General features: G+C 42.1%; 1 long non-coding RNA gene across 1 annotated transcript; it reads right to left on the bottom strand.

The window, feature by feature from the left end:
- Nucleotides 1–19,858: 19,858 nt before the first annotated feature.
- LOC308420454 lies at nt 19,859–70,090 on the bottom strand. Its single transcript, XR_013975030.1, has 3 exons — nt 69,921–70,090; nt 64,201–64,506; nt 19,859–20,246 (listed from the first exon to the last, which is right to left on the bottom strand). It is a non-coding gene; the product is annotated as an uncharacterized lncRNA (long non-coding RNA).
- Between the last annotated feature and the right edge of the window lie 1,999 nt (nt 70,091–72,089).

Here is a 72,089-nt window from a genome sequence, read left to right as displayed (position 1 = left end):
AGGGAGAGAGAGAGAGAGAGAGAGAGAGAGAGAGAGAGAGAGAGAGAGAGAGAGAATTCCTAGAGAGAATTCAGGGTATTACCCTACATATTGGAAGCCTTCCATAAACTTAGCTTCCAGGCTTGGTCATCCCTTCTTGCCTTTTGCCATTCCCTTTTGGTCTGCACATGCCCCCAGATAAAACTCCCCTTCAGCCTAGTATGTAGCTGCGTCTCTGCTTCCAGTTGCCTGGGCTTTTGCTTCTGCCTCTTCTCGGGACTCCCTGGGTCTCTTTGCAAGGTTTTATGTCTCCCTGACTCTCTTTTGGCTATTTCATATTGCCCAAGAGCCTCACTTCATTCCTTATACCACAAAGCACTATGGAGCCAGAAAGCTTTTAAGTCCTGTGCAAAGAACATAAACTCCTTCGAATGGTGATTGCCCACAGCCTTGGTGAAGCTCAAGCTGTGAAATCCAGATTTTACTGGTGTAATTATCCTGCCTGAAGCCATGCCAGCTTGACTGGGCTGGCAAAACCATGTGCCAATCAGGATCCAATCACCCCTCTCCCACTGACCACAGAGAAGCTGCCTAGTTTTTAGCTGGATGCTAAAAATAAGCCTCAGGGGGTTGGAGCATCTAAAAATACTCTTTGGCTAGAGGACCTTCCTGTGCCCCATAGGCTGGAGGCAAAGGGGCTTTAGGAACCCTGGGGTCTGCAGCTGTGTGGTCCCACATGGGCAATATAGGATGGAGAAAACACTCAGACAGGCACATGGGGCAGCTGTAACCCTAACTTAGCACCTACAGGGAGAGCTGGTCCCAGAAGCTGAGGCTGCAGAGCATACACTGAGAGTGAGCTGTCCACAGGCACCTCCAGGGATAGACAAAGGAAGGCAACATGAAGGCTGGCTACAGGAAGCCTTCTTAGACTATTACTCTACTCTGGCCTCCACTATTCTCTATGAGAACACAGCTACCTTCACACTTTGTCCATTAACTCTTGGATGCATTTCCCGGGAGAAAGATGTTTTAACACAGTCAACCCTGTCTCCATCCATCCAGCTGTCTGGAGTGCTGTCCACTGTGAAAGGTGAGGTGATGATTGTGTTTGTTCTGTTCGGTGCTGGCCCCAGGCAACCCTACAGTAATCTTGAACTCGGGTGGGGCACAGTAACTTCCCCAACGTTTCTCAGTTAGTCAGTGGCTAGCCTGGGTGGGAATCTTATTTTATCTGGCCGTGGGTCCTCTGCAGCATCCTCTATGGGAAGTAACTTTGCTTGCCCTGAAAGTCCACCTGATAGGATCTGCAAGTTAAGTTGGAGATTCTAACTACAGGAAGAGTTATGATTGGTGCCTAGTGGGCAAAGACAAAGGACGCTGCCAAATGTCCCACAGTATTCAATGCACCAACAAGGCTTTCCAGTCACAAATGTCAGGAGCACCAACCCACCAGCTGGCTTCCTGTAGTCAATCTCCATGTTGCCTTCCTTCTTTGTCTAACCATGGAGGTTGCCATGACATAGCTCACTGACTGTGTGTGTAGTATGGCCTCAGACTGTAGCTTTACCCCATGCTTTAGGAGTCAGTGCCTGGGTCTCTGTGGGTGTTAACCTGGGTACATCAGAATTACCTGGAGATCTTAAGAACATCAGAGAACTGAGTCCTGCCTCTCAGTAACCTCTGGACATCCTCTCCACTCCTCTTCAGGAGGTTCCCGTTCAGCTATTCAATGCAGCAGGTAAGGAAATATTTTCTAAAAGCAAAATGATAAAGGAGTGTGTGTCAGATTCCTGTCAGCTCTGAAAAGCACTCTGACACAAGAAGGCACTTAGAAAATATTTCCAAATAAAACACACACACACACACACACACACACACATCATGCACACAGGTATGCATGCACACACATTCACCTTTATACATGAAAACATATAACCCATGTGCATTCACACATGAATCTTTATGCACATGCATTCACATATTCACTTGCACACACAAACATACACACTCACCTTTATACATGTTTGCATGCATACTCATGTGCATACACACATGGACAGTTATGATTTGTGCATATGTATAAACAGACACACAGTACCAAGAGTCCAGGTAGCCTCAAACGTAAAACTATTATAGTCCATGATGCCCATCTGGTGGCCTTCATCACTAGCTGATCAATCACCCAACAGAACACTTGCCTGGGCCAGTGGTCAATGAAAGTGTGAGTCGATGCAACTTGCTCTGAGATCTCTGATGTGAGTACACCACTCCATTAACAGATGGGAGTATTTGAATTATCCATTGAAGTAAATATGAGAAAATCCAGAGGTGCATTGTCAAGATTAATGTACATACACAATTGGAATGGAACCAGGTAACAACTTACCTGGATACGGAGTCAGGGCAGCAGGAATTGATCCAAGACAAAGGAAAAACAGATGGACAGTGACAAGAACAAAGGGGAGAGGTGAAAGCTCATGGATGGGAAGCTGAAAAATTCTACGTAGCCCATCACCCTCACCCTTTCGTGCCCAGAATCTAGGAAATATCCCAAGCCTAAGTCCCACACCTTGTCAATAACAGCTCCCCCATTGTTATCCATTTAATGCAACAGCTGTTCGCCTCAGACAGGGAAGACAAAGAGAAGCTACTGTAGAAAACAACAGCCACTTGCTCAGAGCATCTCTGCTCCACAGGGAGGTGTATTACAGGAGTCCCAACCAGAGGAGTGAATGACATGTGCACAGTCCTCCTCCTCCCTTTTCTTCTCTCCTTCATGCCTGCTGTCCTCACTGTGACCCCTCCCCAAGTATTCGTGATGGCAAGCAAGCCACGCCCAAGCTGTGTTTCAAAGTTTTGTTTTGAGGTGATCTCACTAAGTCTCCCAGACTGGCCTTAAATTTGTTGTCCCCTTTCATCAGCATCCCTAGTTCTGGGATAGCAGGTTTGTACCAACAGGCCTGACCTTCTTTCTTTACATGTTTCTCTCCATCTTCATGACTCCCCCATTCTTTCCTTCTTGTTGGCACTCTCTCCCTTCCTTCTTATAGTCTTCCCTACCTCTTCCCCTGCCTCTCTTCTCCCCTCCTCTCTCCTTCCCTGACTCCCTCTCTTCCTCTCTGCATTCCTCTCACCCATTCTTCCTTTCTCCCTCCATTCCTCCCTTCTTTCCTTCCTTTCCATTTTTCTCTATCCCTACTTGGCTTATTCCATCAGTCCTGTCTGCCAGCCCTCTGAAGACTTGAAAGTTTGGTGACCCTGATAGAAAGCATCCTCACCCAGATACTGGAGGATCTCAGTCAAGGCTTGTGGCTGAAGGTAAAGTCAGGGGCTCAGAAGACAGGCCTGGTAGTACAGTAGGACTTCACTCACTGAGAAGTGTTATTAGATAGAGATAGTTGATTCCCAGAACCAAGAATAAAACAAGTTTATACTCACATGAATAAGATCTCCTTATCTGTCAGCTCTCAGGCAATCCTGACAGATGCAAAATTGGTGTAGAAACCAGAACATCCCAAAAAACTCTGGGAGGTGGCGGTGTCCTGCTTGCTGTCAAATTTCTACTGTGAGCCAGCCCACAAAGTAAAAGTGTACTGAATGAGTACACACACTCTCCCTATAGCAATGGAAACGAAGAGTGACAGGCTATTTTCTGATGGTCTAACCTCCATCATATCCTCTGTATTCTCATGCTTGCTGCTTAATGCAGCTTTAATACATAGAGGAATATGCAGACTTATAAATGCAAAGCCCCTCAACATGTCTGATTTCTGTGTTACTGTCAGCCCTTGGCAGTACCTGTTGCCCCTGAAAGCTCGATAGGCTTCATCTCCCTGCCTTTAGTTTGCAACCTCCATAGCCTCAGGTGATGAGCCAAGCATGGATTCAATCCAGGCCAGTCATGCATGTAACAAATATGTACTAAACTGTTAGTAATGTAAATCATAGTGTTAACCAATGAGAATACAATGAAAAAATAATAGATACGATCACTTCTCATCTAACTACATCTCTATTCAGAGAATGACAGTCATTAGATTTTGATAAAATGATAAAATTCAACTGTGGCCATTGAGTGTTCTGGACAACAGTCACAGGGCAGGATGCTGAGTGTTTGATAAAGCTGACCTGACAAAGACATTTTCCCTTGCAAAAGCAGCAATTTAGCTGAGGGTAGCAGAACAAGCAGAGGGTGAAGATTGTGTGGTGGAAGGGCAAGATTTTCTACCTTTCTAGAGATCTGGCACTTAAGGAAGCTTATCACTTTTAAGAATATGAAGCCAAGACATCCAGGGAGCAGCAGCACAAGTCACCAGCACATGACACCAGTCCATGACACCAGCACACATCATCAACACTTAGCAACCTAGTAGCACCCTTCATGAGAGTGTTACTGGTTTATTTTTTCTGCTGGGTTTGTCTTGTGTGACTTTTCTTAAGCTAGTTTTACAAAAGTGGGGAAAAATATGCCAAAAGACAAGGTTGAGGGCGGGTGGGGGGGCAGGCAGCCTAGGGAAGGATCGTAAAGACCTCAAATTCCATTTTAAACTTGAGGGGAATTAAGAAATTGTAGGCAATGAAGTGGCTTTATAGGCTGTTGTGTGGTTTTGGTTTGTTTGTTGTGGAGGGTGTTTTGTTTTGTTTTGTTTTTTAAGGTTTCTTCTAGACGAATATATAGAGAGTGACCAGAATATTAGAGACAGGGCATGCATGTCTCTGAAGAGACAAGTTAAGAAGCTATAACATAATCCAGGCAAAAGATAATAGTTTTAACTTGGGTAGGGATGTTCCAGGAAGATAAAGAAAAGAAGAATGATTCTGAGAGATTTAGGAAAGAAAATCCATAAATTTGATAATGGACTAGATATAGAGACTGAAGTGGGGGACGATATGAAGGACGATAACAGAGCACTCACTCCTGACACATGGAGCACCACAGTGCCATCTAACTAGACATCACTGGGAATGACGGTGAGAGGAACAGCATGCACTTTGTTTGGTATACTCTGGAACCAAAAAGTAAACCATTTATCAGTATTGAGCTTGGAAGACAGAGCTGAGCTATTTTCTTAATATTGGTGTCACTAATATAGTCACCCAAACCAGAAGCCATTTGGGATATTGTATGGGATAAGAGCAGACGGTAGAGGTAGATAATCTCCAAATGGTTGGAGGAATGTCAACGAAGACTGACGGTGAGGCATTCAATCAGATCTTCTTCGTCTAGGATGTCTAGTTAGACACAGAATTAGCATTTGTTGGTTTTAAGCATCAGCACTGAGGGAGAATGGGAATGTGGGCTAGAGGCCATTCCTGGCAGCCTATAGTGGAAAGATAGTCTTCAGCAGCAATGGAGGTAGCAAAGGGAAGATAATATATACTGCATAGCCCAGACAGCAGAGAAAGTCTTCCCACTTCTCAGTCCTTCTTATGCTCCATGATGTAAGGGGCTGTGGCTGCATATCTTTCCTGTTCGGTCTAATTAGCCTTGAGATACTCAGTATATCTTCTCTCTCTCTCTCTCTCTCTCTCTCTCTCTCTCTCTCTCTCTCTCTCTCTCTCTCTCTCTCTCTCTCTCTCGATGGGAAGCATGAGGCTAGAGAGATACCCATGTAACGAAGGAAGGAGTCTGACTGGCGTGGGCAGGGATAATGTGGAGCTGGGAGGATGAGATGATGAAGCTAGACCTACTACCAGCACTGTGTGCTTAGAACTGCACACATTCTGACCTTCACAGGACCTCTCAAAGACCAGAATCACTCCTCCCAATTTAGCTGAGAACACAGAGGCTTTACCAAGGTCACAATGCAAGTCCACAATAGCTAATCCTTCCAGTGTTATGTGCAGGACAAAGAGAGCACAGAAGAATGTAAGGAAGAGAAGAGAGTGGTGCTCTCTGATAAACAGAGAAAGATAATGACATCCTTTAAGACACTAATTCACAGATTAAAGTGTCACCCAAGAAGGAGGATAAGCATTAAAGGGATGGGAAGGGAAGCTGGATATGAAAAAGCCTGTTCCAATAGCTCATCCCAGTGAGAAACGGCAGTATCTCGTGATTCTTTAGCATTCAGAAATGAGGAAGAAGGAGAAGTGAGGACTAGGCATCTTGTCCAAGCTCATGACCCTGAACTCATTCTCAGTGTCCTTGTATCTCCTTACACCCTGGACCTTGCTAACTTCTGCTTCTCCCTCACTTGTGGGGTTATGGGAAAGGGAAGAGATTGGTTTGAGACAAGGAAGCTGATGAATTCCACAAAAGTTCCTACAAGCTAGGCCTGAACCTAAGAGAGGCAGAGCACAAAGAGAAGGATGCAGAACCCCTGTGTGATGCTCTTGGAAGTGGGGCTTAGAAACTGGTTTGACCAGGGAGGTGGTGAGCCTGGAATATGGGATGCTTTGGGCATGCGGGTGAGTGGGTGTGGGGAACGCATCACTGAATATTGGACATTCTAGAGTAGAGGAACTTGCTGAGAATGGGAAACAAAGTCTCAGGACACAGAAGGTGGTGACTGAGTGGGAAGTGGGACCTGGGAAGGGAGTAGAACTCAGTGTGAAGAGCTGGAAGACAAACACACAAGTCCCAAGCTCATCCACCGCACAACTGCTTGTCTAAAGTGGTGAGGCAGGGACATCTGCTTCCCAGGAAAGATTGCAGTGACTGTGAGGACTGCACCCACAGAGGGGCCGTGCTAGCTGCAGTGGGTGATGAATGCACGCAATCAGGCCAGCGGCTTGCAAACATTTCTGTCAGATAGAGAACCCTGTCATCTCATTCCCGGTTTTATTTCGTTCTCTTTCACCTCGTATTTCAGTTAATGGGAGCTGTCAAGGAGACACTTTGGTCCTTTCCCCTCCTCCTAGAGCAGCTCATGCAGCCTGACAGCCTGAGAGATTTTTTTTTGAAGACCTGTATAAAATAAATTGTTAAACTTTCCCTTGGGGGTTATATATCTGTGTGCACTTCTGTGTGTGAAGGTTTGTTTGTGCTCACCTATCATCTGAGCATGTGGGGGGGAGGGTGTCAGGAGAGCATGTGCGTGAAGAGACTGAAGCAGTCTTGAATGCAAAGCTGGATGCTCAGCTTTGTGACTCTAAGGCTTAGTATCCTGTGTGACCAGAGCCCCAATAACATGGGTATTGTAAGATGGACCCTTCATCCTGTCATAGTTGTCACGAGCTTCATGATACAAGAAACATAAATACCCCTCTTCTGAGTCCTACATACCATTGGTAGATGCATGCAACCAGCACCTTCATCTATCTTAGTGCTGCCATAGTTAGTATCTTAGATCCCTAACTGTTGTGTGTGCTCAGAACCACTCTCCTGACTCCTGAGCTCAGGCTCCCTGACTGCTGTCCCTGCCCCTGCTCACAAGCTGCTGAGCATCACCAGAGAGCCAGCAAGCACACTTAAATCACCAGACTTACTTGCCCATTCATTCAACAAACATTTATTGAGTATTTACCATGGGTGAAAGTCTGTGCTGACCTCCGGGGACTTGGAGTTTAATAAAACATATGCCCTGCACACAGACGCTCTTAGAGAAACTTAGAGTAGATCCAGACCCAGGAATCATGGCAACCAAGCCTCTGGACTTGCAAACTAACTGCTCCTCGGTTTCTCTTCCAATATGTTGCCACATTCTTCAAGTTTCTCACAGCTTTCAGAGTTACCTCCTTTGATACATGACCCTGTGGCTTCTGGGCTAATCCCACCACAGCACTGAGGACCTGAGGTATAAAGGCTCACTCTCATGACTACCATGTGTAGGACAAAGTCTCAATTGCCCTGGCTTTGCAGGCCCTCCATGAATAACTTTTTCCAACCACATCCATCCTTGCATCTTGAACAGACATTCTTCTTTCCCACTTCCCCATCTTTACTCACTGACTGTCTTTGTTCCCGGAAAGTCTTACCTGACCCCACATCCCATTTCCCTGATAGAGAGTCATGCGCACACTTGGAGTCCTAGCTCAGATGCTGTTACCTCCGAATGCCCTCTAGAATCCTATACCCCACACAGAAAAATAAATAAATTTTATATTCTCTGCTGGAACAGGCAACAACAAAACTCATTCACAGATAAATCGGACTTCTTTCATACCATAACAATTATATAATATTTGATATTGGAATTAATAAAAGGTTGAATATAGAACACTGAAGTTCTCATAAAAATTATTATCCATATAATATATGTTCTATGAGCATTCTGTCATGGAATGGGGGAGGACCTCAGAGAGCCCTACCTTCTTCCTGAAGATTTAGACTCAGTTAATGGTTGACAGGAAAGGAGCAGACCTTTTCTTTGGTTGAAGTCCATGCGCTCCATAAAAAAAACCAGTGAAATTCCCTGGGTCACACACACACAAGAACATGAAAGTAGGAAGGGATTAGCAACATGGGAAGGGAACAAGAACAAGTAATAAGGGTGATGTGATGAGATGCTTTATGAACATGTATGGGCGTATCATAATAAAACCAACTATTATGTATAATTTATATACACTAATAAGACATTTTTAGGCTGCACATGTCCTTGTAGGCTTGATTCATGGCAGAATAAGTTTATATCCACTTCCTCTAAAAATGTCAACTATCTAAAAAAACTGAAAAGTATTAATAAAATAGAAGCCGTGGCTGTGGAGAAGGCTCAGTGTGTGGCATTAACTGTGTAAGCACAAGGACCTGAGTTTGGGTTCCTGGAGCCCAGAGTAAGATGGATGTGACAGCGAGCAGCTGTAATCCCAGCACTCCTACAGTGAGACAGGACTTGGAGACAAGAGAGTCCCTGGAAGTTCATGAGCCAACTAGCATGGCTGGCACATATACTTACAAATGGGAGATGCTGCCTCTTATAAGGTGGAAGGCAAGATCCAGCACTCAAGGCTATCTGCTGATTTCCATATTTATGCTGTAACACACACATGTTGATACTCAGGCATGTAAACATGCAAACATATATATATATATATATGTGTGTGTGTGTGTGTGTGTGTGTGTGCGCGCGCGCACGCGCGCGTGTGCGCGTGTGTGTGCACACACACACATGTACACACAAGTGCACACACGTACACATACACACACATGCACATGTACACACACACACACACACACACACACACACACAGAGCAAACCATAGAAGCAAAGATCACAGTAAATGAGAAATTTACAAATGTTGGAGTATAGGATGGATGTAGATGGCATATCTCTGACCTAGGTGAGTGGAGGACCCTAAATTCCTGGGGTGAGGAAGTGCAAGTGAAGGTTAAGCTCCTTCCACCTGTATTAAAGGCCTCTCCTGCATCACCTCAGAGCCACTGAAGGCCTTTTGCCATTTCTCCATTACTATCCATAGCACCATAGCCCACTGTGCCTGGGATCCAAACAAGTTCTTACACCTGCAAGAGAAGAGCACTTTGTCTCAGGTCTGCACCACTAACCTACAGCTTCCCTGAGATGGGGGTTGGGAAACAATGCTATGGGACATGCTCGGTGTCCATCAGAAGCAATCTAAAATACAGAAACTTTGACCCACAGAAGCAAGGGATAGTATGTAACTTCTTCCCATTTTCTGCCCTCATGTAGAACATATCAAAGTGCAGACATTTGCATCTGAAAACCAGTCCTACAAGATTAAGGATCAGTGGTTCTGAAGCCAGTGATAGCCAGTACAGAAGCAGAGTTTTGTGTTGGCTCACGGCAACCCTGGCTTACTCCGAGAGTGTAGTGTTTCCCTTACTCCTGACTCCTGGCATTATTAAGATCAGTTCATAAGGACAAGTGTTCTCCGAAGAAACCAAGCTGAGTCATCGCCACAAAACCACAGAAAGATCAAAGAAAAGATGGCTTCCACAGGCTTCAGAGGGATATTTTTAAATCTAGGAAGCCCAGCTGCCCATATCGACTTCCAGTCTTAAGATGCCATGAAATTACACCTCTATGACTCTGTACAAGTCTTGAGTAGAGCTAATTCCCAAGACAACTTTAAGACTTTAAATTTGGGGGCATCAGGCATAACTGAGAATAGGACTAAGTTACCTCACTAAAAACATTTGAGATGAGCTACAATTATTTTTTAGATAATAGAAAATGGAATCTAAGTAAACATCAACAATGAGCTTGAAGTAAATGAGCAGTGTAGAAAACAGAAGAAAAAAATCTATAATTTTCCAAAAGAAAAGGCTAATATGAAAAGTCTGACTGGCGCAAAAGAATGTTTATAAGTTGAAATGTGGCAGAAGTACAAATCTTAAAATATTTGAAGATAAAAGAAATGAAAAACACATAGTTACAAGAACAGAATGTAAATAAAACTTTTTTTTTTTTGACCAAGGAATCATCTATGGGTCCTGTGTCCAGCTAAGAAAAGTCCAAAGGAAAAATGAAAGAACGCAGCATATGGTTACAGTGGTGACCTCACACTCATTTATCTGTTCTGTGCAGGTGTGGGTGGTGAGTAAGGAGACACAAGCCATAGGATGTGCTTCAAGTCAGAGAGCCAGTGCTCTTCTGCTACCATTTGGTTCTCAGGGACCAAACTCAGGATGTCATGTCTGATACTATATACTTTTACCTGCTGAACCATCTTTCTAGCTTGAATTATTTTTAAAAACCCATATCAAGATATGATTGTAAAGTTTTGAGCAACATGAATAAGAAAGAGAATATACATTAAATATTAGATATCAAAATGGTATCAGATTTGGATCAGAAATATCAGAGCTAAAAACACTAAACTAATACTACTAAACCTTTGAAAGGAAGAAGTCACTTTGAACTTGGAATTCAATACCTAGCCAAACTTTCCCTCTCTCTGACATTTTCAGTGGAATCTAAAAATCTACCAATCATCAACTTTTTATATGAATCTCCACCAGAGTGGAAAAAAAAAACAGTGAACAAAGCTGTAATAAAAATATAAATAAAAAAGAAAAAATTGCCATCCCAAAAACAGGAATCTAACACAGCTGGGAGAGATGATCTCTGGGGTCACAAGGGACTATCCAAGGCCAAGGACATGTACTAGACTCAAGAGAGCAGAGACCAAGGAGCTCAAACTGAATGACGAATCTTGTAGATACTTGACCTAGAAATGGCTTATTAGGGCAGACAGATTGTCTTACGTATGCATCTGTACTGAGAACAGTTGGATCACTTTGTTTAGGAATCTGAAGATGAATTGTATATATGCTACATATTAAACAAACAAGTGAAACCGGAAAAGATTGATCCAAAGGAGAAGATATTTAAGAACAAAAAAAAATCATTGAGTAATATAACTGAACTATTAACATTCAGATAGCAACAATAATAGATACACTATTTAGTCAAAAGCCACTCAATGATGCTATTGGGAAGAAGGGAAAAGGAAATACTTCTGATGGGAGAGATGAAGAAAAGTAGGCATTAAAGGAACTAGGTTTTCCTCTTTGGCACTAGGAAGTCAACAGTCAGGAGCCAACATTTTAGAATCCAATATCATACATATATGTCATTTAGAAAGTAGGAAGGAATGGTAAAAATAGACAAAAGACAGGCTTGGAAAATGGTAGTTTGTGAGAAATGATGCCTAGCTCCAACATGAATAGAGGGAGCAAATGCCCTTTTCTATTATTTGATTTTGTTCATTTTTATTTTCTTAAAGATTAAAAATATTGTGTGTGCCTGTGTGTGAATATGCATATGTAAGTATGGTTGCCCACAGAGTCAAGAGGAGGTCTTTGGATTTCCCTGGAACTTGAGTTAGAAGCTATGAGCCACAGGTGTGGGAGCTGGGAACTGAACTCTCGTCCTCTGCAAACGTAGTTCATGTTCTTAACTACTGAGCCCTCTCTCCAGCCACTCCAGTGTTTGATTTTTATAATGGTGTACATTGTTACTGTGGTTAGAGTTGTGTACATGTAAGGGGCAATCACTGCGATATCTCCCAATTAGAATATGTTTATTTTCTCAGAATTTGAGCCAAGAAAAATGACGGCTAAGTATGTATTCTTTCTAACGATGCTTAGAAGTATCTCATAGTAGAAAACATAACAAAAAATTCAATTCATGTCCCTAATCCTAGCAGCCACCTGGGATCTCACTTGTGAAGGAGGACCAGAGATTAATCAGGAGGGTGTTCGTTGGCAGGATTCACTGGAATTTGTTTGCTCTACAAGGTGTCCTGGCCCAAATGCCCCTTCTTCCATCTTAGAGTAAGTGCATATTGATGCAAAGAAGACAAGGAAATTTTCTATGGCATTGGAACAGGCAGAGGTAGTGTCACAGCAGAGGTAGTGTCACAGCAGAGGTAGTGTCACTGGAGGTGTGCTCTGCCTAGGGAGTGAGAGGTCGCAGAGCCAGAAGCCTGGAGGAGGTGTAGCTAGCCAGAGCCTCCCAAGTGCCTCAGTCTTTTTCCCTAGGATTAACAGCATTCTGAACAGGAGGCAGATGAACATTATGAGGACAGCCCAAGGAGGGTGCTACCAGCAGGGAAGCTGAGGAGAAGTCCTGAGGAGGGACATTGGGGACCATATCAGAAGCCCAGTGGTGGGAATATGCAAGAAAGAACTTTTTAAAAGCCCACACCAAAAAAAAAATTTCATGAGGGAGAGAGGCAGCAATTCAGCATCTGGAAAAGTCCTTCTCCTTTCTTCCCCATCTCAGCCCTGCAGGAGCTCCAGGCAGTGGCCAGTAGCTAAGATGAAGAAAGGGAGCTTAAAGAAATTAACAACCGCGTTTACCCCACAGCAGGTTGCTGTGCACCAGCAGAACCTGAGTTGGAAAGAAAGAGAAAAGCTTAAATTGGATGTGAAATGAAAGTATTGATTTAGATCCACCTGGCTTTTTTAATACCTGTAGGTAAAACTAATGTCTGAAAAGTGAACAGAAAAAGCTATAGAGACTGGCTCAGGGCAGCGATGGTGACCCGACAGCAGGTTTGGAAAACAACTGGTTACTTGCTGGTTCATTTTTTTTAAGTTACCTGGTTTTTTAATTATGAATAGGGGCTTGGGATGTTTTATGTATATGTGCATTATGTGTACCCATGTATGTGTGTGTGTACACATTCATGTGTGCGCACACACACATTCCATGGCATGTCCATGGTCTGAAGGTAACCTAGGGTTTGCTCTTTGCCTGAGACAAACCCTTTCTTTTTGTTGTTGCTCACCTGGGCATCACACCAGATTAGCTGATCTGTGAGCTACAGGGGCTTATTGTTTCCCCGTGGGAACACTTGGGCTATAGATGAATGCTACTCCACCAGGCTTTACATGGGTTCGGAGTATTTGAACTTAGGTCTTCAAACTTATACAAGTACTTTCCTCACTGAGCCATTCCCTAGGGTACCTGAGTTTTTTCAAAAGAAGACTAACACACATTGAGATCTACTGTATAATTGTGATATGCACACACACACACACACACACACACACACACACACACACACACAGATGATCGCATTTACTATTTCTGTCTTACTTTTGTTTCCTGTTGCAGTGATAAAAATGCTCTAAAGAAAAGCAACTAAAGAAAGGATTTTTCTCCCTAAGCTGAAGGGGCAGGTTACAGTCCAGCATTGTAGGGAGTCACAGTCAAGGCAGCTGGCTACTCTACATCTGGACTCAGGGAATAGAGAGCAAAGAAAGCATCCACTTCCTCCAATCCAGGACCCTCCAGCCTAGAGAACTGTGCTGCTCACAGTATTTCTCTCCACTCCAATGAACACAGACAAAGATAGTCTTCCACAGATATGCCCTCAGGCCAGCCCGACCAAGACAAAGAATCCTTCACTGAAACTCTCTTCTAGGTGATTCTAGAGTGCATCAAGACAACAATTAAAATGAACCATCTCGACTCCCCACAACCTTCCAAAGTAGTGGTTATGATTTCTGCTCTGTAAATCGGAAAGATGGAACTCGGCAGGGAGGGGGTTTCAAATCGCACAGCTGGCAGGTATTGAGACAGAAATCTGATGCGGGGCATCCCACATTCGACTCTCAGACAAAGTGATTCAAAGCCCTTCTTCTGTTGTTAAACAGATGGCCCTCAAACCCAGCAAGTCCGCAACTGACCTCACCTATCAGATTGTTTATCCTCCCTTAGCCTGGTTCCTCATCTCTTATGTAAGATAATCAAGCCATAATCAGCAGACTTCTGATAAGTATTGAGTTTCATACAAAGAATAGATAGAGGTACTTTGCCTGCCACAGAGTGAAAGGTCAGCAAACAGTACCCACTGCTATCGTTAAACTACACTGCACTGTGAGTAAGAAAGGACAAATGAAGTGACAGGTCAGAGCTGCCCAGAATGCTCCAGACACTCGGCAACTGTCAGAATGTAAAGCTGGGTTTCTTTTCTCTTGAGATAATGTATATCCTTAAATGGAACACATTGCATTCTCTGCTGTAATGGTGCATATGTTTTGTAAGAACTGAATGGAAACGCTGGCTTTGGGAAGCTATTTGTTTTTTAAATATGTTGTTTCTTAACAGACTATCAGTGCATTGACAGTAGGGACTGCAGGTATATTTCTTATACTAAGTTTTTTTTCTACATTCAAGTCATGTAGATGAGACTGGAGGTGAAGGTCAGTGGTGGTGCTCTTGTCTGGCATGCATGAGGCCCTCAGTTCTATCTCCAGTAGAGAAAAAAAAGGAAGAGAGGAAGAAAGAAAGAAGGAAGGAAAGAAAGAAAGGAATGAAGGAAGGAAGGAATAAAAGAAAGGAAGGAGGGGAGAGAGGGGAGAGAAAAGAGAGGGAAGGGAAAGGGGAGGGGACAGAGGCAGGAGATGCAAGGAGAGATGAGTGTCTGTGGGGCATGGGTAAAGCTCTGCATAATATATACAAAGGGAGCCAGAGATGATTAGAAGTGGTTTTCTGCCTCAGAAGTTTTGCATCAATGTTACTCCTTTTATTTGTCTATTTTTTAATTAATGTTTATGTATGTATGCATACCTTTATGACTTTATATGCACAGCAGCCTTCCTGGTGCTTTCAAAAGCCAGAAGAAGGTATGATGTGGTTGGCAAGAACAGAACCCAAGCCCATTGGAAGACTGGCAAATGCCCTAACCACTGAGCTATCGATACATCCCCCTTGTTAGTTATCTTTATCATTGTTATGACCAAATACCTGACAGAAACATCAGAAGTGCTTTATTTAGGGCTGTTATTGTTGTGATGAAACACCATGGCCAAAGCAAGGAAAGGGTTTGTTTTGCTCATAAGTTTACCATCAAAAGCAGTGTGAGCAGGAACTCTTAAGCACAAGAACCTGGAGGCAGGAGCTGGTGGAGAGGCCATGGAAGAATGCTGCTTAGTGGCTTGCTCTCCAAGGTTTGCTCCACCTTCTTTCTTTTAAAACCCATGATCACCAGTCCAGGTGCTACACCATCCACAATGGGCCGGACTCTCCCCATTGATCATTAGCTAAAACAATGCCTTACAGCTGGATCTTATGACGGCATTTTCTCAGTTGAGGATCCCTTCTCTCTGATCACTCTAGCTTGTGTCAAGTTGACATAAAGCTAGCCGGTACACGTGGGAACAAAGTTTTATTGTTGATTTGCTTTTTTTTATTTTTTGTTTTTGTTTGTCTGTTTTGCTGATTTGTTTGTTTGTTTGTTGGGGAGGTCTTGGATCACGGTTTGAAATATTTCAGTCTACAGTCCCTGGTTCCTTTGATTCTGGACCCATGGTGAAGGAGAAAAGCATCAGCACAGTGAGTGCATGAGGAGGAGATGGTTATTTGTCTCACAGAGACTATACATAGAGAGGGAACCAGGCTGGGAAACAAGTCTAATTTCCTTCCTTCCTTCCTTCCTTCCTTCCTTCCTTTCTTTCTTTCTTTCTTTCTCTCTTTTTAGTGCAACCATTATTTTTATTGGATATTTTCTTTACTTACATTTCAAATGTTATTTCATTTCCCGGATTCCCCTCTGGAATCCCCCTCTCTCATTCCCCTCCCCTACCTCTATGAGAGTGTTCACCTACCCACCTCTTCCTCCCACCTCCCCACTCTGGCATTTCCCTATACTAAGGCTTCACAGGGCCAAGAGCCTCTCCTCTCCTTGATGCCTGATAAGACCATTCTCTGCTACATATGTTGCTAGACCCATGAGTTCCTCTATGTGTACTTTTTGGTTGGTGGTTTAGTCTCTAGGAGCTATGGTGAGTCTGGTTGGTTGATATTTCCCTGGATTATTGAAAACCCTCTCCATTACTTTAGTCCTTTTCTGACTCCTCCATTCGGGACCCGTTCTCAGTTCAGTGGTTGCTTGAGAGCTTCCAACTCTGTATTTCTCAGCTCTGGCAGAGCCTCTCAGGAAATAGCCATATCAGGCACCTGTCAGCATGCACTTCTGGGCCTCCACAGTATTGTCTGTGCTTGGTGACTGTATACGGTTGAACCAGCACCATTTGTTGAGAATGCTGTCTTTTTTCCACTGGATGGTTTTAGCTCCCTTGTCAAAGATCAAGTGACCATAGGTGTGTGGGTTCATTTCTGGGTCTTCAATTCTATTCCATTGATCTACCTGATTGTCTGTACCAATACCATTCAAATTTTATTATGATTGCTCTGTAATACACCTTGAAGTTAAAAACAGTGATCCCCCACCCCCCCCCAGAAGTTCTTTTGTTGTTGAGAATAGTTTTTGATATCCTGGGTTTTTATTGCTGTTGTTACTCCAATGAATTTGCAAATTGCTCTAACTCTATGAAGAACTGAGTTGCAATTTTGATGGGGATTGCATTGAATCTGTCGGTTGCTTTTGGCAAGATGGACATTTTTACTATATTAATCCTTCCAATCCATGAGCATGGGAGATCTTTTCATCCTCTGAGATCTTCAATTTCTTCAGAAATTTTAATTTCTTGTCATACAGATCTTTCACTTGCTTGTTTAGAGTCACACTAAGATATTTTATATTATTTGTGACTATTGTAAAGGGTGTCAGTTCTCTAATTTCTCTCTCAGTCTGTTTATTATTTAAGTAAAGAAAGGCTACTATTTGTTTGTTTGTTTTGAGTTAATTTTATATCCAGCCACTTTGCTGAAGTTGTTTATCAGGTTTAGAAGTTCTCTGGTGGAATTTTTGGGGTAACATAAGTATACTATCATATCATCTGCAGATAGTGATATTTTGACTTCTTCCTTTCCAATTCACATTCCTTTGGTCTCATTTTGTTGTCTAATTGCTCTGTATAAGACTTTGAGTACTATATTGTATAGGTAGGAGGAGAGTGGGCAGCCTTGTCTAGTCCCTTATTTTAGTGGAATTGCTTTGAGTTTCTCTCCATTTAGTTTGACATTGGCAAGTGGTTTGCTGTATATTGAATTTACTATGTTTAGGTGTGGGCCCCTCCTCACAGAGGAAACACACCCAAAGAGCCTGTGGAGTCTGAATTAAACATGGGGATGGAAAGGTCCTGAGTTCAATTTCCAGCACACACATGGTAGCTTACAACCATCCATAACCGTAGTCCCAAGGAATCCAGTTGATAATCTCTTCTGGTGTGCAGATATACACAGAATATCAATATACATTAAATAAATAAATTGTAATTAACAGATGTCCTTGTGACTGTGAAAGTTTTGTACAACATAGGAAAGCAGCTAGATGACCTAATCAGTCATTTTCAGGCACTGAGTGTGATGCTGTGGTGGGGGAAATGACAGGTTAAACACTCTGTCCTTGGTTGCCTGTGAATTCCATGACTTCAGCTTACCTTTGGCCAGTGACTCTGGATACACTAGAGATGTTTACTGCTCTCAGTCAGCAGTCTGGTGGTGATTTGACCAGGTCATTTTCTAAATTCTAACAGACAAAAGCTCTAGAAAGATCCTTCACAGTTTGTGCCCTTGCCCTGGTAGAAAATCGTGCATATGTGGTTCACACTGTTTTCTCCCATCCTAGAAGCTCCAGGGTTCCAGAGCACAGGAGTGTAAACACATAAACACATGCATTTACCTGACCTCACACTCACACGCTTCTACTGTTGAAACCAATAACCTCAAGGGCACCTCCATTCTTTCAGCCACCCACACAACATTGGAACAGATAAGTTGTGGGACATTAATCTTCTTTCCTCAGAACACCTCACCACCATCATCAAAAGGATTCTTTATGTTGGGAATTCTACACTGGCAATGCCCACTGATTAACATGCTAACAAACTAGGAAAGGCTCTTGAATAACAGTCAATCTTTGCTTAGTGGAGAATGGATGGAAAAAAAATGTCTACAGAAAGTAAGAGAAGCTAACTCCAAGCACAGACAAGAACTCATGACACACAAGACTGTCTTTTAATGTTTGGGTAAATTTCATTCTGTTCCAACTACACTGGCCACCCACTATGTTCTAAACATTGTTTTTAGCATGAAGGAGAAACAACGAATTTAACTCTACACATAGTAGCCATTAACTTAATGGCTGCTGCCCAGGAAACAAGTGGTAAGTAAACAGACAGGTTGGAAGTGCTATAATGGGGTAACGGTCTATGTGGGGACCACATGGTGAAGGAGCCATCAAACCCAGGGAGGAGTAAAGTTCAACAAGGAAAGCTTCACAGTAATAGCATGAGGGCTAGATCACAAAGCTTAGAACTAACATACATCTGGCCAACACTTGAATAAAAATGGCTATTTATCATTGAAACTATACAGGAATGTCCTACAAGTCCAAACTGCTTCCCATGTGGAGTGGGAACTGGTGGCGCTCCTGTCGTTTCTAGAGACACAGGGCAGTAGAGACTTCTTTAGAGATAGTATAGCAAGAAACATAGACTTGGTCTGAGTTTGTGGACCAGGCTCAACATCTTCCAGCCAAATGGCCTTAGAAAGACATTTCACCTCAATCAGCCTCAAGTTCTTTAAGGTGCCCTCCGCTCTGCCTGATCCTCAGGGTGTCATACAGACTAGAGGAGATGAGCCTAGTGCACACACTGTGACAGCTGTGTCACTGTAGAAATGAGTCATTGTTATTCTCTGTTTTGGCAGACGCCTTCCTCTCTGCCAGGCTGAGCTTAACAAAGGCCTTTTTATTTCCCCTTGACACACCAACTGCAAGCTTCCAGACACATCTCTCGGGGCTGCCATGAAGCCTCAAGCCTCCATTCCCAGCTTCAGCCTCCAGTCACAGGAAGTAAAGGTCTCCATAGGGAGAGTAGCAAAGCAGAGGCTTGCCTGGAAACAAGTCGCTTCGGGCCATGTGGTAATGAGCGCACGATCCATGCAGTATTGATAACCACATAAGAAGGATGTAGCAATGGTGGGTAGTTTTCTCCTTACAAGTATTCAAACTTGCCTAAGCAGTATGTGTGATACTAAATATGTGTGTTTTCTCAAGAATAACAAGTCCTGGTCATCCTCTGTAAACACCTGTGCCTCTTCTTTCTGTCTCTTTCATACTGAAAATCAACAAACACATAAAATATAAACAGAAGTTCAAAATGTAAGACCCAGATTAAGAATGACCAAGTTTCCTAATTTTGTCAGAGAATTGTGGTTTGGGATGGCTTTGAGGGTTACAGCCTCACATAATGAAAAAGCCCAAGACTTAAATTCTGAAGGAGTCGACCTTTGCAAAAATAAAAGAAGTGAAATTCATGAATTTTAGAGAATTGTGAAAATAGCTATTTGGGTTCTCAAAGCCTGGGTTCAAATCTGAGGTCTTTCAGATAACCAGGAGGTTCATAACCTCATTTTCTTCTAAGAAAGCAATTCTCAACCTGTGGGTCCTGACCCTTTTCGGGGAATCAAATGGCCCTTTCACAAAAATCATGTAAGACCACTGGAAAACATAGATACTTACATTATGATTCATGACAGTAGAAAAATAACAGTTATAAACTAGCATCAAAAATAATTTTATAGTTGGGGGTTACCACAACATGAAGAGCTGTATTAAAGGGTCACAGTATTATGAAGGTTGAGAAACACTGTCCTGAGAGTTGTTGTGAATGAAGGTAAAGTATCGACTGGCTTGTTCAATTTTTTATTAGTGAGCATTAATAATAGATATCATCCACAGCTTTCATGGTCCTGTGTTTTCCTTTTAAGTCCTAGTCCATTGCCTTAAGTACCACACCAGACAACCATTCCAAACCCTTCCTTCAGGGCTGAAGAGATGCTCGAAGGTTAATAATATCAACTGTTCTTCTGGAGATCTTGGATCCAATTCCCAGCACCTACATGGCAGCTCACTAACCATCTGTAGCTCCAATCCCAGAGGAATCTGACACCGTCTTCTGTCCTCTGCGGGTACTGCACCTGGGGGCAAAACACTAATATACATAAAATAAAAATAAAATCCCCAAAGAATAAAAGTTAAAGCCTTCATTTTGTGGACAACAGCTCCTTTTATAAATATAGCCCAAATATATAATTTTCATGTTATTAAAAATAAACTGGCCATTTTACCACTTCATACTAACGTGTGAATAAATACTTTTAGTTAGAAGCTCTGCTCTCCCCACCCCGGGTCTGTTACTCAAGATACATTAATCTCTAATGGAAATGAAAAATGAACTCTAATGGACCCAAGGGAATGTATTACAGGTCAACTGAACTTTTTCCAATTTCCTGAAACACCCTCAACCCAGTCATGGCATTCTCTGTTCTGTGAAGTCCATAGTGATTTAGCTTTGGTTTTACCATCTAACTCAGTCTGGCTTGAAACCCACCATGTTAACCAGCTTGCCTCAAACTCACAGGTATCCACCTGCCTCAACTCCTGAGAGCTGGAATTAAAGGCAAGTGCTACCAAGCAGGCCTCACATGTTAACAACCATTCTTAAATGTTATTCAGAGCCTTAACTCAGAGCCACTTACAATTTGACCCAGAATTTCTTCCCAATGTTATATTGTTTTAGCTCAATACAATTTTCTTTTAGTCAAGTAGAATGTCTATTTGTGGGGCAAGTGGACTGTACCACCAGACAGAAGAACTGGTAAGGCTGAATGAGCCCAAAGCCTGTAAATCTCAAAACTGAGAATGGTAGGAGAGGGGCCACTCCCCGCTGTCCTCTGCCTGCTCTGGAACATATAACCACAAGGTTCCCAGAGAACCATGCAATCAGTCATGTAACATACAAACCTGAAGTTCTCCATGCTAATGAGAGATCTATTTAGGTCCCAAATGTTAGCCAATGAGCTTGCCTTCCTGGGCATTCCTTCCCACAAAAGGTATTTAATCCCTGGTTCAACCTGAGTAAGGTGTATGTATTCACCCACCATCAAACAAGCAAGGACTGGCTCTTTATCAAGGATCACAGGCAGGAGGTGTAGGGGCTTTGTTATAAAGAGCTATGCTTAAATCTCTGGCAGAAGGCCTTCTCTCTTCCAGCCCCTCCATACTCTTGGTTCCAGCTTTGCTGCTCCCCTTCCTGCCTGTTGCTTATCTGCCCAGAGGGAAAGCAGGGAGAACAAAGATTCAGGTTCCCAAATCCCAGCAGTATGGCACCTGGTTACACAGAAAACCGGGAACCCCAACGATTGTCCCAGACTACACTGTTTCCCACTCCAGAAAAACACAGACCTAGGATTCCCATTATTGACTCCATTCTGCCTCCCCTGATCAGCCTGCTGGAAGTACTACAGGTACTCCATCGGAGACGCAGATAGTCAGTACCCACTCACCCCCACTCCCCATCCCCCACTCCTGGCACTTAGTATTCCACAGAACTTATTCTGTGCTTTCTGGTCTCCACACCTCTATTTATGCTCTTCCATCTGGCTGGAATGCATATACCTAATCTCTGCAGCTCAAAGCCCACAACCTATAGAAATCATTCTATGATTTCACACAAAGATGTTCTCCTCCACAGTGCCTCTTCTATAGTTACTTTTCTACAGTTCATCCCTGTGTGCATCCTAACTCAAGAAGGACAAATTCCCCCAATACAGCACCATACATACCTGAATTTCACCATTTTGGTTTACAGCATAATGAATTCCTATTGTGTACAAACCTAGCAGAAACTACGTGGTATTCAGAAATATACATGATGGAGCCTGTGGTTTCCCTGAGGACAGCCCAAGTGCCTAGTTGAAGGTTGGCCCTGAAGTAGAGGATTTAGAAAGCAAGGGATAAAGTCTGGGACAAGACACACCTGGTTGTTAAGTGAAAGGAGAGATCACCAAGGGCAAAAATGGGCTGGTTTTGAGAAAGGTATTGTCTTTTTAGAGATCCTAAATGAAAACAAAGTTATTCCTGAGAGTAGCCTATATGTTCTCAAACATTGGCATGGATTGATGTATTGGATGGTTTCCCTGGTAACAAGGTAGGGGAAGAGACATAAGGGCATTATCTGGACACCAGTGTGTAAGTTTAGGTATTTAGAATTGATGGAACAGGGCCAGGATTAGAGACAGACAACAAGCAGGATTGTTAGAGTCTAAATTTTAAGAAGGCATTGACTCAGGTTCACTCAAGTATACAATCACCTTGTTCACAAACCTGAGAGTCCTGCCTTTTTTTTTTAACCTAGAGCCCTTCTTTATTCTTATCTTGGTCCTGAAGTAGAGGATTCAGAAAAAAAAGAGATAAAAAGAAAGATGATTAGAAAACAAATTTTTCTTTTTCACAGTGATGCTTGGAAACAGCCTTACACATGGGCTATGGTACCTCTGTCACTCCCTCCATTACCACTCACCAAATATGGGGTTCTAACTTCTTCTCACAGGACCCAGAGCCTACAAGATGAAATTATGTGAAGTCCCTTCCCATTTAAGAGGTACCACAAGAAAGAGCTTCCATAGTGGGCTGCTAATCACCTCCCCAACCCTGGCTACTACTCTGTGCCCTATGTTTGTCAAGTCAGTGCTATTCTGGGTACCCACTGTGGTAACTAGTGCAGGGGAAAAGCATGGATGTTCTAGGAGACACGTCAGAAGAGAGCAGTTCTAAAATGTCTCTTGAATAGCTTTGTACTGGGATGAAGAGACATCCTTTGGCATCTGTTCAAAGAGAAATGAAAGGAGATTATTTTAAATTTTTCCAACACTACCTCTGCTATGATTGAAGTCTCAACTTCTTTAAATGACATCCAATTTCTAAAACACTTATTAAATATGTCTCTAGTACTGAAGGAGAAAAAAATGTGCAATGAATGGGAAGCATTTTAGCCCTGTGCCTTCCCAATAAATGGCCCCTACACACCCCAGCTCTTTCTAAAACATTGTTTTCCATGCCTCTAAAATTGATACAATCTGATGCAGTCTTAAAGGATATCAGGTCTGGGTCATTTTAGAGCCCAACGAAAGGTCCAGGGGAGGATGCAGTGCCTGGTCTTAAATACCACATTCTCAACTGAATCCAAAGTTCCCAGGGACACTTGCTTATTGGAAGTGCTCAGCCAACATGTGGCCTTTGGATTCCCATAGAACCAAACCAACCTGCTACTAGGCACCACACTTTAAGCACGCTCTAAAAGTCACAAATAATTTTTTTTATGTATCAAACCTAATTCAGCTACAATGTCTGCTTATAGAAAATGGCAAACAATATTAAACAGTGTTACTTACTTAGGTCTAATATTTGCCTGACAGTATGATATCTCTGTCTCTATCTCTGTGTCTCTGTCTCTCTCACCTCTCTCTCTCTCTCTCTCTCTCTCTCTATATATATATATATATATATATATATACATACATGTATATACATACATGAAATTATGTGATACATGTATATATATATATATATATATATATAGAGAGAGAGAGAGAGAGAGAGAGATACCTCTGCATTAACAGGATATTGAGAGCAATTTATTTTTAAATTACAAGGCTGTTTCTGAACATTTTTCTAGGTACCTCCAATATATACCCTATAGTTAGAATTGTGTTGCACTGGGAGGTCCTTGGCCAGGCACTCGATTCAGCACCACGGACAGCATTCTCTGGTGCAAGTCCAGCCTTCAGGACTGTGAGACTCAGGAAGAATGAGCTGTTACATTCATGAACCCCACAGAGCTAAACATGTGAAATCCCTTGATAATTCTACAAAACTGCATGGTGCCATTTGTTTTCTGCTTGCAGTTGCACACACAGTAACTTAGGGATACTTTATGGGTTCCTCTTCTTTCCATCTTTCTGTTCTCCTTTTCCTGTTAACAATAGCTATTTTGTGTCTGCAGACTGTGGAAGACTATATCATCAAAAATGGTGCCTTGTGGTCCCAGGGAATGGGAAAGTCTGGTGGGAGGCATCCTTTTAAAGGCGGGGGGGGGGAAGGAATGGGATAAGGAACTATGGAAGAGTGTACTGTAAAAAAATAAAGGTAATAAAAACAGAATGGTGCCTTGCACTGTGGTAAATGACTAATAAATATTTATTGAATGAAGTATTTAGATGGAAATATGCCAGCATCTCTAGCTTATCATGAAGTACACCAAAAAGTTTAAGTGACTCTTAAATTTTTATGGAGAATAAAATCACCTAGGAGGTATGTTAAAATGTTGATTTCTGGGTACACTTCCATAGTTCCCATTTAGCAGTTCTGTGGTCTGTGGTCCAAGGTAAGAGCTGAATTAATTTAGTGAATGACTAGAAAGTTGAAGGGGCCTAAGAGTACATGCTAGGACAAGGAATTGGGAGAGACTGGAACTCTGAGAAGAGGCCTTGTCTCCTGAGAGGAGCCTGAGCATAGCAAAGCATAGCAAAATGTATAGCTGTCCTTGGTCACCACAAGGCAACCTTAAACCTGCCACCATGCTTCTGGGTATCCCAAAAAAACGAGTGTACCTCCTTCCTCTGTGTAGAACCAGGAAAGGAGTCTATTTGCATAAGATTACATTTCCAATTGCTCAAATTTGAGAACTTCTCCATTTTTATGGTTTATCTCAAGATCAACTGGAACCACCTCAGTGCCATGCTAAAAATCCAGCAGGCAAGCACTCCGGCTGGATAAGCTCTCTGGGTTGTTTTGAAGCAGGTACACTTTTCATGATCTCAAATGCCTATTCCAGTCTTCCCTGCCAAGACACAATAACACAAGAATGTGAGTTAGGCATAAGAGATGCCTGTTCTGACACCTGCCAAGGAATCTGTGGTACCTCAGTTCTCAAGATCCTCAAGCAACAGCCTCCCAAGAATGTGTTCATCCTGAAGTTCAGCAACAATCTTTAGATTGTAATTCTTGAAGTGTATCAGAGGATGGGGCACGAGATCCAAGGAGGATAGAATGAAAGATACCTTAGGGATTTGCTTCCTGAGCTTGGTCCAGCCCCTGGAGCTGGCACCAGCATCTTTCTGCTGCTTCTCCATCCTGAATCTACCATCCCACAAACCAAAGGCAGTTCTGGGGGCAGAAGTACCACTATCCATGCCACTCGGGAAAGACCAAATGACCTTCCTTTTTGCCACACTCCTTTAATTACCTTAATAAAGTCATCTTCCTTATGGAAAAAAAATCATAAAACAGGAGATGGTAAATAAGGAGATGAAGAAAATAATGTAAAACTAAAAAGTCCTGCTGCCATGGGGTGCTGAATTATACCTTGGGACTAGGAAAAGTGAGTTCCCTCCCCCCACAATCTACAAATCATCACAGGAAACCATAGAAGAGGCAGCTCCACAACCTTGCTGCTGTGGTTTGAAAGTGAAATGTCTCCCCAAAAGGCTCATGTGTTTGGACACTTGGTCCCAGTTAAAGGCATTGTAGAAGTGGTTTTAGAAAGATGAAGAATGTTAGCTGAAACTCAGCTGGTGGAAGGCCATCGCTAGAAAGGGCCTTGAGGTTTTTACAGCCTGAGCCTGTTCACTCTTTACTAACTGCAGATGCAGTGGGGCCAGCCTCACACTCCTGCTGCCTTACTCCCCCCTCCACCTCGAACCATATTCCTTCTTAAACTGAAGTCCGTCTTCTCTGAAGTTGTCTCTTGTGGAGTGTTTGGTCACAGCTATAAGAAAACTAAAACGCCTGCCCTGCTTCTGAAATCTGGAGCTCTCTGATGCCTATTCCTACCAGCTGCCATGCTATCCCACTAAATGGTTATCATGCATGCCAGCACACCAGAGGAGCTCAGTAGATGCTGGGTGCTAAGGTGTGTGAGGACACCCTCTCCTGCTCGCTCCCCTCCCACCATCACTTGCTCCACTGCAAAGGCAAAGAGACAATAAGGACAGCAGTTGGTGAGTGCTTAGCACTCCCCTCAGGGACCTATCACTCTAGCACCAACGTGCTCTCCCTACTGAGTGAGCCTCACATAGATTTCTTTCCTTTGAATTCTCCAGGAAGATATATTGATCCAGTCCAAGTGACATCAATAGACCCAGGTAACTGAATAAAGCTTGAGGAGTTTGCCTTAAAATGTGTCTGATGTAGTCTCAGGACACCACCTGGCAGCTTCTCCACTCCACCCATCCTCCTCCCTCTCTGCCACTTCATCATTCCCTGCCTCGCCCAGCTCTACCCTCCAGTCCCACCTGACACTCTTTAGTCAGTTCCAAAACAAGGGGATGTGGTGTTGGGAATTAAAGGAAAACTGACGGGAAGTGGAGGAAGCCATGCAGTTCCACTCCACAGTCTGAAATAGACCTTGTCGGTGTCCTCAAGGGTTCAGAGCTCTGGCCTTTGCTGCCCACTTCCCACAGTGAAGTCACCCAGTGAGCCGTTTCCACCACAAATGGGAGTACATGTGTCTGTTTCTCCCTCCCCTTCTGAGAGTTCCCACAACTCTGTGCCACCCAGGAGGCACAGTGTGTGACTAGTGCTACAGACCACCCCCCTCCCTGTAATGGGAAAATAATAACACAGCATCTACCTCACAGAGCCTTGTAAGGATTAACTGAGATAAAACACACACGGAGTGCTTAGCCTCCTCTTGATACACAGCATTAGTAGTAAAATCAGCAGATTCTCATGAGCCCTCAGTATGAATTAACCAGCGCTTTTGTTAATCAGCCTAATCCTCATGACCACCCAGTGAGGTAAATACAATGGTCAGGACCTTTTGCAGATCTGGCAGCTAAGGCAGAGAGAGGAGGTGCAGCTGGCCCCAAACCTACAGTGAATAAGCAAGAGCAGAGATTGGAACCCAGGTCCATTTGATTCCGGTTGTGTTCAGTTCTGTTCAGTGCTGCTTTCCTTTTTCATTTCTGCTCACCTATCTCCAACTGCCACCTCACTGTGGAAGCCTGTGCTGACACACAAGGTTGGACAGCAAGGGCCAATAGACATTTTCTGTAAAAAGCAAAAATAGTATCTTCTGCCTTGTGAGCCATCCAGTCTCTGTGATATCCATTTGCCTCTGCAGTGTTGTGTGCAAGTGAGCAGGTACATGTATGTGACTACATGTATATAACTATATGCATATGACTACATATATATGACTACATGTATATAACTATATGCATATGACTACATATATATGACTACAGGTATATGACTACATGTATATGACTACAGGTATATGACTACATGTATATGACTACATGTATATGACTACATGTATATGACTACATGTATATGACTACATGTATATTACTACAGGTATATGACTACATGTATATGACTACATGTATATGACTACAGGTATATGACTACATGTATATGACTACAGGTATATGACTACATATATATGACTACAGGTATATGACTACATGTATATGACTACAGGTATATGACTACATGTATATGACTACAGGTATATGACTACATATATATGACTACAGGTATATGACTACATGTATATGACTACAGGTATATGACTACATGTATATGACTACATGTATATGACTACATGTATATGACTACAGGTATATGACTACATGTATATGACTACATGTATATGACTACATGTATATGACTAGCATGGCTATGGTCCAAGGACACTTTACTGACAAAGATTTGGTGGCTAAGGGGGTGCTCGGTGGGTAAGTGTGCTTGTTCTTCAGGACATGAAGCACTTGGGTTCTCATCTTTACAATCCACATGCAAGGTATGGTTGCATGTTCAATAACCCCAACATTGGGGGACGGAGACCTATAAATTCTGATAGCTTAGTGGCTAAACATTCAACTCAAAACAGCAAGCTTTTGCTTCAGTGAGAGACCATGCCTCATGTCTCACATCAATAAGATGAAGACTGAGAGAGGAAAGTGCCCTATGTCTTGTCCTGGACAGCCTCCAAGTGCATACACAAGGAGTGCGGCCATTACAGACACATGCACACACACAGAGAGAGACAGAGACAGAGACAGAGACAGAGAGAGAGAGAGAGAGAAAGAGAGAGAGAGAGAGAGAGAGAGAGAGAGAGAGAGAGAGAGAGAGAGAGATCTGATAGTTAGATCATTGTGAAGGCCAGTTTACTGGTTCTAATCTAGATGAGCAGCACAGCTCTGGATAATGGAGGCTTAGGATACAGAGGCTAAACAAACAGGAAGTGCTCAATGAGGTCACTATGTCCAACAACTTCAATATAGGCAGTAGTACCTCTAAGCTTTGATTATAGTTTCACGAGAAAGATGACTCAAATTTCACTAGGATTTGTCAGGTAGGTTCCCACCTTCTTCCCTGGCTTATCTGTGAACTGAGGTTTCCTTGGTTAAGAGCTACCAGCCATGGAGCAATCGCAAACCTGACCCTCACCCTATTCTAGACAGTTATGTCTCCCAAGAGACAAGGCTACGACTTTGGGAAGCAGCAGCACTCACAAAAGGGGATTAGGAAGTTGCTTTCTCAGTGTGTGTGTGTGTGTGTGTGTGTGTGTGTGTGTGTGTGTGTGTGTGTGTGTGTTAAGGGGCAACAAAGTCTCTGGTACTAGGTACTGTAGCTAAGACTACAGCTGTCCTGCTTTCTCCTACAGATGGGACAGACACCTTGGATAGAGTACTTTTCTTAAAAGAAAAGCCAGAGTGACTAAAGGGTGACCACTGCAGAGAACAGCAGTGCAGGGGCACACCAGCAGTGCAGGGGCACACCAGCAGTGCAGGGACACACCAGCAGTGCAGGGACACACCAGCAGTGCAGGGGGACCCCACCTCCTCAAGGCGGAACAGAAGTGAACTTGAGTTCTGTTGACAACCAAGTATCTAACCAATGGGGCCAACTTGCTTCTGAGGGTTGCTGCTTTGGTCTCCCTGATACTTCTCATTGTCCTTCCTAGAACTTTCTGGGTCCACCTTCTGCTGCCCTGCCCCATAAGGTGTCTTCCCAGGGCCAGTGCATCCACAAAAGACCAAATAATCTCTGCAGTGTATGTTTTTTATGGTGGGGATAGATTTAGAAACAGAGGAAAGTGAAAAGCCAAGCTGTAGCTCAGTTGGCCATGTGGTCTTGGACTACAGTGACTTCTTTAGTATATCCTCTAAGACAATCAGGGTGTCCCTAGCACTTGCTAAACTAACCTCCCACCATGAAAGATTATCCTATGAACATAACAGCCTCTGGCATCCTCAACAGAGCATCTGTGATCACTTACAAGATACTCTCAAGCAGTGACCTGTTAATATTCCCTCATGGGAAGGGTTGGAAGGGTAATTAAATATTCACTTGAGAGTTCAGCTACTCCTCCTGCACCTCTCTGCCAGCTGTCTGTAATTCTTCCTCAGCCACACATGGTTTGGAAGGTTAGCTAGAGAGGGGACTCTGTATGTACAGCTATGGGGAAGTACTTATCCAGGCTCAGAGAGGCTCTTTAGTGGCACAGATGTTTGAGATTACCCACATTTCTGGAAGCAACCCTTCACTCTTGCTCCTATAGACAAGCCCAGTAGACTCATTGGCTCATCAAGCCATACTTTGGTAGATTCAGTGCATTAGTCTGTTGCTGGTGCCCTGTGATTGTTTCATGTCAACTTGGCACAAAGTAGAGTCACCTTAGTAACTTCACTAAAGGAATTGCCTATTTAATGTGAGAAGACTCAGTACCAAATGTGGGTGGCACCTTTTGGTAGCCTCCCAGATAAAAAGGAATGCCCAGACCTATTGACTAAGAAACTACTGGGTTCTTGGTTTCCCCAGTACAATAAAGCTTTGAGGTCCAGCCTCAAGGACCAAGCAACTCAACTTCTTGGGTGTTAATCAGTTGTTATTACACTTTTGAAATAAGTTAACGTAATTACACACACACACACACACACACACACACACACACACACGCACACACACACGTAAGTTCTTCTGCTCTGGGGAACCCCTGACTAATACACAACCCATCTGGGAGAAGCAGTTGCTCACATCTCCCCAGGAAAAGTTCATGCAGCACCTCCCCTTACCCAAATCATGACATGCTCTTTCCAATTCCCACTGCTATTCATTGTCTTCTATTCTTCCTTAAAGACTCCAGAGATTGAGCACCACTCTAGTTATAAAAGAAAATTTTTCAGGGTGTAGATTGCTCTATCAGAATAAAAACCATGCCTGTAATGTTGAGGGTAAAAGACAATTATATCCCAGTCCTGCCTCAGTCGTTCATGTTTCACCCGTGGAGTGTGAAAGGTGAGTCTCGTGCTCACATCACAGCCTCTGCACAAGTTGCCCTTCCATCTGCAACACTTCTCTTCAACCTACCATCCATCACCCAGCAATCATCAGCTCAAGCATCTTCTCCAGAGATGCTTTCTCATGTCACTAAAGCTGAAGTAAGCCCAGAAGCATTCAATATGCATTTATAGAAAGAAAGAAAGAATGAATGAATGATTAAATGGCCTCCTTTTTGTAGATGAAGAAAACTGAAACTCATTAAATTAACATCACTTATCTATGGTAAAAGAATTACTAAAAATCACAAATCAGGGTCTTCAAACAACAGAATGGTAAAACATCTGTTTTTCCTGTGCTACATATAAGTGAATCTTTCCATTATAGTTCTTCATTCGGTTTCCCTACACAATGATATTCTCTAAGCATCATAAGAGCCAAGACCATCTTGGAGAGCCCTACAATCTGACAGTGGAGTGTATCAATTGTACTGATAATCTGCATTAATACATACTAGTCAGTAAACTGACATTCAGTTGAATCTCAACATACTTATTCCCTGAGTAAAAGTGATTGATTCAGGACATAGAAGGCATGTACTTTCCTTTGCTCTACCCCTTTCTCTTTGAGTCGTAAAACTGGCTCTCCCTGGAATATCCCCTGGGATGCAGAGCCACAAGGATGCTAGTGGAATGTCTTTAAACAACTGGAGCAAAAATGGAAAAACCGAATATCTAACATGAGCAGCATTTGTGCCAAGTTATAAAGCTCGGCTAATTGTAACACTGCTGTTCTCCTGGGTTCTTGATTCAGTGAAGAACTCACTCATTTGGAGATCACGTCTGTGCTGCTCTCCCCACTCCAGTCCCAGATGGGCATTGGTCTGAGTCAGAGAAAAGGTGTTGGCTTATCTCAGATTAGAGAGTTTCATGACCGGGAGCCAAAACAGCAATAAGGACACATGTTATGAGACTCCAGCCAACAGGGACATAGAGTGGGAAGCTGCTAACACACTATATTCATCTCTAGAAATTTCACAATGCCTCATTCACTCTTGTGTCACACACTAATATACATTTTCCCTTCAGGTTAGATTCCCCTTCATCTTAGTCAACTAGTGTTTCCCAGTATCCAGTGCACTTGTCCTCTTAGGCACCCATAATTCATAATTCAATCTATCTCCTCCGCTCCCACTGTATCCCTTCCCAGCTTTAAAAAGACAGTGCTGTAAAATTAAGTGTGCAGGTTTTGCCATCATGATAATCTGGGTTGAAATCTCTGTTCTGCCAATTACTATTTATAAACTAATCATTTAAACCTCATTGAGACATAGTTTCCTTTTCATATAATGGAGATATCTTTACAGAGGTGTTTATAAGGAACCAACAGTATATATTTCCTGACACTCTTAGCTTGCTGTATGATAAATAGTAAGAGTTCAGTGATGCCCATTATGGGCTACTATGCCTGTAATGCCAACACTCTGGAAGATAATCCCTACAGCTATGTAGGCTATATAGTGAGACTCTGTCTAAACTCACCCATCCATATTTTTCCAATAAATGGCAGCCGTATTACTCCATTAGTAATTTCAATTTTGTTCCCCCAGCTCTCTCTAACTTTCTTTCTTTGCAGGTATATCACTGCACACATACAGACTTGTTCAATAAAACACAAACACGATATCTGAAGTTGGTTGAGACACTTTTAGGTAGTCTCTGGTGTTTCCGGTTTTATCTCTCTTGTCTCTCACTTCCCCACATCCTTCTACCCTTACATCGTTTTTCTTTCCCCACCTTTCCTGCAAATACCTGCAAAGATAGTGGCTTTCAGCAATCATGTAATCATAAGCCCCATCTGGATTCTATTTAGAGCCTTTAGCTAAGAGAGCCAGAATATCTGCCACTTAGGATCTCTTCCCACCATGTTTAATTCATGTGTGTTGTAGACCACTTAAAAAGGCTCAATGAGCTGTGAAGATCAAGATATGAACCATACAGATTATACATTACTGAATTAGGATACTAAGTCTGGTGCCTAAGTGAGACCAAGAAAGGAATAACGAAAGCCTTGGCAGTTTAGCAGTACCAAAGTGGAATGGTTCAAATCTGTAGCAAATTGAGAAGATGCATGTCTTCAAGGAAAGGACCATTTGTCACACTTTAGTCATTCTCAATTTCTCCCTCTTCCTCATCCCTTACTCTCCATCCATCACTGAGACCTGTCATCTCTACCTTGAAATAAATCTCGTGTTTCCTTCTCTTTATTCCCACTGCCAACACTCAAGGTCAAGGCCCTGTCTATCTCTTCTCTCTTTAACTATTATAATCGACTCTCTCAGCACTTTGGTTCTATCTTGCCCTTCTCTGACACAGAAATATTACTAAATATTAACCAGATGTCATTTTTTTCTGTTTAAAAAAAAAAACAACCTTCCATTGGCATCTCATTGACCTTGTGATAAAAGCCAAACTTATTATCATCATGGTGTGGTGTGGTGTGGTGTGGTGTGGTGTGGTGTGTGTGTGTGTGTGTGTGTGTGTGTGTGTGTGTGTGTGTATGTGTGTGTGTGTGATGTTAGAGTGCCTATAGAGGCCAGAAGGTGTCATATCCTCTGCAATGGAGACTACAGATAGTTGTGAACCTCCCAACATGGGTGCTGGAAACTGAACTTGGTCCTATAGAAGAGCACTTAATGTTCTTAGCCTTTGAGCCATTTCTCCACCTCTATCATGACTTTTGAGCTCTTCGTGCCCATGTTCATCTTTATCCAGACGCCTCCATGCTTGCTCTTCTCTGGTCAGTCTTGTATCTTTCATGCTGTTTCCTATTTTCTCCTTGAAACTCTTACATGTGTTGTTCCTTAGGCCTTAGTTTCACATAGACAGTGCACTCTCATCCTTCAGAGGCTGATATAAAGTAGTGTCTGGGCCTCCTCTCAGCATAGTTTGCCCTACATATGATCAGCTTGTCACTGGGATCCCCCCTGAACTGCCCTTGCCTCTTTTGTCCTTGTGATCTCTTCCAAAAAAAACTTTTTGAATTTAACACACAGATTATAGTATCAAAGATAGGGCTGTGTCTGTTACAGAGTAGAGGGAAGGACACCAAGAGATAAACTGAACTATGCAACCATTATGCCAATCTACATTTTAGGCGGACTTTTTATTATTTCTAAAGTTTCTAGAATGTCAGCTCTTCTGAGGAGTGTTTGACTATCCAGGTGATTGATGGGGTCATTTGAATTGACTCTCATGGGAGGGGACAATGATATGTTCTTTAACTGAAAGTCTCTAGCTAGCTCATAATCTAATGAGGTTTAGACACTGTCTATTAACAATCTCCCAGGTGGTTCAAAATGGTTTGTCTCCACCTAGATCCAGAGATAGGGCTCCGATCTCCTTTCTTCACCCAGTAATCAGAATACTGCAGTTTCTGTTTTTGCTTTTATAAGCTTCTGATTTTGAGGGAGTGGTCCATCTTAGTGATCCCTGAGCCAACTAGCATCTAACTAGCTCTCTACAAGCTCACCATCTTGCTTCTTCTTTCAACAGCTTTGCTTACTTTCTTTTCTATCTGCTCAGTGGTCACAGAGAACATCTTTCTTACGGTGTGACCTTGTGTTTTCATAATACGAGTAGTATGATAGTCAATAAACACGTGTGGCGGCTAAGTAAATGAATGTCTCACAGAAGAATTCCAGGTCTTGATCTTTCACTGGCCAGCTATGTCTATGGCACTAACCACACAGCTCACACTCCTTCCTTTTCCTGACTCTAGATGGCAAAATCCATAGCTAGCAAGGCTTTTCAGTGCAAAGTGAAGACACGGATAATTTCTCCAATAAGTCAATAAAAAGAAAGAAAAAAGAACGTAGTTTCCATGTTGGTGAAAAGAAGCCATTTACTTACTCAGTGGGTGCAGATCAGGCATTTACAGTACACTGATGCCTAGCATGGCCTCCAAGTAGAGCTTATGATTATGAGAGACATGCATCGAGCACATAACTATATAAATATACGTGGATTAAGTGTAGGAAGGAGAGAGATGTATCGAGAATAACACTGATAGAAACAATGATGAAGAAATGCCTCTGAGGAGAAAAGAAAACATTTAAGCTGCAACCTGGAGGGCAGTGAGTGAAGAGGGGAAGGGAAATGGTCCAAGGAAAATCATTTGGCTATCAAGATGTCCTGATAAGACAGGACATACAGACAGGAAGCTATGTCTCGTGGTTAAGGGACACAAAGGGGACCTTACTCCAGGAAAATGTAATTGTGTGTGTGTGTCTGTGTGTGTGTGTGTGTGTGTCTGTGTGTTTGTAAGTATGTATATGTATATATACATGTTTATTATGTATGTAAATGTTTGTATGTAGAGACCAGATGCCAACATTTAGTATCTTTCTCAGCTGCTGTCTATCTTATTTTTTGAGACAGTCTTTCACTGAACCAGGAGCTCCCCTGTTGGCTAGACTGACTGGACAGAGTTCCTAAAGCTGCCTTTCTCCTCTCCCAGAGCTGGGATTACAAGTGCATACTGCCACATTCTGCTCATACGTGGACACTGGTCTACTAAACTTACACAATAAGCACTTTACCCATGGAGACGTCTCCCCAGCACCTAAAAAATAGAACCTAAAAAAAATCATTTCTTCCTGTAGAAATACAGCTATCTGTTTTAGTTTGTAAAATATAAGCAGAGCCAAGTCTGAGCATTTTGAAACATCTGACAGAGTCCTCCTCTGTCCCAGTGGGCTCATTCTGTGTTATCATGTGCCTTTCCTTCTTGGAGGACTGGAGCTCAATTGAAAATCTTCAGTACATCAATCTCCCCTTGGATGGCACAGAGCTCACTCCCTGTCTCCAGAGAGGAAACCATTTACCTCTGATTCCTCTGGGTGGCTGACAGAGAGCACATTAGAAAACACTTAGGCACTGAGGAAACAGTTATTTAGGAAAAACACCTACATTATTTAATAGTCCATAACTCCTGCTAGCTCATTTTGCAGTCCGGGAATGTGAATCAGGTGGGGAGGGAAGGACAGATAAGCGATCTGCGCTGTTTGGCCCCAGACCATTAACTCTGAGTTTTAAGACAAGTTCTTCAGCAGGCAACCTCTGTGCCAGGAGGATCCCTCATCAATCATGCCCATGGGGACAGACAATCCTCCCTCTTCTTGAACATGGAAGATTCTAAGGGATCAAATGGACAAAACACTGAACCTGCAGTCTTGCACACAGGACTGAGTTCATCTCGTTGGTCCTTAGAATGTACTCTCCTTGCTGTGTGGTAGTAAACAGGTCTCTTTATCCTTTTCTTCAAAATTGTCTTTTCTCTAGGATAATGACGTCATCAAACGAGATCAGAGTTTACTAATATATACTTTTAGTTACATAAGGATTTCTCCAGAGGCCATTAATACTGATGCCAATACGGGCACAGTAGAAGCATAAGTATTTTTCCTATTGTGTTGTATCCCCAGAAGGTACTGTCTGAGATAACTTGTGTCCCTTGATGCACTTCTTTAAAACTCCTGAACAAGAAGCCTATATTTTTTAAGGACCCTGTTATGGTTCATATATGCTTTGTCTAGGGTGTGGCACCATTAGGAGGTGTGCTCTTGTTGGAGTAGGTGTGTCACTGTGGGCATGGACTTTAAGACTCTTGTCCTAGCTGCCTGGAAGTCAGTCTTCCACTAGCAGCTTTCAGATGAAGATGTAGAATTCTCAGCTCTTCCTGGACGCTGCCATGTTCCCACCTTGATGATAATGGACTGAATCTCTGAACCTGTAAGCCAACCCCAATTAAAGAGTTGCCTTGGTCGTGGTGTCTGTTCACAGCAGTAAAACCCTAACTAAGATAAACCCAGAGGCTGAATAGTGTCACCTACATTCTTATATTACATCCCCAGTCTTTAATATAACTGTATTGAAAATCAGAGTTTTAGGAAGTGACTGTTTTAAAAGGCCAAGATGATGGAGTCCTAATCCAAAAGGATTCATGGCCTCATAAGAAGAGGAGGAACCATCTCTCTGTCCATGAGTAAATACTTAGAAAAGAGCAAGGGAGCACTCAGTGAAAGGCAGCTGTCTGCAAGACAGGAAAGAGCACCCATCAGGATGAACTCAGCTAACATGTTTAGATAAACTGTAGGGCACTAGGACTTACAGAAATAAATGCTTGCTGTGTGAGCTTCCCAGTTTGTGGTATCTGGTAGTGTAAGCCTGGATGAGTACTAGCTGAAGCATGGTCACCTTTTAGCCAGGCATGACAATGTCTATAGTAACTCTGAGTCAACCCTTGTAATATCTGCATGTCAGCATCCCAGTTGAAGACAAAGAAATATCCACCTCTAACTCCAATTTCCCCACGTGCTCCATACCACACCCAGATCCCCCCTCCCAGCCCAGCACTTCTGCATTTCATTTAACTACTTAATTGTCTCTTCATTGAGTTAGGAAAAGTCTAAAATGGCACAGGTAAGCTGAATCTTTCCAGTACTTCTCATTCCCTTTTTTTTTCTTCTAAACAACCTTTTTGACACCCTTGCAAGTATATGAAAATGGCATTATGAAAATGCCATAAACATCATGCCTGGCTTTGATAACTCACCGCCTCTGTGCCACTCACAGACCTTCCTACACTTCTTACACCTTATCTAGCTGCTTCTAAACTCTGTTTCTTTTATTAGAATTATTCCTCGGTCAGCTCTGGCTATCTAAGCCTATCCACCTGGCAAGAACCAACTCAGACTTCACCATGAAAACTCCTAAAATCCCTAGGTAAATGTGCCATTTCTATGTCTTCTGCACTTGTCACCAACAGCAGTGCTGATGGTGGCAGAGCACCTACTACCCAGCTATAATTGTATGACTGCTTCTTAAATCACCCTTGATATTGTAAATGTCTGGAGGATGAGAAGCATGTCTTGCATCTATCTTTTAATCTTAGATAGTCTGGCACTCTGCCTTGTAATTAGAACGGGCCCAATAAATAATGGTTAAGAGAATGAATGGATGAATGGATAAATGAATTTGAGAGTAACTGTCTCTGATTAGGTTGGGAACTACTTACATATAGATGGAGCTTTAATGTGGATGTGCATAAAAAAGGAAGTATGAACCTGGAATACATGATGAGTCCAGGGCCAGATGTCAGAAATAAAAGGTACAATAGCTTATAACTCATTCAATAGCTATGTTTGTTCTCACTAACAATACGCCTGGAACTGTTCGGTGCTGATGGGGAGGGAGAAAAAGGTCTCTGCCTTCCTGGAACTCTCATGTAGTAGGAGACACACCTATTAAGTGGCCACTTGAGTCTTACATTAAATAATAATTACCACGAGGATCTTACTATATAAAGGATAAGCTGCTGAGGGGCATGAGGTAAGAAAGAATAATATAGACTGAGGGATCAGGAAAGGCCTCTCTAAGGAGGTGGCATTTTCAGTGAAGGTCCAGAAGCAGATAAGGTCTGAGATGTGATGTTGATGCACACAAGAAACTAAAAAGCTGGTAGGCACAGGTGTGGTAACAAAGGGACCTGGGATCTTCAGTAGAGCAAACCTGGCTGGGTCTCTACTTAGCAGACTTCAGGCTAGAGTCAGAGGTGCTTTAGACGGCAGGGTAAGTGAGACTGGGGGAGTAATAATGGAGGCTGACATTCCTTGTGCCTCCAAAGCACTTACTGGTACATAATTTTTGCATGTGTCTGCTTATTTGTTGCCAATGATTGTGATTAAAACAAGGGCTTGATCTCTGAGGTGTCTCTACAGTACTTGGCTTACAATAGGTGTTGAGTCAATGTTTGTAAACTTAAATTCAGATATAATAACTTCTAAATTAGAGGCAAAGATGAAGAAAAAGCACACATAAAGGATAGAATTCAGGGTTTGGGCTCTGACACTTAAAACACTGAGATGATATTCGTCAGAATGAGAAAAAAAATGAGGCGTTGTCTTGGAGGGTAAGAGCGGAAATTCATCTTTTGACAGGTTAACTTTCATAGATGCCTGTGAGATATCCAAACGGATGCCCTTGTCTGAAGACATAAATCTAGATAATGCCTCCATCGATGCAGCATTTCAAGTCATGGGGCCGTTTAAAACAGGATGTCTTTGCCTGGAGGCTACAGTGGCTGCCTGGCTGTGTATAAAACTCATCAGGTCCATAAACTTAGATGGTAAAACATCACACCTTCATTTTTACTAACTCCTAACTATGGTGTAGCGTTCCTTTCAAAGCAAGGCACTGAGGATTGTGTCAATCACAAAAATTATAGGCGTTTTCATATCACTTTAAAACTGTCACAAATATCTTCCAAGATCATTAGTGCTAAACACAACTTCAGCACTATAGATGTCACCACACTTCCCGGTAGATCTTGCTATTTTACACACTGGTTTAAAAGCACATAAATTAGCCTGGCATAGTGGTGTGTGCCCGTAATCCAAACATAGAGGAGGTGCCAGCAAAATTGCAAGTTCAAAAGCAGTCTAGACTACATAGTAAGGCCTTGACTCAAAAATATTAGCACATATATTGCTATAGTATAAATATAGTATAAATTGAAGGGACTGTTAGAGAGCTTCCAACTAAAATCTCTCACCTACAGGATAAGGAACTGGGCTCACCTGGACAAGTACATTGGACCAAAGTCTCATATTCTGTCAAAGGCTGGTCCAGGCCTGGATCTCTACTGTCTCAACCATCTATTTTTCTGACACTCCTGCTTAACATCCTAAGCTAATTGGCATTTCAAAACAACATGATCTTCTTCTACACATTGTTCTTAATGTATTTGAAAGCATTGTTGTGAAAAAGGGTGCCTAGATATTGCCAGACAACCAAAGAATCCGTGTTCTAGGATTAGTTAAGGGCCTCTTTGAGAAGACAGAGAGCGCAGTTGAGAAAGAGGGACCTACCAGGAAAGTAGAAGCTACCAGGTACATGATAAGCAAATGAGAAGGGCTGAGAGACATAACACGCTGAATAAAGGAAGTGGGTCAGGCCAAGGCTAAACCATAAAGACCAAGAAAAGCAGTAGATGGCGAGAACTGTACTATTTTGGGAACAAAGAAAAATAACATTCTCCATATCCATCTCCAAGACTACAAACACCAAAACTAAGGAGATCACACCTTACAGATTAACTTTTAAACATATTCATTTTAATTTTCAATTATATGTGCATATGTGCATCTGTATGGGGTGTGTGCATGTTAATACAGATGCCTGTGGAGACCAAAACCCAGTTTTAAATTCTTTAGGACTAGTTATATGTGGTTGTGAATGGCTCCTGTGGGTCCTGGGAACAAAACTCAGATCCTCTGCAAACGAATTGTGTTCTTAACTGCTCAGCCAGGTCATCAGTCCCCAGATTCACTTTCCAAATCTACTTCTTGAGTAACTGAATGTTTATAAGTAAAAGAATGAATGATGTAATTTTAGATGAATAAATGACACAGTTATATTTCTAATTGCTTCATCAACAATTAACTGATTGGGTTTAGAGTAATTGCCATTCATGCTGGACTTTGTAGCACACACCTGTGATCAAATCATTTGGGAGATGGAGAAAAGGGAATCAGAGGTCATAGTCAATGACATAATGAATTTAAGGTCAGTCTGAATTATATGAGACCCTATCTCAAAGAAGAAAAAAATACGGAGATAGTTAAATGTATTCTCCTGTCTATACTAAAACCAGGCTCTGGGCAGCAGGTGGGAAGGTGGAGATTTGCTTCACACTGTGTTCTAGTGCTTTGCTTATCTGTCACCTCCACACAACAGAAGAAAATTGTCATAATGAATTCACTCTGCTACCTCTTTGAGAATTCAGTTGCCCAACCCCATATCTCCTCCTCCTCCTCCTCCTCTTCCTTCTTCTCCTCCTTCTTTTTCTCCTCCTTCTTCTTCCTTTTTTTTCTTTCTCCTCCTCCTCTTTTTTCTTCTTTTTATTCTCCTCCTCTTCTTTTTCTTCTACTTCTTCTTCTTCTTCTTCTTCTTCTTCTTCTTCTTCTTCTTCTTCTTCTTCTTCTTCTTCTTCTTCTTCTTCTTCTTCTTCTTGTTTTCTTCTTATTCCTGAAGATACCAGTAGCAAATGGCTCAGATACTCACCTCACTGGTCAGCTTCTCAGGCCATTAACCATCCCCTCTTCTGCTTTTTATCTGAAGGGATAATAATGGAGCTCCTGCCTATCCAAGTTTGACTACAGCCACAGAGAGATCTTCTGTAATCTTGAGTCCAAGGTACATGCTCCCTTTTACTTTACCACAAGCCCCTGTAGGATGGTGTTGAAACAAATTTGCATGTTCCAGGACCCACTTAGACTTTGAGAAGCCTCATTTTTTTTTTGGACACAAGTAGAGAAAGCACTGTAAATCAGATTATACTGTTCCTTTGAAAGGGTCAGAAAGATGAACTGGGAAAATGAGGAGACTTTAGAGATTGTTTAATTACCAGGAGCAGAGAGTCACTTCCCATTACTTAGAAAGAGAGGTCTTTATTGTGTCTATGCAGGGAATTGGAGAAGCAAACAGTATCATGGGGAAAGCAGAAGATAGATGTCGTAGCAATAGGGATTATGAAAGGTTAAGCAAGATAGCAACTGTGGGTGGCTCTTTGGGAAAGTTCAGCAATAAAATAGAGACATGAGTCAGCATCCCAGGGGAGTGTTGGAGAAGACAGAAAGGTCTTCAGAATATCAGCGGAGGGATGGGAAAGAAAAGAGAGGCCATGCACAGTAGCTGGTCAATAAACGCTTGCAAATTAATTGAAACCGCCTAGGCTGGAAGAAATAAAGTTAAATGTAACACAAGAGACTGAAAACATTTTTATTTCTGTCCTACAGTGTTGGTGACTGCTCTGATTCCTCATATACTGTGGTCTGGATGAGGAAATCAACAATTCCCTCAGGCTACAGCCACCAGAATGAGGAGACTGACACAATCCCCATAGCTACAGAGTTCATGGTGCCAGCTGCCCATGGTCCCTGCCTTTAGTACGAGCAAACAGATTTGAAGAGAATAGGAAGAAGGCAGGAACATTAAGGACCACATTTCCAAACTGACATCATAAATCATTACAAGCCAAAGACAACCCTTGCAGAAGCTAGCTTTCATCTTAAAGAGGCCTTTTGCTTCTGGGTCAGGACAAGAGATCTAGAGATAGGGCTAGAAGTTCAAGCTATTGCTAATTATCAGAAGGGATGTAACGAGGTAAACTGAACAAATGACATGTGCTGACTGATGTTTTGGTTGAAAGGAAGAGTTGCTCATGTAACCTAATTGGAATAAAATAGGATTTATTTCAAGGACTCAGAGGAATCTCATAGAATAAAATTACTTTTAAATTACAATTAGTTTTACAGGAAAGGACAGTTAATACAGTCTTTCTCTCTTCTATTTTCTTCTGCCTGAAAATGAACATCTTTTATACCTTCTGTTATCTTTGGGATACTTCTCTCTTCCCAGGCCAGTTTCTATGATTTGTGATCATGTTTTTGATGTTATAGTTGCTGTTATGTTTAAATAAGTTCTGACTATATATGTAGCCCAGGTTGGTCCCAAAAGCTATTGAGTTGCCCTCAGATCCATGGATAATTCTCCTACCTCAGATTCTTAAATGCTACAGTTATAGGTATGTGCTATCTGCTTTCACACAGTTTATCATGAAAACTGTGAGCTGGTAACCTCCCTGTTGGTCTGTGCACCAGACACTATCTGCAGCAGGAGAATTCAGGGGAGGGAAAAGGGGCCGAAGCAGGGAAAGGGAAGAGAGGGGGAGGTGCAACTGTGCGGCTGCTCAGGTGTCTCTGCTCTGGTGCCACTATTGCTGAAAGGTTCAGGAGAGCATTATCTTCCCAGGAAGTGTTACAGCTCTTAAGGACAGATGCTCTCAGGCAATGGAGTAATTCTCACATACCTTTATCCCTTATGGATAGGATCTTATATACAGTTTTGTGCTGGGTTGGGTCTGACATCAGGTGCTTCCTATTGGCTTGGTCTGAGATGTTAGGAATGCCTCATCTACATGTGAAGGGCTTTGTCAGTGTTGCCCCTATATGACTGATGGTCACAACTGTGAATATGTGACAGAAGCCTAGTGTCAGGAAGACGTGAAGTTCCTACAGTCCCTTTGGGTCCCCAGGTCTTCCAACCCAGCTCAACCCTACCAGGCTTCCCCTCATGGCCCACCACCCCACACCTCCCCCACACAGTTGATAGAACCATGTAGCAAGATTGTCTCTGTGCTTCCTTTCCATACTCACTAATCAGAGATATTTATCAGCCCAGCCAAGATCAGATTTTCTATCAATATAATTAAATCAAATAGAGAAAGACACATGATAGTTAAAGCCCCTTCCAGAGCATAAATAGATAAGCTTGCTAAGAATACAGTAGAGTATAGAGAACTGGCTAGCATATGCAGTTCTGAGTGTCTAGTTGAGTGACACACTGAAATAAATTTTAGTCACCAAATTGGACAGCTTGAGCGTAGCCCTTTAACTTCTTTAGAAAAAAAAAAAAAAAAAAAAAAAAAAAAAAAAAAAAAAACTCTGATCAGATTGGGGAGCATGGATGCCTTTCAAACCTTTACTAGTTTGTAACATCCCTCTGTGGCTTTCTGCTCTTGTCATGTTCCCTTTACATCCTTACTCCTGTCTCAAGAAGTGAGCTATTTATCCTATTATGTGACTGGACCCTCCCAACAACTTCATCACTATTCTGGAAGAAACGATGTTCCTCTGGGGAGTGTTAGGAGTCTCCACATGTATCTTTCTGCACTGGATCAAGGCAAACTTGTCTCCCTTCAAGACACAGATCTAATGTCACTCCCTTTGCAATTTCTTCTGTGTTAATCACAAGTCTGGGATCTTCAATGAGCTACATGGTCATCATCTGTCATAAATCTGTCTCCTCCCAGGATCCCAGGAGAAAGATCATAACATGCATTCCTGAATCTTCAGACCACTTCATGGCATGTCTTGATCATCTGATTAATAGTCAATGAGAAAATGCCCCAGTGATCCCCACTCCAAAATTACCTAATAATAGTCACTCTCTGGCTGTAGTTCCCTGATACACATTCAGATGTGATTCGGGATAGTTCTCAATGACTTACTCTATCCTTCAATATCTTAAAATTGGGAAGAGGAAGGATGGACACTGTGTGGCTGGAAGGAGAATGTGCTGACTGTCTTTGTGTTTCAAGATCTTTCATGAAGAATTAAGAAGAAACTTCCAATCAATGGGCATAAGGACAAAATAGATTTACAAACTAAAATGCCAAGAAAATAGATTCTAGATCAACCATAAGAACAGCCAACAAGGCAATAATGTCCAAAGTGGATCTCACTAGCTACAGAGGTGGTAAGAAACTTGTTTCAAGCATGCTGAAGAAAAATATCATCTTGAGATGGATCATTGAACTCAATATGTTATAGCTTCTTTGAAAATGGCACAATTAATCGGTTTATCACTAACAAACTTCTAAATGCAGGTGAAAATGCCACTAATTCCACAACCCAAAGTGATAACATACAAATATAGAAGCTCTCACTATATACTCTTTCTGTATATCTAAGCATTTAAATGTTTAAAATTAAGCAATTAAATGCTTACAAATATGTAGTATATTGCTTAGACTTTATTGTATGAGTGGATCCTTGAGTCTTCAAATTCTATAGTCCTTTTTTAAAAAAAAAGTCTATCCAGTGCTGTTTATGTTCATATGACATCTCTTGGATCTACTGTTGTGTGGATGCATAAGAATAAATACTTGATTGTATTTACCGTGTTAATGACCAGTGAGTCACTGTGAAATAGCCGGGCACAATGCAAAGATAACTGAACTATACTGTGGGAGAGCTGCGCTCTAGCCTCAGCTAAGATCAGAGTCAGTTGTGTCAGCTCTTTCCATCTTAGTTCACCCAGATGACATGGGAGGCCCAAACGAGGTGTTCCAGACAGTTCTTTAGGGGTTTGTTACTCCACTAGTAAATGGGTACAGTCCTCTGATATTCACTTTGGGAGCTATAAAGTGGTAAAGCCAGCACCTGTTTCCCAGAAACATAAGAACTTACTTACATGAAGCAGGTGAGTAACTGTCTAAGAGCACCAATGATGGAAGAACTAAAACAACCACAGCAGAAGCCATATCTGCTTCAGAAATGAAGCACGTGCATACCACTTCTGGCCGAAGTGCTTTGGAGCTCAGGATCTACTTCAAGGAGGCATTTCTCAGAGGGTACTGTGATGGTTTGCCTACTTTTTTTTTTTTTTTTTTTTTTTTTTTTTTTTTTTTTGGTTTGGTTTGGTTTGGTTTGTTTCCTTTAGGAGTGAGACACTCATGAGTCTCAATTGACAAGAATGATTAATGCAGGAAACTAAGAGCTCTTGCCTCAAGAAAGATTTCTGGCTGAGTCATGCTACCTTTCTGAGTGCAGCCTATACCTAATAGCTACCTAATATGAGCCTAGATCCCTCCTCTGATTTTGAGACAACATTGAAGGGCCATTTTGACTGTAAGTATGGCCACAGTGAGTGTTTTCTTATAACCCCACTCTATTAAAATCTCCATATATGTGTGTGTGTGTGTGTTGTGTGTGTGTGTGTGTGTATCTCCAAGGAACTTGATATAAAAAAACCTCAGTTATTTCTAAGCTAAAGAGGCATTTTTAAAAACACAAAAATGCCATGATCAGGGACTAGAGAGATGGCTTCACAACTAAGAAAACTCATTGTGTTTGCAAAGGACCCAGGTTTGATTCCCAACACTTGTATGGTATGTCACAGACCTCTGTAATTCCAGTTCCAGAGAGTTCAATTTCCCTTCTGACCTTCATGGGCTCCTGTATACACATGATGTGCATACATACTCAGGCATATAAATATACTCATAAAATAATTTTTTTCCAAATTAGCATGGAACAATTATGGTGGTACCTGTCTGAAATCTAGTACTCAGGAGGCAAAGGCAGGAGGATTATGAGTGTGAGGTTAATTCAAGATATACAATGAGACCTTATCTCAAAAAGCAACCAAATAGTTGTTGGAAACTAATAAAAGAGATTAAATCTCAAAATGTAAGTCAAAAAGAGTAGAAGAAGCTCATTATTCCATAGGAACGAAAAAAAAATAAGAATTATGATAGATTTTTTCAGGAGCCCTGATGCAAGTCAGAAGATGGTGCAGTTGTGTCTTAAACTCTGAAAGAAAAAAGAGAATGTCACACTAGAAATGTATATAGAATTAGGATATCACTAGCCAAAAAAGCAAAATAAAGGTTTTTCAGGTGTACAAAAACAGGTAAGTCATCACCAGCAGAGCAGCATTTGTAAGGCAAAAACCAAACCAAACAAAACAAAAACAACCAGACAAACCTTCAAATGAAAAGGAAAAAATGCAAGACAGAAATTAGGATCTACAAAACTGTGGAGTAAAACCAAAATAGTAAATAAAAGAGGAGGAGTAGAAAAGGTGTCTTTTTTCAGTTTTAAATCTCTTGAAAGATAATTGACTGTTTAAAGTAAAAGTATTAACAACACGTTTGAAGAATTTACAATGAGCATCTGAGTAAAATGGGTAACAACATAAACTCCAAGACTGGGTGAGGAAGGAACACTAGAACCTTGTGCTCATACTGGTCTCAGGCAAGATGTGTGTTATTTGAATGTGTTCAAAGTTAAAATTGTATATATAATCCCCAGAACTATGGTAAGGCCAAAGTAAAAAGTAAAATGAACAGGGAAGTCTAAAGGGAAGGACAGGGAGATGGCTCACTCTCTAAAGCTGTGTGTGTGAGCCTGAGGACATGAGTTTAATCCCAGCACGTAAGAGCTGGCTATAGAGGTCCACATCTGAAAAGCTGGCACTTTGAGTATCCCCGGGGCTTGCTGACCAGCCAGGCTAGTCACGGCCTGAGTCCTGGGTTCAGTAAGAGACCCTGTCTGAAAACCTAACGTGGAGAAGCAATGGAGGAAGAGACTTGATGTCAACATCTAGTTCCCCGTGCACACACCCGTCCATGTTCACATACACGTGAACTCATAGGCACACAGACACAAAAAGAAGACAGAATGAAATCATATAAAACATAAAATATGTGATCCACAAATTAAATACTACCAGAGGAAAAAAATAGGAAGCAGCAAGAATGAGTGTGTTGAGTGGAAATCGTTACTGTAAAGCAGACTTAACCCAACAACATTTGGGATCACACTATGGGATGATAGTGGATAGTACTGAGGGGCTGGGTTGGTCAGTGTAAAGTGCTTGTTCTGCAAGCACATGGGCCTAAACTTGCTCCCTAGCATCCACATAATAACCTGGGCTTGGTGACATGTAATCGTAATCGGAATGCAGGGGAAGCAGAAACAGAAGGATACTTGCAGCTTACTACACAAGCATGGGGAGCTGGGTTTGGATCCCCGAACCCATGTAAAGCCCAAGCTTAGTGATGTGGGTCTGGAATTAATAAGTTATCTACACAGTGTCCAAGATGTGCTATGGCGTTCCTTAGAAGTATAGTGAGAGTATTCGTAAGTTCATATTGCAAACTCTAGGGTAACCACTATTCTTTTTTTTAATATAACTGATAAAATAAAGAGGAAAGAAAACTGAAATCTAAGAGATGTTTGTTAAAACTAAAGAAGACAAAAATATTAAAAGTTTTTTTCTCAAAAATAAAGTTTAGTTTTTTTCCAATTTAAAAAATTAGTCAAAGAGCTCTGTCTGCCTTCCTTCTCTGCCCTCTCCTCCTCCCTCTCTCTGCCTGCCTCTCTCTCTCTCTCTCTCTCTCTCTCTCTCTCTCTCTCTCTCTCTCTCTCTCTCTCTCTCTCTGCACGAGGAGACTATGAGATGGCCTTTCACTCTCCTCTCCTGCAATAAGCCCCTTACACTAGAAAAAAAAGTCAGTCACAGGACATGATGGGACATGGCTGCAACAGCAGCAGAAGGATGGAGAACTTCACAAGTGGGCAGCCAACCTGGACTGTCCGGAAGGCTGGAAGCCATCCTGGATTATAGAATGAGGGAGACAGACAGACAGACAGGGAGGGAGTGAGAAAAGAAGGAAGGGAGGAAGGGAGAATGCTAACACTAGTTTAGGTAAACAGAAGCAGGACAACTCTTAATTGAGACAGTAAGTTTCAGAACAAGAAAAATCATTCATGATAAAGATACCAATTAATCAGGAAGATCTAACAATAAAGCATATTCACCAGCCAATAGCAGAGCTCTAGAATACAGGAAACAGGAAGAACACTGCAGGAAGGAATGAGCAAATAAAGGCACTGAAGGCAGGATCCACAATATTAGACAACTTGACCAGACACTGTAGACTATCCTATCAGCAGTACACAATTCTTATCAAGAGCATATATCAGTTACTAAGATCAATCATATCTGCATCCATAAAACAAGTATTAATCAATGTAAGAGAACTGACCTAATCAGGGGTTGTTTTGTAATAACAACGTAACTGTAAACACCAACAGGAGAAAAGGCACAGAAAGGAAACAAATGTTTGGAAACTAAGCAATTTAAATAATCTATGGACCAAAGCATGACTCACAAAACATGTTTTAAATATTTGATTTTTTTAAAAAGGCACAATATAGTGAAATTTAGTTTTAAGCAGGGCTTACAGGGTGATTCATATCGTTGAAACCTTTTATCAGAAAAATAGAAAGGCTTAAAGCCAATTACCTAAGCTTCTCCCATAAGAAACTAGAAAATTAAAAGTAAGCCCAGAGCAGAAGGGAGTAAATCGTAAAAGACAAGAGTGAAAATCAATAAAAGAGAAAACAGAGAATAATAGTGAAAACCAATAAACTCAAACTCGTTTCTTTAAAAACATCAATAAAAAGTATAACCTCCTAATGGAGACAGACTGATCAAAGGAGTGAGCAAGGGGAGGTGGGGCCAGAGGAAGGAAGGGAAACAAACGGCCAGTGGCCCCTCCCTCCAGCAAGAGCCCAGATATGGATGTTACTGACAGTAAAATGAGACCAAATGAACATTATAAAAACTTGTTGCCAATAATGCAATTTAGCTAAGACATACACACTTCTTTAAAAGATTCCAACTATCAAGATGAAACTCACTAGGAAGGATTGGCCTGAACAGCCTCAGATGCATAAAAGAGATCCCAGACTGGAGCTTTCCACAAGGAAATCTCTAGATCTGAGTAGCTTTACTGAGAAATTTAGCAACTATTAAGAAATATATATGTGTTGTATTTAAATTTTAAACACACACACACACACACACACACGCACACACACACAAATGGAGGTGTAAGTTACCCATGTTACCACTGAAGGTCTTGTGGATGTCCATGGTCTATGCTACGGCCTGAACCTATGCTGATGTTTATGGACCATGCTGCCACTGAAGGCCAAGGTAATGTTTGTAGTCTGACCTGCCCCCAAGGGCCTTGTTTGGGTCTGTGGAACTATTGCAACCTGGGTCTGTGTTCATGGTCTGTGCTGTCACCAGAAACCATGTGGAAGCCCATGATCCATGCTCCCCCTTATGTTCAGAACAAGAAAGCTACTTTTGCAGTGATATCGATTATTGCAGATACTCAATTAGGAAAGAGGGACATGGAAGGCTTCTCTGCCCAACACTATCCTTGCCCCTGCTCCTGAAAGAAGTAGCAGCCTAAACAGGAAGCCACTGAAGAACTCTTAACTTTTTAAGTATAGTTAGGATGCTGAAGTTAGCTCTCCATGATAGATGACTTCTGGCAGGAAAAATCTTAGTTTTATTTGAGGGCAGACCACCAAAAGTTTGACCATGTTCCAGTGAGTATAGAGATAACACAAATTGAACTTGTTTGGGGAAGTATTTTTATTTTATTTTGTTTTATTTTATTTTATTTTGGAGGAGAGGTCATCAGAGTGGGGGGGGGGCTACACATGGAAGAACTGGGAAATAAGTATGATTGGGGTGCCTGATGTGAAACACCCTAAGAATCAATGAAACAGAACCAACTGACTGAGACTCAAGTGTGCTCACAGAAATCAGGGAGCCTGCATGGGTCTCACCTGGGTCCTCTGTATATATGCTATAGCTGTGTAGCTTGCTGCTCTTGTGGGACACCTAACAGTGGGACTCTTTTACTTGCCTTTAAGACCATTTTCCTCCTACAGGGTTGCCTCATCCAGCCTTAATGTGAGAATAGGTACCTGGTCATATTGTAACTTGGTATGCCACATTTGGTTACTATTCCTGGGGGGGGGGAGCAGCTATTGCCTGAGGGGAGGCAGAGAGAAAGAGAGAGAATAGATCTGGGGGAAGAGAAAAGTATGGGTAGAGACTTGGGGTAGAGGAGGGAGGGGAAACTGCAGTCCAAATGTAATATATGAATGAAGAATAAAAAATACATATCTATTGCATGTAAACTTTATGCACACACATATACATGGACACACTTGCATAAGCACACATACATAGACACACATACACACATGCACACAGATGCATACACATAAACACAAAGAGATGTAAATTTGCACAAATACACATACACACATGCACATATACTCATGCACACACACATAAACAAAAACACAGACACACATGCACGAGTATGCCTCCACACACTCTTAACCCCAGCATCGCCCTGCTACCACACTAACACTGCTGGCAGAATACAAAACTGCAGATTAATTTCCCCAATGAACATTGGCCAAAAATTGTTGACAAAACTTTAACAAATTAAACTCAGAGAAACATATAAAGGTTAATGCATAATAACTAGATGGAATGTATCCCCCAAACTACCAAATCAGATTAGCATTCAGTGCATTCATCATTTGAATAGATGACTAGAAAAAAAATCACACAATCATTTCAATAATCACAAAAAATCAAATGCCAAAATCCCAAGCATCCATCCATGACATAAATTCTCAGGCACTGTAGCGTTTCCTCAACTGGGTAGGGAGGGAGTCTATGGGATGTGTACAGCAAACTCGATGGGTTAGTCAATGTTTTTCTTCTACGACTGGGAACAAGGCAAAGAGCCTCCTTATTCCCACCCAACACCATACTGGAGGCTAGTCAACTATGGTTAACATAAGTAAGTAAATGGCAGAAAAATAAAGAGAGAATTCTTTATTCTAAATTTCACTTCCTTCGAGTGTCTAAGTCCACTGCCTGGATATGGAAGGATATGGAAAGTCTGCACCCTATACCCTCTGTCCCATGTTTCTCCTCCTTCCCACCAGAGAAGACTTCTTAAGATTGGACATCTGTCATGATTATAGTAAATTTCATGGCTGGGAGATGGTTCTGTGCAAGCATGAGGATCTGATTTTTGGATTCCCCAAATCATTTATAAAACCCAGATTTAGTGATGTATCCCTTTAATCTCAGCACTATGGATCCCAAGACAGGAGGATTTCAGGGGGTCACTAGCCAGTTGGTGGGCTCTACGTTGAATGAAAGACTGGGCCTCAAAAGAACAAGGTGAAAACCTGTAAAAGAAAGACACCAATGTCAACCTCTGGTCCCCACAATGCACTCATGGGAATGTAACACCCACACACTTGCACACATACAATTTTAAGAAAACAAAGCAAACAAAGAGCCCTCCTTGTGCCTCTAAGAGTTTTCTCTTCTCAGTAGAGCAGAGAGTTAAAGAGGTCAGTGCTGAGATCCTTTCCCTTGTCTCCTTTCAACACCTCTTTGCCTGAGTCCATATGATGAAGCAATCCCAGAAGATGCTTAGACCTGAGTGTTTCCACCTCTTGAAGCTGAAGAGGAGAGAGAGCAGCTGCAGGCTTGTCCTAACATGCTGGTCCTGCTGACTAAAGTCTTCTTCTGGCCTGGAAATAGATGTCATTTGCAGGTAAATTCAGAGAGGCCCCAGAGCTCAGCCTCCTGGAGTCTTTGCTTCCAGTCTAAGCAATAGGAGCTGTCTGTTCCAGAAAAGCATGTAGGGCTTAGTGCCAAAGCTTTACGGCCATATATATGAGCATTTCCCCAGTCTGCCCTTAGGATAAATACTTCAGCACTGCCAGTGGCTGGCAGAGAAAGCCAAAAGCATTGGAAAGCTGGGTCTCTGTCATTTCCTGCTAAATCTTCCACTTAGCAACTATTATAATTACCCTACAGAGGCAGAATGGATTACACCTATCCACTGAGAATTTGGTTCCAGGTACCAAAATTGACCCTTCATACAACATATACCAAAAGGATGAAAGGTTCTTAAAGTCAGATTTTAAAATAGGAACAGGAGACAACTGAGCTGGTGTTTTATGGTTTGGACAGTGCAGACCTGGGGTGAGGAGAGGACTTTACATGGTTTGAAGTTTTTACTGGTACAACTGCCAGGGACATGGTTGTGGTGCCTAAGGAGGAAGGAGAGTAGAAAGCTGGAACTCTTTAAGCAATCAAACATCAAATATGAAGGTAATTTCTTTGTTCACTAAGTCCTCCAGGAGCCTCCTCTCTCAGTGTGGAACAGTTCCCTAAGCCCATTCCAGCAATATTGCCTTCAACAGAACAGGCTTGGGGGTGGGAGAGTCCCTCCCACACATGGAACAGCATGCATGAGGAAGTGACAGGGCCTAATGAGCTTGAAGAGAATATTTAAACTGCTAAACAAGATAGCATATTTACTACCATGTTTATTCCTAAGCATTTGCAATAAAAATCAAAGTGGTGGCGTTATGTGATCCCCCGGTGGCATGTACTTGGAAGCTCTTTTTTTTTTTTCAGTTAAAACTGATTGGGGTTGTATATAATTCTTCCTTTCAAAAGGCAATTGAAAATCTGGATAGTGGAAGCTGAAGAATGGGCAGGAGCTGTAAACATGGGCAGGGAAGAGTGCTCCACTGCTGCTGAAAGATGGAGGGGCAGCTGATTCCTCTCTGAGGTGCTCAGACACAGCCAAGCAGTATGGCATACGAGAAAGCACCTCAGTTTCGAAGTCAACAGACTGTTACTTTAACTCTGGTTCCATTGCTTAGCAAGAGACCTTAGAAAATTTATTATCTTGCAACCTCACTTTGACCATCTTTAAATTAAAGCTATCAATACCCAGAATAGTGAAAGTACCATAGAAAATAAATTAGAAAATTCATGTAGATACCAATGTGACATGTGCCACATATACAACACATAACTCTGTAAGTGCACATCTACTGTAACATCAGAATAACCAACAACAACTGGGAACTGTGTGTTTTAACAAATGTCCACACTTCTTTTCTCTCTATTCTTCTGTCCAAGACTCATAAATTTCACCCCAAAATCACCAATAAAAATTCATCTCATCTGCACTTTAAAACCCCCAGAGAACTCACAAGTCTTCCAGACTCTGAGAGAAAGCTCTCTCTAAAGAGAACTGTCACCTGACATTTGCTAACAGAAAAATACCTTGGAAGATGTTGGCTGTTGTGCAGGAAATGAAATGAAGTCTTTGATTTTCATTCCTGACAGTATTTCAGAGTAGATACTTTGAAAAACCATTGAAGTACAAAGAACACAAGGGCTGTGGGAAACATTTCTAGTATGTTTCTGAATTCACAGAGCATGGTAGAGGAGGTGTGACAGCAAAGAAAATCACCATAAACCAAATATGACATGAAGTGCCAACCCCTGATATTTGAGTCCTGAGTATTCAGAGACCCTGGGGACTCCTGCTCTTTTCTGACAACCTAGGGTATCCCTCTAAAGGGGCTTTGCCAGGAAAGAAGCCCCATGTTATGTGACAAATCAGTGAGACTGAGACCAGGATTGGCAGGAAGCCCTTACATAGCTCCACAAAAATTAATAAATGAATAAGAAAGAAAGAAAGAAAGAAAGAAAGAAAGAAAGAAAGAAAGAAAGAAAGAAAGAAAGGAAGGAAGGAAGGAAGGAAGGAAGGAAGGAGGGAGGAGGGAGGGAAAGAGAGAGGGATGGAGGGAGAGAGAGAAAGAAAGGAAGGAAGGAAGAAAGAAGGAAGGAAGGAAGGAAGGAAAGAAAGAAAGAAAGAAAGGAAAGAAAGAAAGAAAGAAAGAAATGGAGGAGGAGGGAAGGAGAGGGAAATGGGGAGGGAGAGAGGGAGGGAAGGAAGGAGAGAGGGAGGGAAAGAGAGGGAAAGAACCTACCAAATGAAGGAAAAGCACCACCACAAAGAAACACAGATTGAACTTTGCCTGCCTTGGTTTTAGACATGAAAAACAGTTACCATCTTTCACAGGTCATGTCTAGGATTCACACATCACTGCCCAGTTCTATCTAATATTTAAGGAAGAGCTAACATCAATGCTTCTCAAACAATTCCAAAAACTAGAAGGGAAAGAAATGCCCTAGCTTCAATTTTCTTGCTTGTTATGGATTTAAGCTTGCATCCTCCTGATTCATTTTGGTTGATAGTGTGCATCTAAAAATTTATTCATTTCTTCTAGGTTTAGAGAACATAAGTATTTAAAAATAATCACCAAAGATCCTCTGGATTTCATTTGAATCTTTATAACATTTTCTTTTCCATCTTTAACTTTATCAATATGACTCTTTGCTCTCATTCTTGGGGTTAGATTGGCTAATGACTTGAGAATCTTCTTTAACTTTTCAAAGAACTAAAATCTTCAATTGGCTCCTGTATTTTTCTTTTATTTCAAAATATTTCATTAATTTCTGCTATTGTTTCTACTGTGTCGTCCTAGGTGCTGTTTAGTGGTTGGCTTGCTCTTGGTTTTCTAAGACCTTAAGGTTCAAGATGAGGCAATTTGTTCTCTCTCTTACTCTTGTTCTCTCGCTCTCTCACTCTTTCTGAGCTTCTGCCTCCCTCTGTCTCTCTGTATCTCTCTCTAAATGTAAGCACTTATAGCTACAAACTTTCGTCTTCAGACTTCCTTTGCTGTATCCCCACGGTTCTAATAAAGTCATGTTTTATTTTTATTTGATTCTAGAAACTTTTTTTCCTCCCTCATTTCCCCAATGGCAGATTCTTTATTTGAGTGTATATTTTTGAGTCTTCAAATATATATGAAGTTTCTCTTGCTGCTTTCTGATTTTAACCACTGTAATGTGATAAGATACAGAAAATTATCTGGGCTTTTTTATATTCATTAAGGCTCACATGGTGGCCAAAATGTCATCTATTTTACAGACTTTCCCATGAGTTATTGAAAAAAAGTGTATATTATTTATCTGTTGGTTAAACTATTCTGTGGATATATGTTAAGTCTTAGTGATCTATGATATAATTAGGAATAGAAGGAATATATCCAAAGCATTCCCTTTAAGATTAGGAATAACACAAGAGGGTCCAATCTTTAGCTGTTATTCAAGACGGTGCTGATTCCTAGCTAGAGCAAAGAGACAAGAGAGGAAAAAGAAACACGAAAGGAAGGAAAATAAGTCAAAATGTCTCCATTTGCAAAGGAGGGGATCTTGTACTTAGTACACTCTAAAGACTTTACTAGAAAACTTCAGGCCTGATGAAAAATTTTGTGTTCCAGCAAAGCAGCAGGATACAATTAACATACAAAAACTGGGTATTAGCTGCCCAGAGAACTAACTCCCAAATCTAAGTTCTCTCTACAGGACTCAGAGAACATGGATTCTGACATGCCAGTGAAACAACCCACAGAGAGGACAATGAGGGAGGGTCAGGTGGCAGTGACCAGCCATCGTACCTAGCTCAGAATAGTGACTGTTGCATTGGTCACAGGAAATTGCCAAGATTCACAGTCAAAATCTTGCCTCAATAGTGAAGAGTAATTAGCCCTATACTGAGCATCACTCTACCCCCAGTGTCCCAGTGTGAATAAGGAGTACCCCTCCATAAGGCTCATGCTCTGAAAGCTTGGCTGCAGAGTGGCTCATCCATGATCCAATGAACCTTTATCAGTAGATTAATTCATCAAGGGACTCATAATTTAATGACACTATTAGGAGGTGATAAAAACTTTCAGAGGTAGGACCTGCATGGGAAAAGTAGGTCCTCCAGCAGTCAAATGTCATGAGGCATGAAAAGATGCAAGACAATAAATATACTGAGGAGAAATGACTTTAATAAACCCAGCCATGTGCCCCAGCACATTTGTTAATGCTTGCAAGAGTCAGGAAGAGAAATCCTGAGTTCAAGCCCACCCTAGGCTACACAGAAAAACCCTCTCTAGAATTAAGTAAATAAAATACCAAAACTAATTAAAATGATATTAGCAAATACAAACATTAAAGCAGTAATAACTGTTTAATATGCTTATACATTTTAGTACAGATGAAAGATATTTTTAAAATTTCAGCTGAGTTAGATGCAAAAACTGTAACAAATATCAATGGGTTACTACACAAACTTTTTGGTGCCAGGCATGGGATACCTTTTTAGGAACTATTGGTCAGGAAGGCCAAAAATAATACAAGATTGTATTACTCCCTTTGGTTTCCCAATGTGGTGGTCTGAATAAGAATGTCTCCTGTAGGCTCATAGTCACAAGGGAATAGGACTGTTTGAAAAATTAGAAGGATTGGGAGGTTTGGCCTTATTATAGTAGAACATATAACCTTGTTAGAGGAGGTGGGTCACTGGGGGACAGGCTTGAGGTTTCCAAAGATCATACCAGGTCCAATACCTTCTCCCTTCTCTCTCTCTCTCTCTCTCTCTCTCTCTCTCTCTCTCTCTCTCTCTCTCTCTCTCTCTCTCGTCCCTCCCCATCCCCTTCCCTCCGTTCCTCCCTCCCTCCCTTTCTCTTCTCTCCTCCTCTCTCCTCCCTCTCTTTTCTCTCTGCCTCAGATCAGAATGTAGCTCTCAGTTACTTCCTCAGTGTCTGCTTGTATGTCACCATGTTCCCTACCTTGATGAAAGACTAAACTTCTGAAGCTGTGAGGGAGCCCCCAACTGAATGCTTTCTCTTCTAAGAATTGCTCTGGTCATGGTGACTAAGAGAGCCACCAGATAGATAATAACACCCTACTGCTGAAGTCACCATGTATCTGGGAGAATTCAAGCTGGAACTAAGCTGGAAATATCCTCCGTTCTGACTAGCTTCTGTAGTACCATGAGGTGCTATGCAAGCTTCTAGAGGTATAAAAAGCATCAACAGCCTTACTCAATTGTGAACCCTACAAACTACAATACCAACCTGCCAGGGAAGATGTGCCCACCTGTGCAATTGTATCTCAGCTATTATGAGAATAACCAACTGTTCTCTGCTTGTATTTGCTACACTCTAAAAATGCAATCTGGCTGGTAATGTAAACCCAGTTAAAAAAAAAAAAAAAAAAAAAAAAAAAAAAAAAAACACAACCCAAAGGAGGACATGAGCCCTGGGGAAGAGCCTCTTACTGTTGTCCTTCCGTTAAACTTAGTGGTACAACATCAAGCTGTCTTCTAAATAGCTGTTTTATACCCATAGACGAAAGCTACTTCAGCTTTAATCAGAGAAGTCTCTTCACAGTGACCAGTGGTGAATGCAGAGACTCACAATTGCTCAAGTTGCTGAGAATGAGTGGCACTTTAGTGTTTGGTCCAAAACAAGATATTTACAACACATCTAAGACTCAATGGATATGGCAGAAAAGGGGCCATAAAATATGGAGCTGGTATGTGGGGAGAATTGCTATGAAATGACATCTTCTGGGTGTGATACGATCATTGCAGTCATGAATTTACAGAAGCTGCAATTACCTGCACTGGGTCTGAACAAGATTAGCCCTGTCAAGGATTAGTCAGTCATGGATGAGAAGTGGCCATGGGGCCCTACTCGTCCCTGCTGAACTGTTAGCTACTGTGCTAATTCTTTCTTTGACTACTTAATGCAAACTAGAGGCATCTGGGAAGAGGGACCATCAGGTTGGCCTACAGGCACGTCTGTAGGGCATTTTTTGATTAATTATTGATGTGACAGTGCCTAACCCAGTGTAGGCAGTGTCATCCCTATGCAGGTAGGGGTATCTTGGATTGATTGTATAAGAAATCAGGGTGAGCAAGCCAAGAGGCGCAAGCCAGTAAGCATCGTTCCTCTATGGTCTCTGCTTCAATTCCTGCCCCTAACGTTCAGCCTTGAGTTCCTGCCCTGACTTCCCTTCATGGTGAACTATAAGCTATAAAGTAAAGTAAACCCTTTCCTCTCCATGTTGCTTTTGGTCATGTTGTTCTGCCACAGCAAATGGAGACCGCTACTGATGGATTCTAAGAAAAGGGGAGTCTTTATCTCCAGTTGTGTAGCTACTGTGGACCCAAAAGGCTCCAATGGGTAGGTTCCAAATTGATGGCTACACAGATGGCCCTGGCTAAATTCACTGTGGTCAGAAAACAAAAGAAACAAAAACCATGAAAAAAAAAAAAGAAGAAAGTTTGATGGAGTGGAAGAAATATAGAGAGCGTAGAGTAGCTAATAATCAGAATTAGTTCTGTACCTGTGATGGTTTGAATATGCTTGGACCAGGGAGTAGCCCTTTTAAGAGGTATGGCCTTGTTGGAGTAGATGTGTCACTATGGGCATGGGCTTAAGACCCTTCCTCACCCTAGCTACTTGGAAGTCAGACTTCCACTAGTAGCCTTCAGATGAGGATGTAGAACTCTCAGCTCCTTCTGCACCATGCCTGCCTGGATGCTGCCATGTCCCTAGCTTGACGAAACTGTACTGAACCAAACCTGTAAGCCAGCCCCAATTAAATGTAGTCTTTTATAAGACTTGCATTGGTCACGGTGTCTGTTCACTGCAATAAAACTCTAACTAAGACAGTACCTGTATGAAAATTTCAAATAGGTTTCATTTAAACAAACAAATGAAATTAAACAAGCCTCAGGGCTCAGGAGCCATATGATTGCTCAAGACATTCCCAGAGCTTTAGCGTATATTCTCATTTTGAACTTTTAATGCATATAGATGCTCACAACTCAAAACTAAAATTGGAGCGTGCGAGATGAAAATAGGCTAAACAAAATTGAGATCATGTCAGACATAAAACAAGAAAAAGAATAGTAAACTTCAAGACAGTAACAGAAACTATCAGGCATGAAGAGTGAAAATAAAATACATTTTAACCCTCAGCTGCTGTAGTTACTTTGTGGGTGCATGTATAAAGCACTTTGGTTCCCGCTGTCTGCGGTTTTACATTAGCATGCTGGGTAAGCATCACTATGCTATTTTTTTTTCTTCTCTATATATTTGAGGCAGACAGTAACACAGTTTTAACATCTTCACAAAATACTTTAAATGTCACATAAAATGATAATATTTACATGGATTAAAATGCATTGCATAAAGCTGTGCTTAGTGGCATATGTCTCTGATCCCAGAACTTGGGAGCCTGAAGCTATAGGACCTTGATTTCCATATCAGCCTGAGATGCACAGCTCCAGAGTAGCCTGGGCTGCAACGTGAGACTTTTTTTTTTCAGCTCTTATAATCCTTTGTACAGTCGTCCATCACCCTATTTGGTTTTGGATTTTGTTGGTGGGTTTATTGTTTTGTGGGTTTGAGGGTTCTTTTGTTTGTTTGTTTGTTGTTTGGTTTTTGCAGTCATGACCCAGTTGTGCTTATTTCAGGGAATGCAAAACTGACTTAATAGTGCAACAGACATCTGTTGCTTAACTACACTGACTCTGGCTAATGCATAGACTTGGACCTCTCAGCAATGTCTTTAAAAGAAACTAACAATTTCAGAATGAAAGTGAATATTCCTAGCCAATACCCCATATCCCTTTGGTAGCTTTGGAATTTTTAAAACATGGAACATCTCACTACCTTAGCACTTGAAATGTACCTAGAAAACACTGTCAATGTGTAGCAATTTTTTTTTTGATAATTTGAATTTTTTACATTTTTACTAAGAGTTTTAAATTTTTTTAATCTCCAAGTAAATTTTAAGGTTTGTGATGATCTTGCCAAAAATTATCAAACCTTACTCGGACTATGCTTCTCTACCCATCTAGTAGGTTACCATCTACCATATTTCTGGGAACACGGGGAAGAAAAATATTATATCATGGGAATGAAGTTATAAAAACCCAGACTATTGGACTGGTGAGACGGTACAGTAGGTAAAGGAGCTTGCTGCCAAGTCTAACCACTTGAGTTTGGTCCCCTAAATCAAGACAGTTAAACCAGAGAGCAAGCTCTACACATTGTTCCCTCACCTCCCACACGTGCATCATGTGTAGCACACCTGAACATACACAAACACACGGGCACCAAATAAATAGAATGCGACTGAAAAGCAGATGGTGATAACCCCTATGGAGGACAAGCAGCTCGGCTTTTGTTAGGCATGTCAATCTGAGCGAGGAGAGGGATGGAGAAGAGGAAGTAAGTAATGAGGAAATGCAGTGATCCCAGCTAGAAGCATTGCACAGACTCCACCTGAAAACTGGTGAAATGGTGAGAAGACATTAAAAGATATATATCCAAATACTCACTGGATATTGAGGAATTATCATCATATTAGTAAGATGTTCGGAGCTTCGTAAGAAATCAAGAGGGATCAGTGAGAAGTATCTAAGTAAAGCATGCTTGGTTGTTATAAACTGGCAATCCCTGGCTGGTAGAAGTATGGGTAGTGACTAAGTTATCCTACTTTGTACATCTTAGAAATTCTCAGCAATAAAATCTTGTAAAGGCACTAACAAATTCCCCATAAAAACGAGCAGTCCTAGCCAACCTTCCTTGTTTCCGTTCATGCCAGCTAGTCTATCATCGTCTTCTGCCCACGCCTTCTTTTGATGCTGTGCTCTACTGGGGCTTGAAGTCTCAAAATGCATTTCTTTCCTTCATTTGCCAGCTGGATTTTTTTGTCTGTGGTTTTGTTGTTGTTGCTGTTGTTCATGCTAACTGTACAGAATAGTGGGCTACACTGTGACATTTATTCCATGGGTGCAGGACACTCTATTCACGTTCATTTTCTCTGTCCACTCTCATTCCCACATCCCTCCCACTGGTCCTCTTCTGATTCCCTGGTAGACTCCTGCCTTTCTTTCAGATCCACAAATAGTCATTAGTTAGTGTGGAGTTAGTGTTTGGAAAACAGACGTGGACAGAGAGCAGATCACTATTTGGCTCCATCAGTGTGGTCACTGCAGGTTGTCATAGTGACGGCAGAGCCAGGAATATTACACAATCCTGAAGCCTGGCCCAAGGTATCCTCTCCTTGTGATTTCAGACTTGGACAGGACAGCATTTCTTTGATGAGTCCAGAGCAGACATAGATAATTTCATCAACAGCTCAGTAGCAGGTGCCACTGATGGGTCTCAGAATAGGAGATAAGTGGTTTTTAATCTTTAGAAATCACCCTCTTCTTCCTCTCTACTCCTGAGATTCTTTTCCTTTCCCATTTTGCTCCTTCCAAAATATTTTAACTCATTCTCTTTATTGAATTCTCTTTTATTCCCCGAGAATCCTGTTCTGTTGTTCTGACTTGAACCTGATTTGGTATTAGGCTTGCTGATAGAAAAGGTGCTGGAATATAGGATCTAAGTGTAGATGGCTATGGTTGGGCCATTTGAACTTACATGTGCAATTACCATGGGCAGGAAATGGATGCTATAAATCTGTACAGTTGTGTGGTTATTTCTCCATCCCACCTGAGGACAATTGAGAATGTGGTGCTTACTAAAGGCTGGAGACATTCTGGTAGATTTGGAAGACTATTAGGAGCTAACTTCTAGAAATCTCCAGAGTTCTCCATGCTAACCCAGACTTTTTCCTTGTGCAAAGTGATGTCCCAGTCCTAATGACATCACTTCAAGCAGTTTTCCTTAAAGAGATCGTTGTCCTCCTCAGGGTATGCCCCACTCTACCTATGGCTTCCAGATTCCTAACTATTCATAACTGCAAAACCATTAAAGTGTCGTGTAGGAGGACTATATCTCCAGAGGAAATGCATGGCATCTTCCCGCTCATTTATATTATGAGAAATCCAAGACGTAGATATGGAAGTTACTCACAAAGAGAATGGTAAGGTGGGACTCCTGTGTGCAGGCACATTGCCTGAGAGTCTGTGTTTAATGCTTCAGCCTCGGCACAGGTCAGGATGTCTTTAATAGCTCATTTAAGCGGCTGGAACTTAGTCACAATGATAATCTATTTTTTTTTAAATGCAATGGAGATGCAAAGATTTCTGGGTATAAAAGAAAGAAACAAACTTGGAAATTGAGGACACCAGCACTTCAGTTCTCCTGAGTGTCCCCCAGTAGTGTGGCCTCTGTAAATTGACAAACCCTATGGACAGAGTCCCGCTGTGTTTCCTGATGGTTATCCTGACCTTGCCCCCAGTCTGCTCCTGCAACCTTCCGGTACCAAGCAAAGTACACATTGGTTTCTCTACAACCATCTTCTCCAAACTTCCTCTTAGAGTGGCCTCCCACAAAGAACCATGACTTACCCAATGATTTTTTCCCCTTTTTGGCTACATAGTTAATGTAGTGATTGCATTTTGTATCTTTTAGTTATAACTCTACATCATGAGCAATGCCTACAAAAGACCCTAAAAGATGAGTGGTGGGAATAGTAAATCAGTGAGACACAAATTCAAACCATAATGAGATATAAGTTCACATCTAGGAGGTTGGGGACAGGGGGACTCTGAAAATTCAAAGTATTTCTTAGTCTATGAACAGTAGTGGGAGTTTTTAGTCAGGTGGTTATCCTACAGCAACCCTGTGATGCAGAAACCCCTACACTGATAAACAAACCAGAAAACCTTGCCCAAACATGAGGAAGAAAAGTACAAGAATGCTCACAGAAGTATTGTAATTTTAAAAGAGAGAAGACCCCTGCATGCTTGATAGGAAAGTTGATACATATCTTGTGATAAGAGTCATACAATAGAATATTAAACAACTATGCAAGAGAGGCAACTATAAAATTTGTCAACACAGATGAATTTCACCCATATCATGCTTGGTAGGGGGAAAAACAATTCACAAGACTACAAAAAAAAAAAAAAAAAAAAAAAAAAGAGTGATTCCAAATTGATATGACAATTTAGAGGGCTTAAACTAATCCATACATTGTTTGAAGATAACTAAAGAAATGACAAAATTTGAACCAGAGTGACCTCTGGAGAGGAGAATGATAAGAACCAGATGGGACGGGGAGTGATGTGAAGGAATTGCCTGGCATAACCTATTTCATAAAGTATTCATTTGCTAGTATTTGAGAGCCACTTACATGCATTATAGAGTTCTTATAATTATACAAGAATCATTTTAAAAGCCATCTTATGGATCAGCTGGCAGCCATTTCAAATGCTCATACAAGATGAGAAAATGTCTTCTATCTGAAAAGTCTTGCTTACCTGTGTAGAGTGTATTGCATTTGTTTATAATTACAAGGCTCAGCACCTTTAATATAGCAATGTGACTCATGACTGCCCAAGACAGGGGTTTAAAATCCCGTCATTCCCAAACTTGAAAGGAATATAATCGGCATGTAACAGTGGTGCTTGCTTCTAAGGTTCAGTGTGGAATGTCAGTGCAGGAATCCAGTGTGTAATGATCGCCTGGGGTAATTGGCATATCCGCCATCGCAAACACTTATCATGTCTTTGTGTTGGGAACATTCAAATTCTTTGCTTAGCTACTTCAAAACATACAATTAATTGTTATCAACCAAGTTATCTGACTGTGTCACGGAACATGAATAATTGCTCCTATTCAACTGCACCCCCGGCCCCAAACTTTTGAAATCATGTAATATTTAGACTTGAAATGCCTAAAATACAGATGCAATTAAAGAAAAATACATTCCTACCACTGTGCTCTAGTTCTGTGCAACACCACCCACCCCAACCCTCACAATCCATTTCTACACATCGGTCCTGAATTGCAGCTGAGTATATAAAACACAGCTTCTCTGCCTGCTACTGAGATTTCCGTTCGCTGCCAGCTCCTGTGCTCCTAGAGGCCGTGTAAGACCTGCTAGCTTGGCATATCACGCTGTAGCAAAAGGCAGATTTTTCAGGACATTGTCAACACTATATCCCCTGTATTGTGAGTTGTTAGGGAAGGTTTGTTGTTAGACATAATGGTCCTCACTTCATGATAAGCATGCCAGAGGCTCAGAGTAGTGAACTTTGCAAAGTTGGGCGATGGCTTAGTTAGATCCAGTGGGGGAAAAATGCTGACGGGCTCATTTGGCATAAGCAATGGCTTTTTCTTTTTGTTTGTTTTGTTTTTTATGCCTGATTGCATTATCTGCTCCCTGAACTCCTCTTTGTCTGCATACTTCTGGAAAATACAATCTTCGTAGCATAGTATTACCCCTCCCCAGATTCCCCCATTCTGTTGGTTTAGAACACATAGCCTTGTCCAGTTTATATCCTGAGGCTCAAGATTCCCTCTTTTTCTGTTATATGGTCTCAGACAAGCTGACTGCTTGGAACTTCTCCACCCTACAATAAAGTGAAAGTACCCAGGCAGGCACCAGCTTCCAGCTGGGGAAGGCGGGGTCCTAGTACCTCCTGCTTTTCTGTGGTTCTCTGCTGAACTCCAAGTTCATCAAATACTGAGAATGGACAGCAATGTTCACCCTTACACTAGCTCCACCCCCGCATTTGGGATGGATCTACTTACTTGTCCCTTGCTACTGCACAGGAGACAAGCGTAGCTCAGATCCCCACCACCTCCCAGTCCCCTCCTTCCTTACACTTAGTCACATCATATTGAATGTGACCTGTAATAAAATCATGGGGCTTGTGAGTCATTTCCATGGTGATGGCAGGCCTGGAATGTCATAAAAAATGCTTAGGCAGTCAGGCACTAGAAAAGTGAGGTCACCACAGCACATGGTCTATTCTGAAGCCAGATCATAGTTGAGTATAATAGCAACAATTGCTGAGACTTACCGAAGAGGAGACTGCCTTAGCAGTTAGTCAGTGGATTCAATGCGAACAAGCCAGCCAGCTCATGGACCGATGAGTCATACAAGAAGAAAACACCTGCAAGAGCAGATCCCCAGACGCTTCTGGAGTGGGCAAAGGTGGAGCGTTAGGGCTAACTGCTAAGCAGTTAAAGGCATAGAAATGTTGCTGTGGAGGTTCTTGGAAGGATGGTCTTGAGTTCTCTGCTACCATAGCCAAGGGGGGGACTAGGAGATAATGTTACAATTGTGTTTGTCTCTCCATTCCTCTCCTGATCTCCACTTACATGGCCTAGGGAAGAAGAGGTTCAAAATTACAATTGGATTCAAAATATATGGTTTATTCTGCAGTGCTTGAATCTGAAAGACAAAAAAAAATCAACTCACATAAATTAGGTTTTTTTTCTTTAAGCTGTTCTGGCTAGCATTAAGAAAAGGAGAGCCAGCTCTGACAGCACACACCTGTAATCCCAGCACTCAAAGACTAGGAGAGGAATACTGCAAACTCAAAGACAACTTAGACTACACAGCAAGACTGTCTCAAACAATAACTCCTTCTCTCTCTCTCTCTCTCTCTCTCTCTCTCTCTCTCTCTCTCTCTCTCTCTCTCTCTCTCATACACACACACACACACACACACACTATTGATAAATATCACATAAATCACAAGGTCAACCATAAACTGGAGAACTGTGCTGAGAAACAAGCCAATACCCGGGATAGTTAGCAAGAACAATCCAAGTCACTCCTCAGGGACCATGCAGGAAGGACAGCATCTCTACTGATATACTTACTACCCTATGGCAGTCTAGGAACAACAAAAATGCATGGCTGAAAGCCAGATCTCAGAGGCTTTGTCACCATAAGTAACATCAGAGCTCCTTGTGAATCTTGGAGAGGCTCCCTTGAGCTTCAAACTATGAGATGGTCAGACCTGATTAGGTAAATGACATGACAGACCAACTCCCTCATCGCCTGGGCTAGGAGAGAGAGACTCTTCCTCTCACTTTTACTGTGAGAGAATAGTAGTCCACACAAGGAAACAAAGAATCCCAACCCTAGAGCAGGGATGTTGCTTCCTGAGCCTAAGATAAAAAGACCAATATTCATTAGAGTGTAGTGGGGCATGTGGGGCAATAACCCAGCACTCACTGTGAAAAGAACAGCATTAAAGTGTGTTTGAAACAACTGTGTGAATAAATTAATAAGTGTGTGTAAATGGGATGCATCCTTGCTGTGAGCCAACAACAAGGATTTCAACAGAAAGTGGAACAACAGAACTCCAGGGACAACAGACAGAAAACACCAGCACAATAGCCAGGCTGACAGGGAACTATCCTAGCTTCCAGTAGACAAAGTCAGGGCCTCACATGGGTACAACACCTGCCTGGGCTTATGGAGACTGGAGTCATAGAGAGCTCAAGTAAAAGCTTAAACCCAACAGAGCAAGCCCTTAAAGACAGAACCCTACAGTAATTCCAGAAAATTACAACCATGAGTTGACAGAGATCATTTCTAAATGAGATTTACAGGAAGTATTTATTTCTGCCTAAAATCTTCCTTTTTCTGTGTGTTCCCTCAAAAGAATGTGTGGTTCTAACAATCAGGAGGGGAAAAGTGAAAGAAAAAGACAAACTGGTGGAAGCCACCCTCCTTCTCTCTTCCTGTCAGAGTAGATAAATCATCTTAGGATAACAATTAGGGGCTAAGTGTGCAGGAGGGAATATGTGTCTGGCATGTGGATCAAGAGAGAATAGCAAACTGGAAAAAGTGTAAAATCCAGCTCTCGGCCCTTATGGCTTGGTCTACATCATTGTCAATTCTTCAGTTACTCCTAACTGAACTCTCTGGAATTGCAAAAGAAGGAAAGAAGGAGAGAGGGGAGGGGAGAAAGCCAAAGAGATGATTTATCAAGAACAGACATGAGTTATAACCATTTCTCACAACCTGAGTTTGATCCCTGAGAATCTACATGGTAGAAAGGGAGAACTAACTCCTGCAAGCTATCATCTGACTTCCATGTGATGTGCATCTTTGGCATGTGTATGTACGTGCACACACACACACACACACACACACACACACACACACACACACACCTTGGGAGAACTGAGGGAGACAGAGGAAGTAATGGAGGAATTAAGAGACAGAGAGATACATGTAAGTTTAAACATTAAAGAGGGCTAGAGAGTTGGTTCAGGGCTTAAGAGCAATGGCTACTCTTCTAGAGGACCAGGGTTCAATATGTAGCACCCTCATGGCAGCTCACAGGCATTAGTAATATCACTTCAGTCTCAGGGGATCCAGTACCCTCTTCTAACCTCTCTGGACTCTAGACCCATAAATAGTGTATAGACATACATCCAGGAAAAATACCCATAGACTTATTAATAAAAGAATATTTTTAAATGAAAATTTTAGTAGAGGAGGAAAGGGGAGCTGAGAGAGAGAGAGGAAAAGGAATACCCCAAGCCCTACAGAATGTGACTAACTCTGAAAGCCTGGAGTTTGTACCCTCTTGCTCCACCTCACCCCATTTTCCTAGAAGGCCCTCTGCTATGCTTCAGAGCAACCCATCCCACCCGAAAAGAATGTCCAGGAACTGTTCTTCTGTAAGTTGGGGAGCCTGCTACAGATGACCTCAGACATGTGTCTGAGAGCCAAAGGGACTAAGCTTGTAATAAAGACACCAATGCAGAGCTTTGTGCCCCAGAGGATGCCAGAACTCCTAGAAACCAAGACAGGGTGAAGAGAAAATCCAGACCATGGATGTTAGCTACTATGACCGGAGGGGAATGGATATCATTTCTAAGAAACTGCACCAGTGATACAAAACAGCCAAGGAGGATGAAGGTGGAGAGAGCGTGAACCTGACCTGAAGGGCAGGGACTGCTGTCAGGCAGCATGTCCAACCTGAGCTGGGCCTTTGAGTAGCATCACAGCCTGACCTCAGGCCATGTGTTCAAGACTCTCTAAATCGCATAGCCTATTGGAACATCCACACATCTCACCCCATGTTCTGATCTCTGCATGGTTGTTGCCTCTGCCTAACATCATCTGTTGTCATGTCCTAGTCGCTATGGAAACAATGCTGACAAGTCATCACTCTCCTTTACTGGAGACACAGCAAGGTCAAGAGGTGGCAATGAGTTGACACCTGTGACAGTTAGTCTTGACTACAGCTTCACAGAATTACAAATCACCGAAGACACAAAGCCCCTAGGCCTGTCTTTGGGGACATTTCCAGAGATTTGGGGACAAAGAAGATGCACCCTGAGTGGGTACCATCTCATGGTTTGGAGTGCCAGAATGAATCAAAAAAAAAAGGAGGAAGCAACAGGCAACTAACATTCACCTCTCTGCTTCCTTATGTGGACACAATGTAACTGCTGTCTCATGTTGTCCCTGTCCTGATGGACTCTACTCACTCAACTTAGTGACTTTGTCACAGAAATAAGAAAAGTAGTGTTTTAGAAGAAAACCTAAAACAAAGACTCATACACGGAGCTGGGATTCTTCATGGGGGATGAGGGGCAGAATTCCATTACCAGCATTGCTTCGATCAGTTCGTGGTGGTAGTAGAAAGCAGAGAAACCACCCACATTTTCATTCTGGAGTTAAATTTCCCCCTAGACAAGACACCTTCTAATGCTTTGCAGTAAGTGAAGAACCCTCCACATACCTCCCTCAGTGCCCAGCAGCTCTCTGAACCTGGCTATGTTATGAACAAGCCCGTCCCTTTTCCATCTCTCTCATCAATGATCTTTGATTTCTGTAGCAGTAAGAAAACATCCCCAAACATCAGCCAGCGGAGGGCATGGGGTTAGAGACCGTGCAGTCCAATTCCCGAGTGTCACAGGATGGAATCGAGAGCATTGGATGGCGTGTTTTGCCCAAGTTAGTGACAGAGCTGGGTTTTGACCTCAAGCCGCTGGTCCTCTGTGTCTGGCACAGAGGGTGGTAGAGCTGGTTCTGGGTTTTGCAGTTATTTATAGGTTCCTTTACCAATTTAAACAACAACTCTCTCTTAACTATTGGAGGTGCTAACAGTGGTAGGTTAGAAGTAACTCAAAGAAATTCATGGGCCCATGTCAACTTTCTTAGAGGAAAGATCAAAACCCCTCTCCTCACAGTCACCCATATTCAGACTTGACAGCTCCCCAGGATTCTATTCACAGACCGTCCCTGCATGGCTGTAATAAAAAGTGGAGGAAATGATCCCCTCTTGCAGACACTCGGGCTTCAGGGTCAATGCTTCCTGAGCTGTTCTGGCTTTTATAGCTTTTTCAATTGGCTGCTCCGTACAGCCTGCCACATTAATCACCCTCTACCCTTCCTCTGAAGCCAGTGCTTCACTAAAACCTCCAAGTTTCTCTCAGCTCCAGCCATCCCAGCAACCCCAGCCCCTGGGGGCCTGAGAGCTCACAGCTACCTTTTTTGGTAGTGTAGCTTAGAGATTTTGTGAGCTAACTTCTTTTTCATCCTGCCATCCCCGCCATGCAGTGTAGACTGGCCTGATGTCACTCAGGAACTCCCCTCGGGGTTTGCAGCAATGGTTCAAAGTGCTGTCTTACAAACTCTAGGGGCTGAATTCAGTCCCCAGAAATGATGGGATTTTCTTATTATCTATATATGCACTTGGCATAATCTCAGTGCCAGAAAGGTAGACACAGGTGGATCATTGTGGCTCACTAGACAGTCTGACCTTCTTGGAAAGTTCAAAGCCAATGGAAAACCTTATCCCCCCCCCCCAAAAAAAATAGGGTAGATAGTACCTGAGGAATAGCAAGCAAAGTTTTTCACTGGACTTCACATCCATGTGCACAGTGCACATGCATGAACATACACACATATACAGGTACACTCATAGCAAACAGATAAAACGTGCTGAAGTCAAGGACCTAGAATTAACTAAGCAGAACACCACAACAGGCTGTGTCCCCTAGCAGGGTGGTGATGTTTCCAGTTGTCCATTATTTTTAGATCATCAGCACCATGCTTCTCATTATCTCAAATCACTGAGAGTTCACATTGAGCATGGCTGAGTCATTGTCCAAGTGACTCAGCCTCCTGGTTATAAACAGACCAGAAATGCTGGTGAGCTCACCACTGTTTACAGAATGAAGTCTCAGCTCCCTGACAGAGGACCCATGGCTTTCCTAAACTGGCCCCAACCAGCCCCACTGGCTTGGCTCCATTATCCACAGCATCCTAAGTCCCTTTATTGTTTCCCCGCATGCTCACTTCCCCATGCCTAATGCATACTGGACCCCAGAACTTGGCTGATGTCTCCTTGACCACCTCTGAGGCCCTGCTCAGCTCCCTTCTCTCTGTAGACAATACCACCTCACACTGCCACCCTTCTGACCAGACTACAGGCACTGGGGTCTCCACTGCTGAACTGAAGTGTAATTCAACTGCAAACAAGTCTTTGAACCAAAGCTTCAGTTTCATTAATAGACGAGAATAAGAACACTCTCCTGCATTGTAGTTGGGAAGAATTAGCAAGCTACTGCATGAAGTTGGCATTCAGTACGTGTCCGCTATTATCATACTCAGCATGCATGACAGACAGAGGTTCATAACTTCCATCCATCTCAACATCTGCTACACAATGAATACACAGTTATTTCTGGATGAATAGATTAATAAATTAGTATAGTCCATCCAAATAGAAACACTCACCATTACCTAAATATCCCGTACCTTATAAGGTTCCTTGTCTTCACAAACTCTTTAAAGTATTGACTTACCCCACCACCATCTCCTTTACTACATGACAAACTCTTATCTTCCTTCAAGACTAAGATCAACATCAACTCCTATTTTCACCTTCCCAAGTTCCACGGGAGCAGATTTATGTGAGCTTGCCCAGAAGCTGGGCTGTGCCTTATTACCACGCTCATGACTCTGTCCTACACTCCCTGCCAATGTTTGCCTACATGCCAATCTCTGCCACCTGACCATGAGCGTCTCCAGGGCTGTGAGTGATTAACGTGCTGCCTGCTCCAGCCCTAGCTCAACAGAGAGTGGAGTGCTGGCATATGTCAGGTACTTAATAAAACAAAGAAAAGCTTCCCTAGTGGGTCCAGGGGTTTCTCTCTGGGCTACACAGATTTCTGGGAAGACATAAAACCCTTTCCTGAGGAGGCCAGGACCTGACTGTTGGTTTAGACTGTTTGCTTGCATTTCCTTTAGTTACTACATAAACACCCAAACAACATTTTTAAAGGCAATTTAAAACAAGAAGCCCCCTGGCCTATCATCTAACACATTGAGTATTTCTTTGTTCCACCTCAGTCCTTTATATGCACACATAATTTTACAGTCACACTCATAATCTCATAATCCAGATACAATTTAGCATGGTGGTATTTTTAACTTGAAAAAAATCAAATAAATACTTTATTTTAAGAAATAAGGCTTTTTGCAAGTTATGACACTGTGTACAAAGCCTTGACTGCATCATATTCTATGTGGTCATTGTTAATTTACCACTGCTAAACAGAAAGTTGTGCCAATCTTTGCTTTCAGCTTTCCCATTAATTAGCAAGATTTTTTTAAAATATAGTTGTCTAAGACTTCAACCTCTACCTTAATGAGAAAGTGAGGAAGGGAGTGGGGAGAGAAGAAGAAGAAGAAGAAGAAGAAGTAGAAGAAGAAGAAGAAGAAGAAGAAGAAGAAGAAGAAGAAGAAGAAGAAGAAGAAGAAGAAGAAGAAGAAGAAGAAGAAGAAGAAGAAAGAGAGAGAAAGAGAGAGAGAGAGAGAGAGAGAGAGAGAGAGAGAGAGAGAGAGAGAGAGAGAACAAAAGACAACTTTGTACCATTCTCTGGGATCTGTACACCTGAATTTTTGAGTCAGGATCACTCACTGCCCTGGAACTCAGCAACCAACTTTGCCCCTCCCCTGCTCCTGTGTCTCCTCACAAGGAGTGAGGCACAGGAGATTAGCTAAAGCAAGAGCCTGGAATAATAACTTCAACCTCTAGATGGGCTTCAAGACCCAATGATTTCAAGATTTTCATTTGAAGATCATTTACAACTGCTTCCTACAAGCTCCATCCCTGTGCAGCTGAATGAGAACAGGAAGAACTGAGAAATAGGGGTTATTAGATGTCTCTGGTGATCATAATACCAGAGCGAATCACAGAACCTGACTCTGCAAGGTCTGAGCACTAGCAAGAGCATTATGACAAAGAGTCTGGTCCTTGTTCCAGAGAGCAGTTCCACTCATCTTCTAGGAGTGACCTCTTTAGGCCACAATGACCAGGGATGTGTGGAGGCCTGGACCTTCTACATCTCTTATTCTTTGTCTACAATCTCTTATTCAAAACAGTTTAAAAAAAACTGTAACCCTCAATTCCAGTCAAACATAGCCAACTCCCTGCTCCACAGTTCTGATACCAATGGCTGACAGATGTTCTCAAGGCTCCTGATCTGCTCCTGTGCGAATTCTCTGGCAGCAAAGAGAGAGTAAGCTTCCCAGGTCCCTGAATTGTGAGTCATCTTTAAAACTACTTCCCATGGGTAGGAGCAAGGCTCAGTCGGTAGGAGTGATTGCTGCACAAGAGGACAAGAATTTAGGTTCTAGCCACCATGTGACAATCAGGTGCACACCTGTAAGGTCTGAGCTGGGGGCAATTTTATAGACTAGCCCTGAAAATTGAGCCCCAGGTTTAGAGAGAGATTTTGCTTCAAAAAAGGACCCCTGGAGCTGAAGAGTTGGGTCATTGTTTAAGAGCACTGGTTGCTCTTGCAAAGGACCTGGGGCTTCCAGATTCCACGTGGTGGTTTAAAACTACCTGTAAGTCTAGTCCTGGTGGATCTGGCATCCTCATCTGACCTCCATAGGTACCAGGCATATGCATGGAGCACA

This window comes from Micromys minutus (genome assembly GCF_963924665.1).
Source record: "Micromys minutus genome assembly, chromosome: 4".
NCBI classification, from domain to species: domain Eukaryota; kingdom Metazoa; phylum Chordata; class Mammalia; order Rodentia; family Muridae; genus Micromys; species Micromys minutus.
Note: the sequence above shows the minus strand (reverse complement) of the source record. Positions and strands in the feature narration are given on the sequence as shown.